At 43.7% G+C, this 72,089-nt stretch overlaps 2 protein-coding genes across 6 annotated transcripts; one reads left to right on the top strand and one right to left on the bottom strand.

Annotated features, from left to right (window-relative positions):
• Positions 1 to 11,884: 11,884 nt before the first annotated feature.
• LOC105180979 (elongation of very long chain fatty acids protein AAEL008004) lies at positions 11,885 to 68,190 on the top strand. Of its 5 annotated transcripts, none has more exons than XM_025300045.1 (8): positions 11,885 to 12,278; positions 48,093 to 48,231; positions 54,296 to 54,486; positions 56,455 to 56,535; positions 58,032 to 58,115; positions 62,199 to 62,255; positions 62,335 to 62,440; positions 63,127 to 63,671. In XM_025300045.1, the coding sequence occupies exons 2-8, from the start codon at positions 48,174 to 48,176 to the stop codon at positions 63,669 to 63,671; spliced, it is 1,122 nt and encodes a 373-aa protein (XP_025155830.1). In that variant the 5' UTR covers positions 11,885 to 12,278; positions 48,093 to 48,173. The 5 variants fall into 5 exon arrangements, with proteins under 5 accessions (XP_025155830.1, XP_011135699.1, XP_011135698.1 ...); XM_011137397.3 differs by lacking the exon at positions 11,885 to 12,278 and adding an exon at positions 25,488 to 26,155 and having other exon boundaries at positions 63,127 to 68,190; XM_025300044.1 differs by lacking the exon at positions 11,885 to 12,278 and adding an exon at positions 43,331 to 43,637.
• On the bottom strand, positions 68,070 to 71,271 carry LOC105180980 (uncharacterized). Its single transcript, XM_011137398.3, has 9 exons — positions 70,994 to 71,271; positions 70,623 to 70,737; positions 70,301 to 70,545; positions 69,998 to 70,224; positions 69,653 to 69,925; positions 69,375 to 69,560; positions 69,072 to 69,313; positions 68,678 to 68,989; positions 68,070 to 68,570 (listed from the first exon to the last, which is right to left on the bottom strand). The coding sequence occupies exons 1-9, from the start codon at positions 71,079 to 71,081 to the stop codon at positions 68,450 to 68,452; spliced, it is 1,809 nt and encodes a 602-aa protein (XP_011135700.1). The 5' UTR covers positions 71,082 to 71,271; the 3' UTR covers positions 68,070 to 68,449.
• Positions 71,272 to 72,089: the final 818 nt, after the last annotated feature.

Genomic DNA, 72,089 nt, shown 5'->3' with positions numbered 1-72,089 from the left:
TCGATATCTCCGCTTCTACTGGGAGTAGAGAGTCGTCCATGTAGTCCAAAATGTAGGGTTTTGAAAGGGCTTTAATTTGGTACCTGTCCGAAGCCTGTATCTCTAACCGTTTAGGAGATATCGAAGGTTAAAGTTTTCCAACCTTTCTCCGTCGATATCTCCGCTTCTACTGGGAGTAGAGAGTCGTCCATGTAGTCCAAAATGTAGGGTTTTGAAAGGGCTTTAATTTGGTACCTGTCCGAAGCCTGTATCTCTAACCGTTTAGGAGATATCGAAGGTTAAAGTTTTCCAACCTTTCTCCGTCGATATCCATCTCTTCATCCGTCGATATCTCCGCTTCTACTGGGAGTAGAGAGTCGTCCATGTAGTCAAAATGTAGGGTTTTGAAAGGGCTTTAATTTGGTACCTGTCCGAAGCCTGTATCTCTAACCGTTTAGGAGATATCGAAGGTTAAAGTTTTCCAACCTTTCTCCGTCGATATCCAGTCTTCATCCGTCGATATCTCCGCTTCTACTGGGAGTAGAGAGTCGTCCATGTAGTCCAAAATGTAGGGTTTTGAAAGGGCTTTAATTTGGTACCTGTCCGAAGCCTGTATCTCTAACCGTTTAGGAGATATCGAAGGTTAAAGTTTTCCAACCTTTCTCCGTCGATATCCAGTCTTCATCCGTCGATATCTCCGCTTCTACTGGGAGTAGAGAGTCGTCCATGTAGTCAAAATGTAGGGTTTTGAAAGGGCTTTAATTTGGTACCTGTCCGAAGCCTGTATCTCTAACCGTTTAGGAGATATCGAAGGTTAAAGTTTTCCAACCTTTCTCCGTCGATATCTCCGCTTCTACTGGGAGTAGAGAGTCGTCCATGTAGTCCAAAATGTAGGGTTTTGAAAGGGCTTTAATTTGGTACCTGTCCGAAGCCTGTATCTCTAACCGTTTAGGAGATATCGAAGGTTAAAGTTTTCCAACCTTTCTCCGTCGATATCTCCGCTTCTACTGGGAGTAGAGAGTCGTCCATGTAGTCAAAATGTAGGGTTTTGAAAGGGCTTTAATTTGGTACCTGTCCGAAGCCTGTATCTCTAACCGTTTAGGAGATATCGAAGGTTAAAGTTTTCCAACCTTTCTCCGTCGATATCCATCCTTCATCCGTCGATATCTCCGCTTCTACTGGGAGTAGAGAGTCGTCCATGTAGTCCAAAATGTAGGGTTTTGAAAGGGCTTTAATTTGGTACCTGTCCGAAGCCTGTATCTCTAACCGTTTAGGAGATATCGAAGGTTAAAGTTTTCCAACCTTTCTCCGTCGATATCTCCGCTTCTACTGGGAGTAGAGAGTCGTCCATGTAGTCCAAAATGTAGGGTTTTGAAAGGGCTTTAATTTGGTACCTGTCCGAAGCCTGTATCTCTAACCGTTTAGGAGATATCGAAGGTTAAAGTTTTCCAACCTTTCTCCGTCGATATCCATCCTTCATCCGTCGATATCTCCGCTTCTACTGGGAGTAGAGAGTCGTCCATGTAGTCCAAAATGTAGGGTTTTGAAAGGGCTTTAATTTGGTACCTGTCCGAAGCCTGTATCTCTAACCGTTTAGGAGATATCGAAGGTTAAAGTTTTCCAACCTTTCTCCGTCGATATCCATCCTTCATCCGTCGATATCTCCGCTTCTACTGGGAGTAGAGAGTCGTCCATGTAGTCCAAAATGTAGGGTTTTGAAAGGGCTTTAATTTGGTACCTGTCCGAAGCCTGTATCTCTAACCGTTTAGGAGATATCGAAGGTTAAAGTTTTCCAACCTTTCTCCGTCGATCCATCTTCATCCGTCGATATCTCCGCTTCTACTGGGAGTAGAGAGTCGTCCATGTAGTCCAAAATGTAGGGTTTTGAAAGGGCTTTAATTTGGTACCTGTCCGAAGCCTGTATCTCTAACCGTTTAGGAGATATCGAAGGTTAAAGTTTTCCAACCTTTCTCCGTCGATATCTCCGCTTCTACTGGGAGTAGAGAGTCGTCCATGTAGTCCAAAATGTAGGGTTTTGAAAGGGCTTTAATTTGGTACCTGTCCGAAGCCTGTATCTCTAACCGTTTAGGAGATATCGAAGGTTAAAGTTTTCCAACCTTTCTCCGTCGATATCTCCTTCATCGTCGATATCTCCGCTACTGGGAGTAGAGAGTCGTCCATGTAGTCAAAATGTAGGGTTTTGAAAGGGCTTTAATTTGGTACCTGTCCGAAGCCTGTATCTCTAACCGTTTAGGAGATATCGAAGGTTAAAGTTTTCCAACCTTTCTCCGTCGATATCCAGTCTTCATCCGTCGATATCTCCGCTTCTACTGGGAGTAGAGAGTCGTCCATGTAGTCCAAAATGTAGGGTTTTGAAAGGGCTTTAATTTGGTACCTGTCCGAAGCCTGTATCTCTAACCGTTTAGGAGATATCGAAGGTTAAAGTTTTCCAACCTTTCTCCGTCGATATCTCCGCTTCTACTGGGAGTAGAGAGTCGTCCATGTAGTCAAAATGTAGGGTTTTGAAAGGGCTTTAATTTGGTACCTGTCCGAAGCCTGTATCTCTAACCGTTTAGGAGATATCGAAGGTTAAAGTTTTCCAACCTTTCTCCGTCGATATCCAGTCTTCATCCGTCGATATCTCCGCTTCTACTGGGAGTAGAGAGTCGTCCATGTAGTCCAAAATGTAGGGTTTTGAAAGGGCTTTAATTTGGTACCTGTCCGAAGCCTGTATCTCTAACCGTTTAGGAGATATCGAAGGTTAAAGTTTTCCAACCTTTCTCCGTCGATATCTCCGCTTCTACTGGGAGTAGAGAGTCGTCCATGTAGTCAAAATGTAGGGTTTTGAAAGGGCTTTAATTTGGTACCTGTCCGAAGCCTGTATCTCTAACCGTTTAGGAGATATCGAAGGTTAAAGTTTTCCAACCTTTATCCTCTTCTCCGTCGATATCTCCGCTTCTACTGGGAGTAGAGAGTCGTTATTGTAGTCCAAAATGTAGGGTTTTGAAAGGGCTTTAATTTGGTACCTGTCCGAAGCCTGTATCTCTAACCGTTTAGGAGATATCGAAGGTTAAAGTTTTCCAACCTTCTCCTCGAATCCAGTCTTATGTCGATATCTCCGCTTCTACTGGGAGTAGAGAGTCGTATGTAGTCCAAAATGTAGGGTTTTGAAAGGGCTTTAATTTGGTACCTGTCCGAAGCCTGTATCTCTAACCGTTTAGGAGATATCGAAGGTTAAAGTTTTCCAACCTTTCTCCGTCGATATCCAGTCTTCATCCGTCGATATCTCCGCTTCTACTGGGAGTAGAGAGTCGTCCATGTAGTCCAAAATGTAGGGTTTTGAAAGGCTTTAATTTGGTACCTGTCCGAAGCCTGTATCTCTAACCGTTTAGGAGATATCGAAGGTTAAAGTTTTCCAACCTTTCTCCCGTCGATATCTCCGCTTCTACTGGGAGTAGAGAGTCGTCCATGTAGTGCAAAATGTAGGGTTTTGAAAGGGCTTTAATTTGGTACCTGTCCGAAGCCTGTATCTCTAACCGTTTAGGAGATATCGAAGGTTAAAGTTTTCCAACCTTTCTCCGTCGATATCCATCCTCCGTCGATATCTCCGCTTCTACTGGGAGTAGAGAGTCGTCCATGTAGTCCAAAATGTAGGGTTTTGAAAGGGCTTTAATTTGGTACCTGTCCGAAGCCTGTATCTCTAACCGTTTAGGAGATATCGAAGGTTAAAGTTTTCCAACCTCCTCGATTCCTCCTTCCCGTCGATATCTCCGCTTCTACTGGGAGTAGAGGAGTCGTCCATGTAGTCCAAAATGTAGGGTTTTGAAAGGGCTTTAATTTTGGTACCTGTCCGAAGCCTGTATCTCTAACCGTTTAGGAGATATCGAAGGTTAAAGTTTTCCAACCTTTCTCCGTCGATATCCATCTTCATCCGTCGATATCTCCGCTTACTGGGAGTAGAGAGTCGTCCATGTAGTCCAAAATGTAGGGTTTTGAAAGGGCTTTAATTTGGTACCTGTCCGAAGCCTGTATCTCTAACCGTTTAGGAGATATCGAAGGTTAAAGTTTTCCAACCTTTCTCCGTCGATATCTCCGCTTCTACTGGGAGTAGAGAGTCGTCCATGTAGTGCAAAATGTAGGGTTTTGAAAGGGCTTTAATTTGGTACCTGTCCGAAGCCTGTATCTCTAACCGTTTAGGAGATATCGAAGGTTAAAGTTTTCCAACCTTTCTCCGTCGATATCCATCTTCATCCGTCGATATCTCCGCTTCTACTGGGAGTAGAGAGTCGTCCATGTAGTCCAAAATGTAGGGTTTTGAAAGGGCTTTAATTTGGTACCTGTCCGAAGCCTGTATCTCTAACCGTTTAGGAGATATCGAAGGTTAAAGTTTTCCAACCTTTCTCCGTCGATATCTCCGCTTCTACTGGGAGTAGAGAGTCGTCCATGTAGTGCAAAATGTAGGGTTTTGAAAGGGCTTTAATTTGGTACCTGTCCGAAGCCTGTATCTCTAACCGTTTAGGAGATATCGAAGGTTAAAGTTTTCCAACCTTTCTCCGTCGATATCCATCCTTCATCCGTCGATATCTCCGCTTCTACTGGGAGTAGAGAGTCGTCATGTAGTCCAAAATGTAGGGTTTTGAAAGGGCTTTAATTTGGTACCTGTCCGAAGCCTGTATCTCTAACCGTTTAGGAGATATCGAAGGTTAAAGTTTTCCAACCTTTCTCCGTCGATATCCAGTCTTCATCCGTCGATATCTCCGCTTCTACTGGGAGTAGAGAGTCGTTATTGTAGTCCAAAATGTAGGGTTTTGAAAGGGCTTTAATTTGGTACCTGTCCGAAGCCTGTATCTCTAACCGTTTAGGAGATATCGAAGGTTAAAGTTTTCCAACCTTTCTCCGTCGATATCTCCGCTTCTACTGGGAGTAGAGAGTCGTCCATGTAGTGCAAAATGTAGGGTTTTGAAAGGGCTTTAATTTGGTACCTGTCCGAAGCCTGTATCTCTAACCGTTTAGGAGATATCGAAGGTTAAAGTTTTCCAAGCTTTCTCCGTTGATATCTCCGCTTCTATTGGGAGTAGAGAGTCGTCACTTACGGCAAAATGTAGGGTTTTGAGAGGACTTTAATTTGGTGCCAGAACCAGGCCTGTATCTCTAACCGTTTAGGAGATATCGAAGGTTAAAGTTTTCCAAGCTTTCTCCGTTGATATCTCCGCTTCTATTGGGAGTAGAGAGTCGTCACTTACGGCAAAATGTAGGGTTTTGAGAGGACTTTAATTTGGTGCCAGAACCAGGCCTGTATCTCTAACCGTTTAGGAGATATCGAAGGTCAAAGTTTTCCAAGCTTTCTCCGTTGATATCTCGCTTCTACTGGGAGTAGATAATCGCCATTTACGGCAAAATGTTGGGTTTTGAGAGTACTACGTTTTGGTGCAAGGAACAGGCCTGTATCTCCAGCCGTTTTGGAGATATCGAAGGTTAAAATTTTCCAACTTGTACCTTTAATATCTCCGCTTCTACTGGGAATTGAGAGTGGAAATTTGTGGTAACATTAGGGTTGGTATAGGACTATATTGTGGCATGAGCACGTTCCTGTATCTTGAACCGTTTAGGAGATATAGTAAGTTAAAATGTTTAACTTGTGATGTTAATATCTCCGTTTCTACTGTGAATTGAAAGTCGAGCTTTATAGTCAAAGTAGGGTTGATATAGAACTATATTGCAAAAGAGCGTTCCTGTATCATGAGACCTTTAGGAGATATCGAAGGTTAAAAATGCTATCGATGAGGTTCGCTGATAACTTCCACTTATCTCAAGAGCGCTTCTCGGGAACGTTCCGTTCGAAAGATTAGTCCGCGATAAAAAGTTTCTTGCGATCTGAGGCCGCTATTGTTTAAAGTTAAATTGCAGCAACAGTATTGTTATCGGTCAACCCTGAGACCGGCTGCTAACATCCATTTGTGACGTCTGCCGCGCCTTTGCGATTACCTATAAAGTCAGTTTTCTTAATTGCTCGCGCGATTTCAAGTGGCCATAATGCATGGCGAGAATACATGGCAATATATGGGAATAATATATGGTAATAATATACGACAACAATATATGGCAACAATATATTTGCAACAATATGTGGCAACAATATATGGCAATAATATAGGACAATAATTCATGGAATATATTTTTCGCTACAAGAGTCAATGCAAATTTGCGGCATGCACAATGTAATAATAAAAGTAAAAATAAAGTAATAATAAAAGTTCTTTCTGCGAGCTTTGAGTCAGACACTCACCAATGGTGATATTGATGATGTCCTGTTGTATCCAACCAGATCCACCAATGTCCGCCCATGTCCGCTGCCGCTCTCCATGTCGCGCAACATCCATCTTGCAGTTCGTCCCACGGTGATCGCTACACTTTCATCACACTTCCGCGACGCGGTCGATACGCGGTATTAGAACGGCGATATTTACATCAATTAACGAACGTTTTACTCGCCATCGGTGGAAACTTTTTGCGTGCTGCGAAACTGACTATAAACTCGATCGGCGAGGAGTAAGAACCGTGTGAAAATTTATTGACTCGTCCAACTGATTTTTACGGTGCTTTTCGCGATTGCGTCTGAAAAGTCGCGAAAATGTGGGATTATCGATATCTACGAGTGAAATATTCGCGACGCGAATGCACGCGAGGAAAGATTAGACAATCAGAAACCGGTCCCCCTTAGGGAGCGCAAAGAGAGAGGAGCGGCGCAAAGTTTTCACGCATTATAGCTCTGTCACGACGAAGCTTACGTTCGCGAAACTTTGGCGAAATGAGAATTTAAGTTTTCTTTGTTAGCAACGCGAGTAAAAACGCATATATTGAGAACCGCGGTCGCGATATTCAAAGGCACGCGAGCGAGGATACCTCAAGCTCGGCGTGCGCTGGTGCAATTTCTACGCGCATTATACGCTACTCGAGACAATAGGGATTGTGATGAATGGACAATATTGCCAAATAATTCTACAGCCTGTTTTGCAAATAAAAGAAAAGTAGCTAACGATATCGGCATTTATTTATGAATATATTTTATACGGACAATTGAATATTGTCAAATAATTAAATCGTTAAGTAATTCTGCGGCCCGCTTAAAAAATAAAAATAAAGCAGCTGATGTCGGTGTCGCGTTTGTACATATGAATATTCTCTTATTCAGATGACTGAACATCAAAAGAGAATCATTCAGTATTTTAAATCTTGCATGTAATGCAGGCTATCGATCAAGTAATCCCCTGATTGTTTCGAGCAATGTATTTTATTCAACGTCACAAATACACACATGCAAGTATCTATTTGCAATTCGCATTGACTCGAACGATATTTTTTAGTCCCACATCCGTCATGCAGAATATTGTTTCTCTTTTCATTTTGACTCACCGAAATGACTTGCAGTCAGAGCCGGCCACGTTCCGCTTCAACTCTGTAACAAAAAATTCACATTTGCTTATCAGATTTGACCAACGAGTGCGGGCGAGTAAAAGAGTAGTTTACCCTCTGCGATCGTAATTCAAGTCGAGCCGGAAATTATATCCCAGCTCTAGATCGCCAAGTCAAACAGAGGACTATAGTAAACTTGTAAACTTACCTTCAAGCCGACTCTGCTTCGCCCGAACCGGATCCTCCGGTGCGGCATCCGCGTCCACCGGATTGCTGTTGCTTTCCGCAACAACTGAAACAGAAAAATAATTTTCCCGGTTGATAACCTGCGGTAGAGAGAGAATATCTTTGATCGGGACCAATCGAAAATACGGATATATTTTGATACGGAATTTTTATCTTTATATTTTGGTTCCAACATTGAAAATTTAAATGGGACTTGAAGCTTTCAAGAGAGCTGATGAGGAACAAGTTACAAAGGCAAAAATCGTAAAGAGTTGAACACAAATGTGTAGGAAACTTGTAAACGTTACCTTCCGGCCGACCCTGCTCTGCCCGAACCGGATCCTCCGGTGCGGCATCCGCGTCCGCCGGACTTGCTTCCCGCAACGTCTGGAACAAAAATTTAGCGTTCTTGGTTGGTAAGCTGCGGTAGAGAAAAAATGGTTGGTCGGGATGAGTGCAGAATATTCGCTACGATTTTTTTTCTTTATTGACATTGAATGTCTAGATAGGAGCTCTTGAAAGAGCTGACGAAAGAAAATGACAATAAGAAGCGGATACAACAGTTGTGTGCTCTCGAAAATATTCTTTTACGGATGGACATTTAAATTCAGATCCTGTAACAAGAGTAAACAAACTTGAAAGAAGCGCTGACCGAAAACAAAAAAGGTTGCAGTCTAAGAAGCGATATGACGTTGAATATTCTACACAAGACCAATATTCTCACACAGGAATTGGGAATGATTCAGAATGTTTGATTGAGAACATGATGAATTCGAGATCCACGTTCATGGACCGTTATCCGTCTCTGTCTGGATCAATATCTTTTGTATACAACAACGCAATAAATAGACAGACAGACAGAGATTGACGAGAATAATTGCAAATTCATAAAGTGATGATTACTAGTCGGATGATGACGGATTGTGAATGCCGAGCGCGAAATTCCGACTTCTTATTCCCGGAAAATTCGTCAAACGTACGCTCTCGTTATCGGAGACCTCCCGCGTAATAAATGATTCCACATACCTGGAAACGTGACGTATCGCTGCCGGCGTTCTGCTTCTCGACTGCTGAAGTCTTCCGGATTTCACTCGCTCACGCTTCTAATGCTGATACTCGCGATTCGACCGTGCAGTTAATGAATGAGATGCCGACGCGATGCCGATTGAGTATCTCGAGGACCGACGAGATATATTTCTTTTAATTACACGAGACGGAAGTGACGAGAGCGTCGCGCACGGCTGCTGCTGATGGAATGAGGTCGAATACATGAGGTGCGCGAGTATTATAATACGAAGGGCAAAAAGTGTCGTCGCTCGCGAGCCGATCAACACAATCGGCGCGATGTAAACATTGCGGGCCTCGGCGGCGGTTGAAGCAAGAGAGACTTGCCTTTGAGCGTCTCTTGTTTTCTCGAAGGTTTCGGAACGACGAGGGGAATGCGAGGAGGCCTTTCAACTGTACGCGACATTGATGCACTCTATTTATTGATTACTGAAAATAAAGAAAATTACTCTGTCGAAGCATCGAACATTTGTTAGCTTTATGTTAATTAAAGAGGAATGTATACGATTAGAAAATGTGTTAGCAACTAATTGTACAGAGTGTAAGTTGTTGTGACGCCGTTTTCAGAGAATAATTAAAGGTCATGGAGCGTTAAAGAATGGAATTTCATCCTATGCGAATTTAGTCGCGCTCTTATTAAATATTAGTCCTGTATAAAATGTCGTATTTAAAAGTATTGTTTCGCATTCACGAGATTTTGTCGTGAATTCTGCTCTCAGATTGGATCGAGATATTATTTAATATGCAACTTACATTAACATGGAATGTCTAATTGACTTAATGTCTCGAAGCTACTGAATATGAATTTATGCTCAAATCTCTTCCTTTCTGTAGGAGGTTTTTGGCTGTTTCGGTTACTTTCCTTTACATTTATATTGATGAGTTGAAGCACTTGTTTCTACGAGATGTTTAAAACTCGGCTGACTTTACGAGTGTTAACACTCGTAACTGGACCTAAGTAAGACTTACGTTTAAGCGAATGTTCTCTTGAAACTGAAAACATTAATAATAATAATGATAATTATATTTCTATTTATCCTTTTTTCTATACTATCTAACTATCTATCTATCTATTTCTCTATATCTATCTATCCATCTATCTATTTATCTATCTATCCATCTATCTATCTATCTATTTATCCATCTATATCTATCTCTATATCTATCTATCTATCTATTTATCCATCTATCTTTTTTCTTCCTATGTATCATTGCAACCTATCCTGTTCTATCCATATTTCTTGCAAATGCAAACAATTAATATTACATTAATTTTTATATTAAAATATATTTTTTATACTATAACATGCTGAATTAATAATTAATAAAATTCAACAGGTTATACTATAAAAACAAACACTTACGTAAAAAGATTATTATATAATTAAAAAGTTTGCATTTATTTTTTGACGGAGATCACCATTTTCTCGCGGTTTCCGTTGAGCAACAATATGCATGTTATCTATTCGTAAAATTAAATAATAAAGTCGTAATTGAAATATGATAATAAAACTAATTTCTTCTTTTACTAGACTAAATTTATTTTTGCTACGAAAAGAAAAATGTAACAATGGAATATCTTTTACAAAACAAATAATTCATTCATAAAAACATTTCATTTAATTTTTAATTTAAATTTATTAGCATAAATAAATTATTCTGTCATATACTTTAATAACAAATCATTTTTAAAAGATGTATATATTGGCTAAGAGTGGATTTCTATTAACTTTTCGTCTCATTATAATTCTCTCTTCTTTATTTGTGCATTAATGCTAAATATTCTTTATATACATATACACTATATATGTGTCATTTATTTATATATATATATTGTCATGTAATTAATATATTTAACCAAGCCGTAAGAACACGAGAAGAGAGGAAGAGCGAGCAAGTGCGCGAGAGAGAAAGAACGAACGAGAGAGAGAGAGAAAGAGCGAGGTATAGGAGTAGCGAGAAAAATCTCGCGGCTCACGCAGTCAATAAACTAGACGAGCGGGAAAGAAACAGATAATATGTCGACGCTTGTCTAGTCTCCCATGTGCTACCTCGCGTGCGTGAAAAATAATTCCTCGCTTCGCACGTTCCCTTGACACGAGACGCTACCGCGTCTTTTGATGTCTCTGGAGCGTGAAAGATGAAAGAAAAGCGGAGAGATGTTCGCTTAGCGATAAGATCGCTGCTACCTCGCCTCGTGTTTACTGCCGCGTGCCGCTCAGTAGTGAGACAAAGACGGAACGATTGTCTGTCGTCTGTCTTTTTCTAATCTACTATCCATTGCATGGAAGTAGTACGGACACGAACCTAGGCGCATTTTACTTTTATCACCGTGAAAGTGCGCCTAGCGGACGTAGTTTAGGCGCATTTTGGTCAGATGGCGTATCTAAAATGCGCCTAGCCGTATCCCCCGAAATACGGCCGGTGGCCGCTCTCATTCTTCTCTCTGCTGTTATGCTCTCTTGAATTACCTCCGGGCCCCGAGGGGCCCCTTTCGCTAATACGAAAATTCATCCAGGACTGATAGTCTTTAACATCACCTCGTCGGTGCGTTTGTCATACGATGGCAATTTTCTAATTTGTTATAAAATGTGTGCGGAATTTATGTGGAATTAGCAAGTGATTTTCTAAAAATTTTCTTGATCTTTGGGAAACTTTATGGATTTCGGCAAAAAATCATTACCGACAGTCTGTCTCGACGATGCTCATCGTCCGCACCTCAGATGTCACAATGTGCTCGTGCTCACGCGACAGTTTTCCCCGTCATTTGAATTTCAAATAAACGGCAGAATGAAACCAGATCAGTGTGCCAAGCGGACGTTACGTCGAATCGACGAGGAAACGTCACTACGTTTTACCGGAGGCCAGGATTTGTACCGTCACCGTGACGTAACGAAGCTACAAGCTACAAGCGGTCGTGAATGGAAGGACTAAGCCGTGAGACTGAGGATTCAAGCAAAGCGAACGCTTCCACATATAGACGCAGGGTGTCTCGTTATTTTCACGATCTCCTGCTCCTCTTTCGCGTTTCACTTCAGTCCTGACTTTTATAAAACCCCGGAATGTTGCGATGCCCCATCAAATTCTCGCGCAACCAATCCGCCTTGCGTATCGTTCCATTATAACTTTTATCTCAACGGTCCCCGCTGTTTCCTAGCTCCGTCCCTGGCGCGGTCGGGCGGCCGCGGAGGAGCGCGCGCACGTTTGGTGAGTCGATCCCTCGCAAGACGTCCCTCGTGCCTCGAGCTAACGAGTGAACACGCCGCCGCGCCCGGCTCGGTGTATTTTTAACCGGATCCCGCGGATCTGCTCGCCGAGAGGGTTTGTGTGTGTGCCGAGGAAGGGAGAGGAGCGAGAGCGAGAGAGCGAGAGAGAGAGAGAGAAAGAGAAAGAGAAAGAGAACAGGAGTGACGCCGGGACGCGCGCGCGCGAGAGAGAGAGAGAAAGAGTGTCGAGCGGCAAGGCTTGCGGGCGCGGCGCCGGTGGTCGGACATCGCCGAAGGGAAACACCGTGGAAGGAAGCTGTACCGGAGAGCAGGCCGGCTACGGAGCGAGCAAGCGAGCGAGACGGAGACGCCGACGCCGACGCGCAACAGGTGAGAGAACGTGACGGCGGCGATGTCAGCTGATCGCGGCGCGATGAAACGCGGCGGCGAGGAGCGCGCGATCGTGCGCCGCCGTCGTGCGATCGCAGGCCGCAGCTGCTGATCTAACACAGTGACGTAATTAGGCGAGGCCCGCGCTGGGCGTAGGGGGCGGGGTGGGTGGCAGGGCGGGGCGCGGCGCGGCGGGAACGCGATCTCCGAAATGTGATTTTCCTGCGGCGCGCTCGTCGAGACTCGCCGAGCTCGCGAGGCTCGGAGCTAACGGAGCTCGCCGGCTCCGTTGGTTTCTACACGGAAGGGGAACCGCCGCGTCGGTGTGACTGAATTCTCTTTTGCCTGCTTGTCAAGAGCACGCGTATCTCCAGATCGTTTGTGTCGCCTGTTGCTTGCTCGACTAACCGCGCTATCTGCCGCAGTAGTCTCCTCCGACGAGGAGGAGGCCTGTTTTCTTTTGAGTTTTCCCTCCAAAGTATAGACCGGGAACTTCAGCAACGAGGGACAGATCTATAAAAGTCTTTAAGGCCCAGTTGCACCAATATTGTTTTGGTTTTAAGTGAGACTTAAATATATCTCTGTCTTTATTTATTTAGTAAGAAAGATAAAGATAGACTTATGTTTAAGTATCACTTAAAACCAAAATAATGTTGGTGCAACTGGGCCTAAGACGCCTAGAGAAGCTGGGGGAGATTTTTGGACATCTTTGAGTCGTCTTTATGTGGGCGGCGGTCAGACGAAAACTTGGTCGGAGGGGCAGAAGGGATTTTTGATGGATCAGTTGTTTCCGGCTATCTTAAGCGAGCTTTCAGCTCCCAAAGTGTCGATAATGTAGAACCGACTGCCCTAACGTTAAATAAATAATAACGTTTAAATAAGCAGCAGGCGCACGTACGCGCTCTCTTTCTCTAACACGATCATGCTGTTCTGTTCCGCGTGTTTCTCGTATGTTATAGATCTTACGTGAATATACTGTTCCGTTTTTCTTAATTTTTTAGCGATAACTTAATCACGCATATACACAGATCCTTGCGCAGACCTTTTGCACATTTTTAGGCTTCTGATTTTAGTCGCGAGGATACAGCGATATTTCTGCGAAATTCTGCCGCGATTTATTACTCCCATAAATAAAGAACGATACCGGATAACATTATACGTGCTTGTAGTAATTTTTTCAATATTTAGTAATTTATAACAGTCTGTTGCGAAGATGATTCTTAATCTTACGTCTTTTTTACGCCAGTGATAGTTTTTCACGCTGCGATTCTACTTCCAATTATTGCCTTTTTTGTTCATCTCATCGATCTCGCCTCTGCGGTGACAGATTTGATTTCTCGTTACCGATTTGTCGTCCAGTCCCCACTCGGTCGCACGAACTGTTACGTACTTCCGTCACCAGACGGATCCGGACGACCATGATCGATCCAGATGGAGACTTGGGAAAATCACGACTGCGCCGAAGTGACGTGAATTGGCGAAGAAATGCGCAAATCACGAAGCATGAATTTTCCTTGCCACTTTCTCACGTCACTTTGACGCAATCGTGATTTCCTGTCCCGCCGGTGTATAAATTTACATCGTCATCACGATAAACTCGCCACGCGGCGCGCCTTCGCTCCCTTTTACGTTTCTCGCTCTGATATCCCGCACCAATTGTTTCGTACTTCGCGGTATCCGGCCGCACTTGCACATCGACACCATCCTCCGGCTCGCGGGCGCCGCAACCACGCGAGGTCTCTCTCGTTCAGCACGCTCAGAGGACGCGCATCGAGGTACGAGGGTAGTCCCAGAAGTACCTGACTTAACAAGGAAAACACAAAAAATTTGGGAAAAAATATCTTTATTTCGCTACATGGTCTCCTTTTAGCTCAATACACTTTTCCCAGCGATGTTCAATAGCTTCGATATCCTGTTTACAGTGGAAATCGTCGAGCTCCTCAAAATAGCCATCAAGCCACCTTGGTCCATTGTTTGGACTGTTCCTTCGTCTCAGGTGTGAAGTGATGGACCCATGTTTCATCCATGGTTATGAATCGACGCAAAAACTCGGCTTTATTGCTGCGAAACTTCGCCAAACACTCGATTGAAACATCCTGACGGCGCTGTTTTTGTTCCATCTTGCGCACAGCTTCTCATGTCCAAATTTTCAGTCAATATGCGATGTACAGCACTTTTTGAAATGCCTACCATGTCTGCTAACTCGCGCACTTTCAGTCGACGGTCATCCAATACGATTTTGTGGATTTTCTTCGCCATTTCTGGCGTGGTCACCACCTCATTTGGTCGACCACTGCGACGTTCGTCTCGGCCTCGTTTAAACTCTGCCACCCAATATTTTACTGTTGTGAACGAAGGAGCAGACTCCCCCAGAGTAGAATCTAGCTCCGCTTTGATATTGCTTGGGCTGAGGCCTTTCAAATGAAAGTATTGTATCACATAACGATGACCAATTTTTTCCATGTTTACAAATTCACTGAGAGCGTTCACTATTGATGGCTGCCAAACAAATACTGAGCAACGTAGCGTCGTCAAACTTCAAATTTCAGCTTTATAAGCTTGGTGCTTTCTACCATAGTCATTCTTTTCAAACAACAACCGCTATCTATACAGGTCAGGTCAGGTACTTCTGGGACTACCCTCGTAGCGGAGACACCTCCGGCGGTCGTTTCGCCAGATACACGCACAGATCCTTCGTGTTGAATTAACGTAAAACTCCTCTTGAACTTTGGCAAGAGCGTGAGGTAATGGGCTGGCAAATATTTGCACGGTGACTGGGCTGTGTCAAAATCGATCCTTAAACATAAGGTCACGCTAACGACGTGGATCATCCGTCTCGCGGACTACTCGACTTTTGATATTGATCCTCCTTTCTGTGTGCGCGCATGTTTGCGCACACATTCGCGAGAGCTTCGCCGCCGCGTTGCACGTGCATCTGTCCTTAACGTTCGCTTCGCCGCGGACGATCGAGCCTCGGTTGCATTTTCTTCTTAAGAGCGCGTGTCACGCACGCGAGTGCTTTGCTTTTAAAGGTTGAGAACGAAGGAGCCGCGCTTTTTTGCCGCCGATCTATCAATGGATATGGTGGAAGCGGCCGATGGAAAATGGGGCATCGTACGTGTTGCACATCTCTTTCTCTCCCTTCCTCTCTCTCTCTCTCTCTCTCTCTCTCTCTCTCTCTCTCTCTCTGTCTTTGCGGTGCGCGAGTCTTAAAGTGAATACCTTGAACGTTCACTGAGCAACTCGTCGAGGCGACATACCATCGAGCGTCGCGAATGAGGTAATGCTCGTTGACGTCACAATGTTGCAACCGCGTTGACAATCCTGTATCGCGAGATTTCTCACTTTTACGCGGGACTGCATTGTCCCGCAAATGGAACGAGAAAGGGTTGTCCGCCGTGCGCGTTAACGCTCATAAATCGCGAGGTTGGGTGCCAAAAAGCGCTCCGAGAGCGCCTCCCCGTATCCTCGCGCTCGATCTCCACCGCTGAGAAAGGAACAACCTCTCCCCCCTCCCCCCGCAGTGGGAGGTCCTGCACGGAGTGGAGGAGCCTTTTTAGCCAAAGAAAAACTAAAGGAAGAGAAAAAAGTTTCCCGTCTGACCGCTGATTTCGTACTTTTTATTTATCCCCCCCCCTCCCCCCGCAGAAAAAATGACCATTCCTGGCCGGGGATTCACGACAGGATAAATTTCGCCGCGAACGCTTGAATATGCAACGGCATTCCTACCGTGTTGTCCGGTCATTCACGGGACAATCGGACGAACGAACGATGCAGACCGGCGAGCACGAAATGTCAGAAGTTTATCTGCGGTGCTTTGCTATCGCGCTTGTTTTTTCGATCGGCAAAAAGTACCAAACGGCGCGAGAACCGGTCGCCGTCCGGTTCAAGTTCTGAAAACTCGATACACCATTCGCGACAGGCCAATCTTCGTCTGTCACACGCTGTCGTTTCTTGTACCGCGTTACCTGAAGCTTGTCTCACACACAGAAAACGATCAGTGACGCTTTTCGATTCTCGGTTTCTTCGGAAGTCACTGGAGAAGAGCAAGCACTTTTTCTCGAGCTACGCGGGGAAAAAGTGCGCCGGTCGTCTCATCGAACAACAGAAGATCCCTCGCGCGTCAAATCGTCGTCGCGACGCGAATAGCGGGTCTGATCTTTTTCAAAGAACTTCCTGTAGAACTGGTGTACATTTGTTGCTTCATTCCAAATTGTTGCTGCAATGTGCACCAGTTTCGCAGGAAGTTCCTCGGAAAAAGGAGATAGATATCACGTATCTCTGCGCGAGTACCGCGAGTGTGGCGTTCTCCTTCGACCTTCATTTTACAATTCACATAAAAGTTCCTCTGACAATTCCCAGACACAGCGTTCTGCTCAATACTACGAAATTTCTCGTAAAATTACGAATTCCTTTCTCATCTCAAACATGAGTCTTCCCCGGGGAATCACGTTATTTTCAATCGGCGACGTCGGTCGGCTTTTGTGATATCACACAGGGAATCCCATTTTTATATCGATCGTATTCAGCCGAATCAAAATGTCAAGCAATTAAAATTCTCATGTAAAATGATAAAGGAATTATCGCAGATCAGCCATCAGTAAGATAGCAGTAAATGACCAGAGAAAATGCGGAGATAACTCGGGACTTTCACACTCGGAGTCGCGTATTTGAAACGTCCGACTGAAGCTTCCGAGTCGAATCTGCCTAGAGATTTTGGGCCACATCTCGCCTAGCTGATTTCCAGAAATTCTCTATGCGGCGATTAGACCCGGCGGAGTGTGTCCGTTTTTACGACGTTCGGAATTGTGCGACGATCTTCGCACGCGGATCACGTCGCGGACGCGCGTTTCGACTCGACTCGACTCGACTCGCGTACGTGAAATATTTACGAAAATTCCGAAAGAGCCGGGAAACCTTGAGACCAGGAACGAATTATGACGAATGCAACGTGCTCTCTTCCTACGCAACGTACACCAATGCAGCCCGCGCGCGCACGTTCTTCCCCTTCTTGTTTTTTGCTTGTTGTTTGCCTTGTGGGTAAATTCGAACTGTGGCCGACGCCTTCATCGGGAATTTAATTATCGCACCATCAGACGTGACTTCGGCTGATTTTGAGGTCGCGTTGAACGTTCTTAGCTGTCAGCTCCGAAGGACGAGAACGATGATGTACGAGAGCGAAAAAGTCCACACGACAGGTTCTACTACGCGTTAATTATTTTTTACACGGATATTTATCGTTGCGTCACCTTATCCGACTACAAGTTCCTCTCGCGTTTTTTACCGTGTGATTGCCATGGTCGTGAAAAATATACGTGCGTATCAGCATAATAAAGTGCATATTAAATATAGTAGATCATAGTGCAAAATTATGCGGTACATTTTCATATTTCTATTCTAGATTTATTAAACGTTAAGTGACGCAGTAATGGCGACGAGTCGAAGAGGTCGCGTACTGCACGTGTGAAGTTCTTCAGAAAAAGAAGGACAGGCGTATCTCCCCCAGTCCTCGCCCATCGCGACTCACTTTCGATCGGTTCGTTTGCTAAAAGCGTTCGGACAACATTTCTGTGTCTCGACGGGGTAGAAAAGAACGGCGTGTGCTTGGCACGTTTTGCCAGGTTGTGCAAGGTTAATCGAGTTGTACTCTCGTTTCTTCAGGCTAAGCTAGCGACTCGTGTTGGTACCTCGATATTTAACAGGCCAAGGCCGTAAGTGGAACGACGATAGCGCGCTGATCCACATTACGTATTTTTGTGGAGAGATCGTCGACTTTGACTTTCGTTGCTGTTTATCCTTCCTAAAAATTTCCTCGTTGCTTCCTTCGACTGTCATCATGGGAACGACGATAGCGCGCTGACTCACATTACGTATTTTTGTGGAGAGATCGTCGACTTTGACTTGTTGTTTATCCTTCCTAGAAATCTCCTCGTTGCATCTTCGACTGTCATCGTGGGAACGACTCGGTGTTTTGCATTTTCGCAACTTCGCACTCCTCAAGGCAGATGTTCTCCGACTTTGTAATATAAATCGGAGTACATTTAGTTGGCCGGCCAGATGAATGTATCATCTTCCTTCAAGTCTTTTCCCTTTTATGTTTAGAAACTTCGCAAGCGTCCTTCCAGGAACGAAATAAAAACGTCTGAGTACTACTCGGCTATTTTATCGGAAGGTACAAGAATGCGAGGGTGTCAAAGGTGTCGGAAGTGTCAAATAAAATCGTGCGGATCGTTACGCTTGAAGACCTTGCGTACGTTTAAGAATATTTCTACAGAATTCTGAGGAAAATACAAGAAAGATGCAGAAGCGATTTGAATATAATATAAAATAAAATTCAATAAAATTGAATATAGAGACGCGTGGCTTGAAGTGCCGACAGAAGGGAAACTCGCCTCGAACCTGAAATCTGAGATTCGGATGAACTTTTGTGACTCAGTGCACAGTGCACTCGATATATAAACAATAGTACAATAGATATATAAACAACAGTATGTTTCACATTCTTTCACGTATTTTATCCTTTAAATCCATGGGGCCCGCGCTCTTCTCGAATGTCCTAGAGTATTCTAAGCTGTGCTGTAATTGCGTTTTTATTAACACAGCTCATCGTTTGACTACCATTTTACTAATCTATTATCTAAAACAACCTATCTTATCTAAAACAATTAATCTGAAACAATGTTGCTTATCGAGATATCGAGATATCGGGTGAGGTAATGTAATCTAGGTATATATCGCACATTGAGTAAGAAGGAAAGGTTCCGTTGTTGAAGACAAAGTCTGCAGGCAGTAACATTTGTGTGCATGTTGCGTGGAAGAAATATCTATACATTGAATGTAATGTTCATTTATTGAACGTCGTGCAATTCTCTCTCTCTCTCTCTCTCTCTCTCTCTCTCTCTCCCCCTCTCTCTCTCCCTCTCTCTCCCTCTCTCCCTCTCTCTCCCTCTCTCTCCCTCTCTCTCCCTCTCTCTCCCTCTCTCTCCCTCCCTCCCTCCCTCCCTCTCCTCCCTCCCTCCCTCTCCTCCCTCCTCCTCTCCCTCTCCTCCTCTCTCCTCCTCCTCTCCCTCCTCTCTCTCTCTCTCTCTTTCTCTCTCTCTCAGGCCACTAATTGAATGTCTTTAATACATTCTGTAACGCACAACGCTTCGCGTGATTTTATTATTTATTCGCGAAATATTCAGTCCGTTCAAAGAAGCCACATCCTCGTAATCCGCGTCCAAGTCCTTGATGATCACGTCGCTTTTCACATCGCTATCCAGAAGGTGTGCCAACCATTCCCGCTTCTTGTATCCCCTTATGTATACGAATCAGGATGTATTTTCTTCATGTTCCTCATACATATTACCCGCTACAACTAATCGCACTTTGGCTCTGCTATGCTTAACAATGTACATCTTAAAAAGCTATCGCAAAATGACACAAAATGTACGCTCTACGTTGCTTCGGCTTTTTATCGATCTTTCCACTCGTATTTTATTCCCGCAAGCAACTTCAAGCGTCAGACGTTTCTTATAAATTAAATATAAGCGTTTCTTATAAATTTTTCATCTTAATTTCTTTGCATTGCGTATTTTAGAGCTGTTCGTTCGCGTCATTCGATCATATTCCCAATTAGTAATCAGGAATATTCCCAATTGGTAATCAGGAAGTTCTTCTAAAAGCGACATTACGCATTACCGTGCGTTAATAGTTTTATTTCATTTGGTAATAATAATTATAAATCATTCATCATCACTAATAACAATAGATCGGCAAAATAAGCTGTTGACTCTTGAACGATCGTTTCTTATTTTTCGAGCGTTTATTTTGCGCGTAATTTATAAAATTCCTGAGAACTGGCAAGTGACTCGTTAAGTGACGGTTTCGCACAATTATAAAATGCTATTTGCATCCCATACCCATACCCATAAAGTTTTTCCATGTTCATTAATAAATTATGCTGTGAGCATGTCATTCATATGTAAAAATTGCTGATGCAAAGTTGCGTTAAGTAAGAACGTAGGAAGCAGAGAAGCTGAGAAGAAATGTTTCTATTGGATTTTCAAGCCCGCATTAATAATTGTCGCTTAAAAGAGTCGAAAGAAGGAGGTACTTCACGTGATATTCAATCGCAATGAAGGATCGGAAAAAGTCAGGAAAATGCATTAAAATAAAATGGATTAATAATATATGCGATGAAAGAAATAGAATAAAAATACTTCGCTATCAGTGCTGCTGATAACTTGCCATAATTATTTTTCTTCCTATGGCGATCCACGTAAATAAACTAAGCTGATTTCGTAAAATTATATGGAAGAATGGGGGATTATTAGAATCTACTCTGTGGATTATTAGAATGTGATCGGAAAAATATGACACATATATATTGACTTGGACGTTTTGCAAGATTAAGCATATGCTAATCTCGTTTCCGTAACGTTCCACTTAATGACAGCACAGCAGTAAATATCAAATCGATTAGCGTATTCAATGTTCACGCGTTACGTAAACGACAATGCAATATGACTATTTCCTCCGAGAGTAATCGTACAATTATCCAACCTCGATCATTATCTCGACGATGCTATTTTTCTCAAATCATAAAAATCGCTTGCAAAATTAAAGTTAAGGAAAATAGGCATTACGCTGAACACAGGCGTCGCTGCATTGCCGTTATCGCTTGTACGGCTATTAAAAATATTTGTATGAGAAGTTGATTCGAGAGAAACTGACTAATTAAAGATCAACTAATGTCGCAGATTAATTAATTAAAGATAACTGACTAATTCAGATTTGAGAAACTGATTAACTAAAGCGTACGAAATTGAATTAATTGCGCGTAGACAATTGTCTTCGCTGTAAGTTTGATAAAAGAGAGAGAGATATGATTGACATAATGACTTTCTTGAAATACGAACCATGCATACAACTTTTTATGTGAAAATGAACTTCCTTTCTCCGTTCGCTCTGCCACGTATGGATAAATTTGCGTAACATGATCCTGTTTTATGTGCAATAATAACGCTCACTCGTTCTAAAGATAGGTCTTTTTTATTTGTCGCACGATGAATGTATGCCGCGTATATAACAATCTTTAAACTCGTATTAACAGTTGCTATTTGAAACTTGTTTCAAGCGAGATGCTCAGGTACGAGTTGAAAATTAAATGTGAGTTTCTTAGTCGAATTGCAGTCATAAATACCCGTATGAGGCGTCAGGTATATTATATGGCTTAATTAAAGAACTCAAATCCAACTATCGATTTAAATCTGAATATCTCACATGAGACAAATTTCAAGTGACAACAATAACAAACACGAGGAGGGATAATCAGATAAATAAGAAAAATAAAAAATGCAAGTCTTGAAGCTAAATCTCATCAATTTTTTATTCAAACGAATAAATGGGAATACGTTGCACAAAGTCAATTCGAAAATTCGTATGTTTAGGCCTTCAGTTAATGCCGAGTGTAAACAAATACGTCATCTCCTGACATTTTTTTGACAATATTAAATATTATCGCACAATTATAATCGATATTTGTTTGCTTGCCTTTGATGTTTAGCTAAAGATGGTCCAAGGTGAAGCGAGCAGAGACAGAAATTTACGGAAGTGGTCATTTTGGATTGAAATGTTACTGCAAAAAATTGTTGATATAGAAAAAATTGTTGATATAGAAGCATTCGTAAGTGTAAATCTTCCGAAATATGTCCAGTGAATCACCTTGTTACCTGTATTTAACGCATAGGTCTTCTCTTTCAGTGCTATTTGGTTATGATTTGGAAAAAACGCATGTCACTTTTTTAATCATTTTTGGGCGTTACGTGCGTTTTTGCCCGAAATTGGAACATACGAACCTTCCAGTTAACTTTCAGTTCAATTTGATATATACCGTCGTGCCGTCATTAAGTGAAACGTTATTGAAGTAAATTATTATCACATGTACGATTTTGCAAGATACATATTCAAGTCAATGCATACGAATCATGCTCTTTTCACTAATGATAGATCTAATGAAAAAAATTTTTATGTTCACTCTTTCTCTCTTGAAAAGAAAAAAAAAGAAATTGATGTAAGACTCAGCTCTCCCCAAAACCAGCGCTTTCGGCTTGCATTTTCCTGACGTTTTCCGATCCTTGTTGGTCATTGCGATTGAATATCACGTGAAGTACCTCCTTCTTTCGACTCTTTTAAGCGACAATTATTAATGCGGGCTTGAAAATCCAATAGAAACATTTCTTCTCAGCTTCTCTTTCAATCGGACTAGTCTCTCGCTGCGCCGCGATGTCACGTCCCATTAAAGCTGCATTTTAAAGAGGCATCTTTGAATCATCGAGCGGCTCGTTCATTAAATCACAAAATAACGGTTGATCCCGCGTGTCTGGCAAGGTGGCCGTCGGACGCGATTGCGAGAACGATCTTTGGACTCGGAGAGGATCTTTCGGAAGGTAGAGGAGGAGGAAGAGGAGGAAATCCATCCCCGTAGGCATTCGAAAGCCTCGCGCTCAAGGGCGTCACAAATGGCCACCAGTTTTAATCGGCTCCGATTCTTCACTGTCCCGCGCGGGCGACCACGGCAAGTACCAGGTCGAGGATACACCTAGTCCTGCCAAGGACACGCCGGCGTATGCGCCGAAACCTTCTCTCCGTGTCAGTGAACTTGTCTGACCTTCCGCAAGATATTCGCGCTTTGAACGCTCGGAAAGTCCGACCTCGAAATAGCGCCTCTGCGTGGAACGGAGTTTCAGAAATAAGCGTCTACTTACGAATTGATGGTCCTCCCATACTTGTGGCGAGGCATTGCCGTACGTACGCTGGGAATGAGCAGCCAAGGTTGGGCCTAGTACCAATAGTTGTCGACTTCATTTGCATATCGCGGATGCTAAGCGATTATTTAGCTCGTTTGGGTTACCAAGCACAATTCAAGACCCCATCCTAAATCCTGCCATTGTCTGAATCTCGATCTTCACATTTAACATCATTATCGCCACGGTAGAGATATTTTATCTTGATGCACGATCTCGTCTCGAAAAAGGAAGAGGCTTCTAAAGATTTCTACGAAACTACTGGCAACTGAATGTTTCGGGGATATATATCGGGGATATGTGTCAAACACGAGTAGTTAGACTTAACGCAATTGTCACAGTTAGTAAAGATGAATTGAATGTTCATTTGTTAATCGACACAATAGATTTCTCTACTGTCCTTCTTCCATTGGACGTTTTTCCAGTCTTCGGTAATAATAACGAAATGTGTGGAGCACCGTTTGATTGATTGTAATTGACCAAAACGAATAAAATTAACACCGAGTAAAACGTGATTATATACAATATATAATAATGTTTTAATCGGTTTGCTTCGATTTCATCGATTGTATACCGATTAATAATTATTATTATTAATAATTATAAAAAATATGCATATGGATATAAGTAAATTTGTCGTTAGAGAGCAACCGAATATAAACACTTTTCATTTTTCAGATATATTCTTTTTCTCTCTCTCTCTCTCTCTCTCTCTCTCTCTCTCTTTCTCTCTCTCTCTCTCGATGCATCCTGAAGTTAATTTTGCACTGATTCGGTCTGATTTGGAGAAATATATACACAAAATATGCATAAATAATAATAATTATGCACTAACCTGTTCTTTATCGAATATCGTAAAATGCAGTATTGCAATTACTTTGAGTGGTGATAATATATGTAATAAATGTCATAAGTTAAATCTTAAGTTATATATTATGTAATATACATGTTGACCCTGAACGTCTGATGTCTATTAAATGTAGGAGCGTGGATTTTAATTAACGGATTTTATATTGACAGAACTTCCAGCTTATTCGTGATTATTGGACTCGTGACATTAAAAACAGATTATTTCGGGATTAGTATAAAGTATCAGACGTCGGAAAGCACGAGAAGCAAGACTTGCAAAAGTTGAATTTCGGATATTAAGAGCGAACGAACGAACCTTCGTCAGACTGACGTGTCTCGTCTCGGAACTTACTCGATACGTCGATCGACGATTTAGCAGAGAAGAATCAATTATGGGGACGCGGAATATGCAGACGTAAGTGCGCGTAAGGTTTACGTCAACTACCATATAAAGGTGCCGAACGCTTCGCTCCATCTTCGGTGTCACAAATCGGCGGAAGACGATTCGAGGCGGATTGAAAGCGTTTGGCATGTTTGCGGGCAGTCGTTGACGCAAATCTTCGCGCGCTCACGCGCTGCTTGCGTTCTGGCTGTGCAATTGGATCCACCGTTCCAAATCGCCCGAGACAATTTGTCCAGACCAGACTCGAAGACGGCGAACGCCGTCCAGTGGAGAGTCCGATCGCTCCAAACGCCCGAGAGAGATTCACGCTGTGCTCGTGGAACACAGCTGGTACGCTCACTAATTCCATAAGCTAACACAAACTCCACAACAGATCCGAAATAATAAATGCGCAGTGATGTGCTTGGATCTGAAAATTAGCTGGACGAAGATTAAACATGTAAATTCCTCTTAGCACTTTGTCCTGATTGTGAATGAGTCCCAATTTCGCAGTTTCAAAATAATACAGCACTAACGAAAAACGTCTACGACGTAGAAACAAGGTTTTCACTGATTTACACATTCGCATGTAATGCGAAAAACAAAATTATCTGCGACCGTCATCTTAGGTAATTTTGTACAAGGATAACATTTCCTTCAATTTAAGCTGCACACACACACACACAGGTGAAGATAATATATATATATATATATATATATATATATATATATATATATATATTTATATTACCTAGACGCAGAAACAAGATGAATTTTAACTGAATAATTTTAGACATCACAAATATATGCGCATAAATATTTGCGCTCAGTCGCCTCATTATTGCTGTTTCCTCTCAGAACTTTGATTTCACCTTCGAGGGAACATTTCTGTTTTCCTCGTGTTCTTTACTCTTCCGACTCGGCGAGCTCGATTCTCGGAATAAAGTCGAATTGATCGGAAATCGCTGCTACCCGCAGGTGATACTGATTGGTCAATTTACACGTTGCGAAACGTACAATTAACACGACGAGACACAGCTTATGAGCTCGATTATGCCGTGAACAATATGGCGACTTTAGGATCGGGAATCCTGCGCCGGACTCGAGAGGTTTTGCGGCGGTCGAGTCGTCGTCGCGTTGACGTCACTCGGAGAACGTCGCGACGTCAGAACGTGCAGGTGAACCACGGGTCGACGTCGCGCGCGCGGCCGGCGTGTATACGCGAAGCGGAGGACACGAGAGAGGCGGTAGAAGGGACCCGGGTACCAATATGGCGAATCGGTTAAAAGCAATGCACCGGCGTAACGTCCACCAGTCCGCGATTTGGCACGAGACGGCAGTGCGCTCCGCGCTTCGATATCAGCACGGTCGATAATCGCCCGTCGGCATTTCGTTTTCCCTCCTCTCCCCGTCCTCACGCTTTTCCCCGTCGCTCCTCCGCGCGGGCCCGCGCGAGAGACGTTAGGCCGGCTGAATCGAGGCGATCACGATCGACTCGGCCCGAGAGATCGAGATCGAGATCGAGAGAGCCGCGTGCGATTCCGCCCGTGCCCGCCTTGTCCTTCGATCTGCCGCGTGCACTCCGCGCACTTCCTTCGTCGTCTCCTGTGACCGTCCGAAAGTTGAGGGAAGGCTCAGCAACGTGACCGTTCTCGGAGGCAGAAGGCGAGAGCTCGCTGTTGTTAGACGCTGGGCGCAGGAAGAAGAGGGCCGAGAGAGAGAGAGAGAGAGAGAGGAGAGAAGGCTACTTTCGCTTTCGTCCAAGTGTCACGAGGATAGTGTGTGTTACTGTTTTCGGAGGAACGTTGATCGATCGCAAACACGCCGCAAAACACGCGCGCTGCCCCGTCACAGTCACAGTAAGTAACCCCAGTCCAGTCGACTTCGAGCGAATTTCTTTCTCCGCGCCGCGCTAATTACCGTCGTAATATTATAATATAATATCGCGATGCCGACGAGACGCACACGCGCGTCGATAAGACTCGCGACTCGCGGGATTTCCACAATGTCTACCTCCTTTAATCATCTCGCGCGCGCGCGTAACTTTCCGGTATGAGAGGACGACGATAATGGAACTCTCTGTGCTCTCTCTCTCTCTCTCTCTCTCTCTCGCGTCGCGTCGAGCATATTTGGAGCAAGAAGCGCCGCAGTACGGTACGGACGTATCGCTGAATGAATTATTCGCGGCCGACGCGATATCTCGATACGTTCCAGGTTTTTGTTTTTCTTGCCGCGGTTACCGGAAAATGGCGCGTTGTAAAAAGTCCGCCTGCCGTAATCGTAATCCGAGCTCCGCCGATTGAGCTGTGCTCTCAATCTCCGCGGCTAGTTAGAGCGGCTAATCAGGGATTCTATTTGGTTCGAGCCCCGGCTCCCCGCCGCCCCGGGTTCGTAAATTAAATTGAAATATCGATGAGGACGCGTCGCGTCGGGGTAGGGGCTAGTTAGAGAGGAGAGAACAGGGAGCATCCAGCGATTATTTCGCTGCGCGTTTGAAAGCCTGAATTATTTGCCAGCGGCTGAAAGAGCCTCCGATCGGTCGGCGATCGATCGCTGCTCGAAGTCGCTCGTCCTTCTTGCTTTTCCTCATTTCTCTCGCTGCTTCCTTCCTCACTTCCTTTGAATCACCTCGAGCGCGCGATTTGAATTCGATTCACGTACCGCTCGTTCGCAACGTACTGTGGGAGCGTTTAATGAACGTATTTATAGTCGTTAGGCCATCCTTATGTGCCGTTCCAAAGAAAGCCTTGAGTCAACGTTTCACGATGCGAGTCGCGTTGCGCGCTTCTTTGCACATCGTTCGCCTCGTCGTGATTAGCAAGACGTATATTGCCGGCCTGTTGCGGCAAGAAGCCGATTTAATAACCACCGCGAGGGACCCCGCGATCGTTACGCTGCTCTTTGCAATCTGTCTAAATAGCTGTCAAAAGCGAGAGGGAACGAGGAGATCGAGTTCCTTAGCCGTGTCCGCCGGCCTTTCTAACACGACTCGCTGTCCAATTCAATTCGTGGGTTACACCGCCGCGACTATGTTTGTCTTCCCGTTGAATTTAAATTGTCACATTTAATCCGTCCAGCGATTAAACGCCTTTATTAATCTTCCGTCATTGCTTGTGCGTGTGTGTGTGTGTCGGAGGTAGTGTTGTTCGATGTATCCGAGGTGCTTCGAAGTTTCGATAATTTGAGAGGTCCGAAGATTCGACTGATCGGAAGCCTCCAGTCTTCGAATTTACTCGGAAACTCAAAATATCGAGGCTCTTAATAGAAGCAATTTCAGGGAGCGCACCTTTCGAAGAGTATTCTTTTAGAAGAATATTCACACTTGGAAATTTCGTACGGAGAATAAAATGTCTCGAAGCTTCAAGTGTAATTTAATAGCCCCATTGTGCACAGTTAGAAGCTTTGAGATATCTTTCGTCGTCCACAATTCGCAGACCTCGGCCTCTCCGGGATCGTGCGGCAATTCTTTCGTCGAGACTTGAATTTTTTTCACGTTCAGGAATTTTTTCGTCGCGAGTTGAACCTTTCCGCGCTCGGTTAAGGTAATTTTCTCCCACGACGGTAACAGAATATATTTTTCCTGCTTATCTGGACATAAATCAGACACTTAAGAAAAGTGATAACACTCCGCTGCTAACATAGAAAATTGTCCCGAGCGTGAAGAAGCTTAGCTCGCGACGAAAAAGTTCTTGAACGTGAAAAAAATTCAAGTCTCGACGAAAGAATTGCCGCACGATCCCGGAGAGGCCGAGGTCTGCGAATTGTGAACGACGAAAGATATCTCACAATCCCAAACAGGCTTGCGAGTTGTGAATTTGATTTGAAGGTTTTTTAATTCTACAAAATAAGAGTATCAAATCATCAGCTCTCGCGATAAATAGATAAATCCCAACACGGGTTCTTTTTGCAATGGAGTGGCAATAGAGAAGCCGCTCGCGTCCCCGTAGCTGTCCGCCGACAGCTGAGGTGCGCGAAGCTCACCGGTTCTCGATTTCTTCGCTGCGTCTCAGACGCGCATTTTCTCCGTTAGAGAAGGAAAAGAAAACGCCAGACGTGACATAACGCGCGCTCGCGAACCGCGAAGGCGCGCGCGCGCGCGGCTGCATCGCACCTCTCGTTTTCGGATTCCGAGGCAGAGCCGGAGCCCCGAAATGAGAGACGATTGTGTCGCGATTGCAACAAAGTCACGTCGTCGTGCATCGGCCGATTGTGTATTATATAATACGGTGCGTTATGATTAATTCGCACGACACCGCGATACGTAACACGCGATGTGTCGTTATCCGCGGTGGATGCTCCAGAACGAGTTCTCCTGGTCCTGGTTCACGAAGCGGCGCGATATGAGGCACCGACGTTACCGGAGAATGCGGTCGCGATAAAATCTCTCTCTCTCTCTCTCTTTCTCTCTCGCCCGTGCGCGCAAAATCACTCGCAAATTCATGAGGTCCGCGAGACCCGCTTCCTTCCTTATAAGAAATATAATGCATACTGCGTTGGAGATATATATATATATATATGTATTTATTTATTTATTTCGAATGTCTCATAAATTTATTCGCAAATTGTGAGCTCATCCTAGACACAGATTTACTCAAAATACGTTCCGAGCAAGTTTAACAATCTGCAATTGAGGATGTCAGATTAAAACAAGAGTATAAAATTAAGACAAAAATTTCCTAGTGTAAGTTTTATAATAATATTCTTGAAAACAGATCAAATTTTCCTTTTGAGCATGTGTGTACGCGCGTAATGTTCTTTTTTTTTTTTTCTTTTCTAAAATCTGTGATAGCTGTGCGCTTTAAGATTACGATTAAGAAAATATTCTTCGCGGAAGAGATAACCATTATATAAAAGAAGAAAGGTAAATTGAGTAATCACTTTTTTTTAGCAGTGGAATATTATTTTTTCTGCGTACTCTCTTTTCCTGCGTTACTTGTATGCGACTAATATTTTTTTATGCAGCAACCTTAGATTATATTTTATATTATATTGTAAATTTTTCCCGCTTATTTAAGGACCAAAATTTTTTGTCAGTACTATTTTTTTAAATCCGTAAGGAAACAATATCGTAGAATCCTGCGTAATAAATAATGCGCTCTCTCTCTCTCTCTCTCTCTCTCTCTCTCTCTCTCTCTCTCTCTCTCTCTCTCTCTCTCTCTCTCTCTCTCTCTCTCTCTCTCTCTCTCTCTCTCTCCCTTCTTGAGGCTCTCCTTTCTCGCGGCACTGCTCACAGAAAATTGCACGAGTCATCAGCGAAATTCCTTTCACCGTGCTCAGAAATCCGTGGCTGTTCAAATATTTATCAATGATCGCTCGTATAATCCGACAGAGGACAAATCAGCAGTCGCGCCGAGTGTGTCAATTTGCTCTCTTGTCGCGACCGTTTCTCTGTATCAGTATCAGATTTAATTCGCGCGTAACCGCCACATGCGCGCCGTCGTGCAGTCGTAATATTTACTCGTCGGATGATAACGTCGTCGCGCTCGTCCGTTAACTAATGTGAAGTACACCGGATTTTGCCAGAAGAAAGTGGTAGGCAGGTCAGAGAGGTTAGATTGTTAAATAATACACACGCAACGTGCATTGCGGCGCAGCGTTGCGATATTAAGCGGAGCCGATATTCCATTAAGCACCGATGATGCTACGTTATTTATCTAACAGCACTGCTGGTCACTGCTCGTCTGGAATCGTTTGCGCGATATGCTTAATTTATTCGTATCGGTTAACGGTCCCCGATTGCGTGAAACGACCGATGTCTCGATTCGCTTTGTGCGAAGAACACGAAGTTGTGCGAAGCGGATATATAAAAACGAACGGATGACAAAAAACTGCGGCGAAATGAGACAGAGACGCTCCGATCGAATGTATCCTGGCGCGTCGACATATTTTTATTAATCCCGCCGAGGGAAAAGCGATCTCTTTTCTCAATTCTTCCAAACACAAAACACTTTTCGCAGACGTGTCTCTTCAAAGTCTTTGATCTGATTAATCCGTTTTGCAAATTAATCAGTTCCACATGAGAAGGAGATGATTTCGTAGGACTGAATTTTTCGTTATCTGGGAGAGAGATAGAGAGAGAGAGAGAGAGAGAGAGAGAGAGAGAGAGAGAGAGAGAGAGAGAGAGCATAGGAACGAAACTTGTAGGAGCAGAAAGATTCAAGATTTCTGGTCAATTAATTGTTCCAGGCGAATTTTTGAGGTCGTCGAGTTATCGTCTGGTCTTTATTCAATTATACGAACCGAGTTGTTTCCGTGCGCAGAAACTCCGCGGGGAAAACAATTCCATTAAGATAACTGAATTTTGATGATGGAAGTAATTTGGGAAAGTCACTTCCGTGATTTGGGAAGAATGAATTGGGAAAAGTCGGCTGCAGGAACACAGGAGAATTCCTGCAGCGAGTTCCTAATCAGTCGATTGTTTCCAGTTATTTCAATCGAGTTTTAACGCAGCTATGTATCACTTCATCTTCAACACAGCTATGTTCACACGAATGTTCTTGCGAAGTGGCGCCCTGGGTGGAGATATCGTATTTAACATCGCGCAATTTTCTGTCCGGTTCTTGTTTAGTCAAGCGAACTGAGATCTTCTTTTCATACATAGAAAATCCGTCCTAATCTTTACGTAACACGCGTCTTACCCACGCTCGCAGATCGGCCTGATGTTTTTAATTCCCACGTAACCGCGCACGTTACTCACGTTTCCCATTGCGTAAACACTATCTCAGACGAATATATAAATATTGATTCAATAGTATCGGTAATGTTGAATAATTGAGTTGAACTGCTTTGGTAATAGTAGCATCACGTACTGAGCGTACTGAGTGTGGTATCAACGTTAATATCGCACAGCCCAAAATCAGTGTCGCAGTTACTTCGCGACAGTGAGAAGGCGACACATTTGAGCGAACTCGATCGCACGTACGAATGTGACATTCACAAATAATTGATTAACGTACGATGTACCGATCAAGTTAACGCCGCCGTATCCGCGACATCAGCATCAACACGACGACCGCGAGCGATCAGCTTTGTCGTTAGGAAGCATTAGAGTCAATTCTAATCGGTTCCGGAAAAAGCCTGTGTAACGACGAGGCTCCAAGTCATTGTTGACTCTTCTCCGCTATGTCTATTAGCTCCCTCGCCGCTGCTTACTTTGTACCACGAGCAGCAGCTATCGCGTTTTGACAGTTTGAATGTTAAGGACGTCAGCGAATCGCGCGCTTAGAGTTTATTCGTCACAGCCGGGTTTAAAATCCACTTGTCTCTGAAGAAGCCGCGCATTTCGCCTCGTGAAACTTTGAGCGGAGCTGCGCCATCGAGTATTTCTAAAACGCTTGAAGTATTGGAGGTCAATACTGGCATGCGCGCGTGTAATATTATATACTGTCGCTGTCATGCAGTCGCGCGCTCGAGATTTTTCATCGGTTCTCGACCCCGCGGAATCGCCTAATTGGCAGGCATTATTATCGCGTCGTCATCGCGCCGTGATGGAACAGCACGCTCGTGGAATCGTAAATCGCGTAAACTAGTTTTTGCCTAACCGCCGCTGCCGGTCATTGCGGGCATACAACGCCATTGGTAAAAGCTGTTGTATAATCTACACGCGAAATGCAAAAAACGAATGCGCTTCGCGCGCTCCTTGTAATCTTGAATTGTGCGCGCGCGTGCGCACGCGCATGCGCGCGCGCGCGACCAGCGAGAGTACCGACGACGAGCTAAGAGGGTAAAGACCGTCGGCCTTACGGGATTTAGCGTCGGTACACACACAAACATTCAGATGTCAGATGTTGTGTCAGATGATGCGATAACCGCGAAAATACAATTCTGTTCAATATACTTCATTATAATAAAAAATAGTCCAGTCGAATGAAAAGTATAAAGGATGTTTGAAAACCTATATATATATTTCGCGGTATATAATAAGATCAAAACAAAAGTCGTTGATACTCACTTTACTTATTTATATGTTCGATGTTAATTTTTTCGTTATTTAAATTTCTGTCTACTCATTTATATATCATTTGATATCTCCTGTAGTCAAGATGTCTGGGTACGATTAGGTATCATTTGATCAGACGTTTGGTCCTATATAAAAATAATCTAACTTGTAATACAAATATCCGATATATACGCTTATTGGGTCTCTATCGGATAACCACACGGAGAAAAGATTGCTTCAATGAACGCGACAAGAGGAACGAACCGAATCGAAGCGTTTGATCGGAGGAAAGGGAACTTCCGCTCTTGAGAGCCCGATTTGGTCCGCAAGAATCAGAAATTCCTTCCCCTCGAATCAACTCACGTTTGTCGCATTCGTTTCACCGATTCTTTTTCTTTGCCTAAAACTAGTCGGTGACATCGTCCTTGTATTATTACTTCCGGGTCCCTCGGGGCTCTTTCAGGCGGCCAAAAAAATCTATCGAAAGCCGACGGTGTTTAACAGTATCTCGCCGATGGTGGGACAAATATTCGCGATGTGTCGATGATCAGTTACATCGATCGATCGATGAGCTGTTCTAACGGGTTTCATTCGGTGTCATCGTCGTCGTCGTTGTCCCGCTAAAAATCTCGCGGCGATCTCCATAACTGTGTTACCGCGAGGCGGCCGATATTCGCACTCGCACTCGGCGCGTCTGCTCGTGGCTCGCGCCGATTTATCTACCTATTACGTGAAACGCCATTGCGACATCCGGCAAATTTTCTGACAGAGTTCGGAGCGAGATCTGCTTTCTCTCCCGAAGTTTTCAGAATCCGCGTCTGTGCGCGCGGATGTGCCGCGTTTTTCCTACGAGACACTCCACCCACGTCGGCTTTAGTCATCGACGGCGCCGCCGCCGCAGCGGCGGCTCGTCCTTCCCGGGTCGGCTTCATTAACACACAAAAGTCGCGTATCGCCGTACGATTCGCCATACTGCGAACTCATCAAGGCCGCAATGTCCGTTTTCGTTTCACATTCGCGCGGTCCCTCGCGCTTGCAGGTCGACGCGCCATTTCGCTCCTCCCTCTCTCTCTCTCTCTCTCTCTCTCTCTCTCTCTCTCTCTCTCTCTCTCTCTCTCTCCTCTCCCCCCCCTCTCACTGTCTCTCGGTCTAGTCACTTGCGCGACCGACGCGTCCTCGTTATCCGAAAGATTGTATCGTGAGTCCACACGGAAAAAGCTTCCAGTCTCGCGCGGACTTTGAAATGCGACTAGAGCGACGAACAGTTGGCGCATGCGCGCGAATCGTCGGTGCGCTCTCTCGAGAGATGTCTGCCGAAAATTGATTGCCGGTATCGACTTGCGACATCGCCGTAACGTGAAAGTGACGGTGTGTCATGTTCGAATTTCTTCTTCCTCTTCTGCTTCTTCCCTCGGCTAATGTCCGGCTTTGCCGGAAAGCGAAGCTGTAAGAAACGGTCACCCTATATACGCCGCGTTGGGAGCGCGTCACACGACGCAAGGTGATCTCGGCGGGTCTCGAAAAGAGACGCGTTGATAACCGCGTCTCCGCGGGTGTTTTCGTTCGCGGTAGTGCCATCGACGTCGACGGAGAGACTTTAATATAGCGCTTACATAAGGGGATTCTCTCCCTGCCCTCTAGCCTCCCTCTTTCCTGCGTCTCTGTCTCTGCCTCTGCCTCTCTTTCCCCTCCTTCGCTTGCCATTAATGCGTTACAGCGAATCTCGGCAAGTTACAACTTCATGCAGCTATGCACTTTCCCCGTGCTTGCTTGCTTGCTTGCTTGCTTGCTTGCTTGCTTGCTTGCTTGCTTGCTTGCTGCAGTTGTACTACCGTCGCTGCTGCTGCTGATGCTGCTATTGTTGTTGTTGTTGTTGCTACCGATATCGATGCTGCTGATATTGCCATCGAGGTTACTGCTCGGTCAGTCTCGCAGCGATAGAGATCGCGAAGAAATATACACGAAGTAAAAAATCGAGGTCGCCACACGACGACGAAGACGGGAAGTGAATGTGAAAATATTTTAATTAATATACACAATTTACTTTTATATATGCGCATTTTAATGACGGAGCATAATAATTGAATTAAATATTTAAATATACAGGATCGAGCGCGACTAATCGACGAAATGGCGGCTAATGCGCTAGGAAAGAAGAAAAACCTTGATGCGTCGACGTACTCGATCGTCGACCTTATTGTCGCAAGGAGAAATTATCCGCTGGCGACATCTCTCCTTGAGCGATTCTCATTGGATTAAATTAATTAATTCTTAAATTTATTAATTCTTAGTGATCGGATATATCCGAAGGTCTGCAAAATGAAAAAGAGAAAAGAAGGAAAGAAAAGGAAAGAAGGAGTCGATTGCCCTGGCGGTCTTCTCTCTCTCTCTCTCTCTCTCTCTCTCTCTCTCTCTCTCTCTCTCTCTCTCGTTTACTCGTTCGATTGCTCGTCTGGGAACCTGTAGAAATTCGAAAGGTCGCGACAGAACGTGGAGGCACGCGGAAACAAAAATTCCGAAGGTCGACCGTGAGAAAGGCAGGATTCGCTTTCTCGGCTGGATTGCATCATTCCGACCTTATATCACCCGAACGATTGATCCGCTCATCATCCGCATTGCTCGCGGATTAGCGGAACCGAGGCGACACAGCGCGTCGGGTGCGTCGGACTTTGAAATTCGTGCACGCCGACGATGTGTATGTATGCGCTCCATCGCGCTTCCGCGCGAGGCCCGCTCGCTGCTGTGGAGCGATGCTTTCGCAGGCGAGAGCGGTTATTCCCGCTCGCGGCCACCACGTGCAACGCGTAACGATTGTAGTATGCAACGTAACCAGCTTTAAGCAGATAAGCGCGCGCGCGCGTAATATCGCGCGTCGTTGGAATGCGAGCGTACATAAATGAGCGTTATAAATGATATCATCCATTCATTGCCGAGCGACGAGAGAGTGTGACTCGGAGGAAGTGGATGTCGATGCGCGTTCCGTGTCCCGGTGAAATTATTCGGCCGACATGATCTACTTGCCGGCGCGGCATCGCCGAAGTGGATCCCGAGGACGTGTTATTTAAGCGCGCGTCGCTTCGTCCGCGCCGGCGAATTACTTCAGAGCGCGGTTCATCCCGCTCGTTACGGTTCGTGCGTTTTTGCGCAAACGCCGTTACATCACAGTTGCGACGTTGTTATTAATTGTGTGCCTGAATTAACGGCAGAACTCTCAGCAATGTGCAGTTGCTCCACTATGTGGGAGAGCCGAGCGAGATGATGACTTTGATCATCTGTCGCTGATTAAACGTTGAGAGGCTTCATTCAGCGTGTCTTTCTCATTCTCGGAGGGAGATAATCGCGGTGCGTTTGCACTCCCGGGGGATAATCGCGCCCCATTTCTTTCGCATAAGCGCATCTTCCGCTCTTGGAACGCGTTCGAATTTGAATTGAAACCCGAATTGGAAAATTGGAATTCAAGAGGTATGTATGCCGTCTCGCGGAAAGCGATGACGATAACGATGATGATGATGATGATGACGATATTTATTAGCCGGGAAGCATTCTTTGGTTACATAAAGAAACTTATGTAGAATATATATATATATATATATACACACGGTAGAAATCGAAAGTAACATAATCGCAAGAAATAAAGGTGGTGAAATATGAAGATCGGTATAATAAGTAGGTAGAATAAAAGATTAAGTTATAGATAAATGAAGAAGCATATAAATTGGAACTGTAATCTGATTTGAATTAGAGAAATTTCGGGCCAAATTTTCGTCTTTCATTGACGATATGTAATAGTTTTGTCTCTGTTTTTGGGCGAAATCTTGCGTTGGTGCTTAAGCTCCGACTTTTTAGGTACCTTTTCTTCCTCAGACATAGACTGATGATATTTTCGTCGCTATAAGCACTCCAAATTAAAAGCACTGAAGAATATATTAACGGAGGATTGTTGGTGTCCTTTTTGCCACCATTTAGACGGATATGTGAAGCCCCAGCCTTAGCCCAGCTTACAGATTACAGCAGGCCGGGGCTCGTATCGCGAAGTCGACGATTTTACATATCAAGGATCAGCATCGATTTAGAGACCAGACGATGCCCACGTAACATATCTCCTTTCGGATTAGAGACACCTGACTGCAATTTTGTTGTGCAACTTTGGAAAGGCAAAGGCCACCTTTACCCGGATCGTTAGAATATCGTTTAATCACGGACTCCAGTTCGGTCGTAATGGCGATTTGATCTCTTCGATATGCAATCGTCGTTATCCGGAGCTTTAGCGCTGATCATCTTGCGGTCACGATTTGTTTCTCCCTGTTGATGAATTCTTTCACGAGCTACCGCGAGTTATCGGCGTTATCTCGTACTGCTTCGAATTGTCGATTCGCGTCCGTGTCGCAAATTACATTTCCTCACGAAATAATCGCAGCGTCTCGACCTTCGTCTCCGTCTCACTCGAGTTATCACACAGTAGTTTCGTTATTAATACGTGTGCCCGTTGTGCGTGCATGCGTGCGTGATCGCGATAGTCTGCGAGGACGCAGTCGCAGTTGTATCGTTTCAGACTAAGCCGGAAATTGAGTTAGCGATCGCACGTATCCTCGAATTCTCCCGGATTCTGTCATGAGAGAGAGAGAGAGAGAGAGAGAGAGAGAGAGAGAGAGAGAGGGAGAGAGAGAGAGAGAGAGAGAGAGAGAGAGAGAGAGAGAGAGAGAGAGAGAGGGGGAGACCTGTCACTTATGGCCGTGACTTTTGACAGATGAGACACGGTTCTCAGTGTTTGTAAGAATTTTGCATGAATCAGCACTTAAAAATTCTTTATGATTAAACTGGGATGCATTATATTCCAATGCAAATTCAAGTTAAAAATATAATGTCTCAAATGCGACTCAAAGTGGGAAACGTAAAGAGTTCTCACACATTGATTTTCTTCTGTTATACTTTGATTTAGTTTTATTTTTTATATCGTTGATTACAATAGCTAGTATAAAAATGAAATTTCCTATTCGATACTAAGAAATGTATCGACGTTACCGAGCGAAAGAAAAAGCGCGAATTCGACGAGACTATCATGGATTGGATTATTTCTTGTTTGTGACTAGCTTTGCGAATGAGAAGTGGGAAAAACACAGGAAGTTATTATCTCGAACCGAAATTGCGCATATTCAACGTTAATTTACAGAGATATGATGATAAAAACTTCAAGAGGTAGTATCAAGAGGTACACAAATTGCAAGGTACAACATTCGCGCTAGTCGCGCCGCGTTTCGTAAAGTTCATCGACATCGGTGTCATGTTGTTCTGTGTGTTTATGATACTATTTTTATAGCCTCTGGATTTATACACTTTTTCGGAGCTCTAAAGCATTCAGCACATGTGATTGAAAACAACAGGTCAAGGCAAACGCGATGAAATTGAAATCCATATGCAAGTTCGAGATCAAGACAACATATAAAATTTACATAGCGCATTTCATTTCCTGCACGTCAAATTACGTCAAGTTATAACAATGGTATATGGATATCAGCTCGTTTGAAAACACTGAGACTTTTCAGATTACTTTCATAATCCACGTGTCTCAATATCCCTCCTTCCTCCGTGGCTTTTTCATTTACACTCATGAATAAAAAATACGTTTGAAAGATTTTGTATAATTCAAAGCATCGGATTGTGTCGCGATACAATGTAAAACAGAACGAAGAGACTTCCACGTGTCATATTACAATATCGAAGATAATATAATAAATAATGAAACTAGTGAAACTTGTCTGGGCGTTCGTCCGGTATTTCCTGCGACCGCGATAAACGGCAGTCTCGTTGTGCTGGGAATGCTCTAAATATGGATTGCGCTGTAATATCGCGCACAAATCTCGGAAAATTATATTTCATTATGCTCCGGCCGACTTGCGCAAATGCGGCGAATTGCATGCGTAATGAAGAACCGAGAGAACGGCGTGCGACTGCGATGCCGAACCGTGACCGATCGGCGCTGAGAAGTCGCCGCCAAGGTTCGTATAATTGTCGGACCCTCCCTGCCCCCACCCCCAATCGAAGGTGCACTTGGCCTCGAGAATGGGTTGTGTACGTCGAAACGGACAGGTAAAAAATGCAGGGAAAAAAAATTGGAAAAGAAAAAGAGCATTATCTTGATTTCATACCGGCCGCGTTTATCGACTGCTTCGGAAGTTCGGACTCGAGACAAGGACAAGGAATGTATTAATTAACTCAATCGTTGAATTAATTCATTTTCGTCGGACGTTTCGCTCGTAAACGTGACGCATGCGGTTGTTACGTGTATCGATAGCGCATTATTTAACTTTTCTTCCTTCTTTCAGTCATTTGGACTTATAAAAAGTCGTGACTGTAAACGACTATTGGTCTCGTTGTGTATATATGTATCATATATATATATATATATATATATACACGTCTATCTTCTTTAATTGATAACTAAAAATATACACGGTTGTTTGCAAAATGGGCGTGCAGGATTTTTTTTGTTCAGTTTGACATAATGCGCACATAAATACATCAGATATTTATATGTCATTGTCAGATACTCTGTGTTTGTATGATTACGTGTACGACCGTTTTAGTTTATTATATATTTCTTTCTGGTGAAATACGTGAGAGATCGAGGGGATTCTCTCACGTGCGACGAACAGTCTTCTTAATGTTTGTCAAAGTTCGGTACTCTTCGGCCTTGGCGCAGATAATCATGATGATCAATTCACGGCTAATCGCGGCCTCGACACATGTGTTACTTGGACAATTTCACGTATGTTTGTACTTTTGTTACGTGCTGTCATAGATCAACAATGATAGACCGATTGTGCGATAAAGAAATTAATGCTTAGGCGTGACGGTGCTTATTCGCGTTGACATACGTGACATCTCGACGGTTTCTCATAATAACAAGGAAGGATCATGCGCAACGCAATTGTGTAATTTTATTCGCAGTCGTGCCGAGAGAATAAAACAGATACATGTGTAACATGTCCAGCCGGTTGTATTTTTTTTTTTTTTTTTGCGCAATCAAACTCGCATTGCATATCTCAAACTCGAATGCATGTCTTCTGTAAATATATAGATTAATGATGTTACCTGCGACATCCTTTCCCCTTTTACACACGCTAAATAATGCTTGTGTCCAACTGTAATTCTTTATTTGTTTAAATATGCGCGGTGTCAAGAACACATTCTCTAATATTAAACTAATGGTCGTGACACTGATTAGATAAACTGCGAAATATTTTGCAAAGGTTCTCTGTGAACCTCAAGCTCTGCGACGATTATTTATTCGATCGAATATCGAGTTTTCTTTTGATCGTTAATTATTTTCATGACCAACGCGTCAGTTAATAACTCTATTGTTGACACATTGGTTGACGCTTTGGGTCATGTGAGCCGACGCGTCTCGCTCGTCTGCGTATAAAACGTAACCAATTGTGTACAACAAATTAGATATATAGCCAACACAGGAAGTCGATAAAACGAATTAACTCATACCATCATCATGAGTTGCATTTATTTACTATATCTTTGCTGAGTTAAACTTCACTGAATTTGAACTTCAGTCAAGTGTCGGAATAATCAATAGAAATGAGCGTGACATCCGGCGTATTATAATCCCGAAGAGCTGAGGTTCTCGTCGAGGTCTTTAACATTCGGCCGTTCATTCCTCGAGAATCGATGTCGCGGGGAAAAACGGCGCTCTTCTCAAATCAACCTCCAACGTCCGCAACCGAGAGAAAGTACGCGCTGTTTACATTCTGCCTGAAGGAGAAGCACATTGTTGTCGAAGCCGTAAGTCGCGATACGCGATAAGGCGATAAGGCCAAGAGTACATAGAAAAATGTAGGCTGCAAAGGCTGTGACGCGGAGAACAATTTAAGCACCATGGGAATTCGTCAATTAGATTTGATTACTTTTGGGCTTGGTCCGTAAGAAGGAGGAATAATGTGGTCGACCACTTTTTGCTTACTGCTTATGTCATACTGCTTACGTTTTTGCGTGTCCTATGGGCCACGTGATTTAAGCATAGGAAAATCGAGCCAATCACGATCGATTCTCTTAAGGGGATTTCGAAGTGAGCAGCGAGCTTTCAAATTATTGGTAATAAATTAATAATAATAATAATAATGCTAACACGACGTGTGATAATAATAATAATAATAATAATAATAATAAGTTCTTAAGAATAACAACTACAGCAGCAACAATAATAATAACAGTAGATTAACATTAAATATTTCATTGTTGCAAAAGTTCTACTGGTTGCACACGCTGGACGTGTGTTTGTTCCGTTGAAAAAAATTTCAAGAAAAATATACACCGAGCCCTTGCAACTAAATATAGAAGTTTAAGATATGTACGAAAACTTATTTAAAGCAGGATTTCTTCACGTATATGCGTGGAAATATTTTTCGCTGAATACTGTAAAGAAAGTAGTACATGATGCTTGTAATAAGTTTTACATGTTACTATCGCGGACAGAAAAGTCGCATCTGTAATTTTTGAAATTCAGAACGCATCGATCTCTAGCGGGAGAACTCTGTCATTAAAGAACATATTTTGCAATTGGACGAGGATATAAAAAGGATATGAAATTGATAGGAAAAATTACGAGTCGCTTTCATCATCGCCCTCGATCATCTAAGAAATACGGAAAGGGCAGTGCGATCGTTGCACAGAAGTTTGCTGTTCATTTTGAAATCCTCTTAAGAGAATCGATGCTTTAGTGTTCATCCGACGTGACGTTTTGACATTTTCGCTTTTGCATTATCAATATTTTTAGGGTTCCACTTTGACGCTTTTTTGTAAAGCATCGTGGTTCGATCGCGCTATCTCGCGATCTTCCGATTCGGCGCAGACTGACTGCAGCGTGCTCGTTTTTTTATATATATATATATCTATTTTTTATTTTTATAGTTCCCTTCTTTCCGGTTACCTCCGATACGCGACCGTCGCATTCGATTCGACGATTACGTCGGTTATGTAATACGAGAATTCACGTGTGCGTGTTCGTACTTTCCTAGTGACGCATTTTGACATCTATTAGTCGTGGTATCTTTTTTTTTCGTTATCGGCTGATGTACACACACGGATACACGTACTCTATATTCCAACGTTAATTACAGAGTAATTGCCGTGTAGCCTATCATTAACAAAGACATGGCAGTGCGGTTTCATATCGCCGATTTGATCGATTCTGACCTATTTTTTCAACTTTGCGTATTGTCGATTATCGACGTTTAGGCATACGTGAATAGGTAATATGTCAACGACGTAGAATACACAGCTGGCCAGAAAGTAATATTTCGTTATTAGGGCATTTTTTAGTAATCGTTAGTTTACGTTTAATCACTCTCCCGCTTCCCTCCTCCCTCCCCCTCTCTCTCTCTCTCTCTCCTCACTCAGTATATCTACAAGTAAAATTCACGAGTTAATTCGATTATATAAAACGACTCCCACCTTCCTAGGACTATGCTGCACAAATTTCGTAGTTTTATTCCGCCGGCCTCGGCGAGCAGCTGTGTTCATTACATCGGAGCCGTAATTTGCAACGTCGATCTAGCACTTTTCTTCTCCCGACGCTGGACAGTGACAGCACGCGACCGCAATTTCTCGGAGTGTCAACGACGACGGTATGCCGGCCGATAGGCCTTTCTCCGTTCAGTCCTCCTCTCTCTTTCTCCTCTCTCTCTCTCTCTCTCTCTCTCTCTCTCTCTCTCTCTCTCTCTCTCTCTCTCTCTCTCTCTCCCTCCCCCCTCTTTCTCTGTTTCTCCCCTTCTCTCCCTCGCTCCTCTCTCTCTCTCTCTCTCTCTCTCCCCCCCGACCGTCTCCGCGAGTATATCCTCTTCGTTCTTTCTCCCTTTCTCCCTCGGTTCCCGCGTCTTTGCCATCTTTCTCCGTTTCGTTACTCAAGCGCGCGGGTTACTATTACTTAAGAGTACCGGCTGGCTGCGTCGTATATAATAGTTACACTTGCACTTTCGGCTCGCCTCGCCGCGCCGCTGGAGCGGCATCAAGCAGTGCTGGATATAGTCAAGTCCGACGGCGAGGACAGACGCGGCGCACGTGTCACGTTGTTGCGCTCGTCACGCGAATAATAAAAATAAAAAAAAGATGCGTGGACACATTGTTTCGCGACTGAGTGACGGCGAGGAAATACCGACGAGGCATTATTGTTGCAATGATGATCTAACAGGGCACGCTGCCTCTATAAATATAAAAATGAGAAATCGCGATGGAAAGCCCATAGGAGCTGGCTCAGGTTGTTTGTTATGAAATTATACAAATGATTATATAAATTCAAGTCACATGAAAGAAGATATGCGCGAAAATACATTGTAGTATTTCGTGATTAAGTAACGACAAGGAAATACCGACGGAGCATTATTGTTGCAATAATTTAATAAGATTCTCCGGCGAATTTAAAGTGAGAAGCCGATATAAGAACTTGCTCTGACGAACGACTAAAGGCTGTGATTCTCACTCATCCGTCTAAACAGGATCTTCTGTCCGTCGATCCTGTGTTGAAAAAAGATTTCCTCAATGAAATGACCGAAATGTGCCGAGGGAGACGAGTACACTGTGAATATTGCAATACCGAGGACTGTTTTGACGGAGGATTGACGGACTTTGGTCTGTCGCCACCTACTCGGATAGCGAGAATCGTATCTTCTTAACGAGGATACTTCTTCCTCCGTGATTTTTCCTACATCCTACGTGCGACCACATTTGCCAGATGTGAGACGAGAGTTCGCACCGGTTTGACGTGGGTATGGAAATTGCGGAAGAAACCGGTGGACATGTCGCGATATCCGAACATAAAATAAATTCGAAGGTGTCATTTCGGATCGTGTGTGTATGTGTACGCGCGTTATTTTGGTCGAAGAAAATTTAGACCTGGCAACGCTTATAGGCATCAAATTGCTCAGCAGTCTCGCGCGTTCCTCGCTTCCTGACAGTGTCGAGAATGAAGAGTCTGCGAGTCTGAGAAACATATATATATATATAGAGAGAAAGAGAGAGAGAGAGAGAGAGAGGGAGAGCGAGGATTTGCCATCGGGCTGAGAATTGAGCGCGAGATGACGCGATAGGCCCCGAACTAGCTGGATCCGTCACTGGCGTCCAACGTGAGCCACATTCGTTAACTTTCCTGCGGTGCCGTTTAACGCGGCCGAGTCCACTCCGCGTATCAACGACGATCCGGGCTTAAAGGCACTTTCACGAGCGGCGTTCGCGAGATTGGACGCGTTCCAGTGGCCGCGACTAGTTAGCCAGCAACGTCGTCGTCGTCGTCGTCGCTGCCGCCACCGCCGCCGTCGTCGTCGTCACCGTGGCCGTCGACGTCGGCGTCGACGTGGCTCCCGTTGTATCACGTCCCGAATTAACCCCTGCCTCCGCCGGTGAGTCGATGCGGTCGCTTTACACGGATGCATTATACCAAGCCGTGATTATCGTAAAAATCATTATGCAACCAGCAGATAGCGTCCTCGTTCATCTATTTGCGCAGGTAGATAAAATCGAGGCAACCTCGCAAGGAAACCAAGCGGTGTCGCGCCGCGACGTCGCTCCTTCTTCTTCTCCTGCCGCCGCCGCCGCCGCCGCGCGGAGTGCGTTGTACTCGCGACGCACTTGGCTGTAATGCGTGTGCGTTACCGCATTACAGAGGCGCGTTACCGCGCTTTGGCTTCACGCTCTGTCGCGAGTCGGAGAGTCGCGAAAGCGCTGCGATTTCGCGTGCCGGCCGAACGACAACGACACCGATCGAAGCAGCGCGTCACCCGGGGCCGATGAATCATTTACGCCGCCGCGATCGCCTGTCGTGAACCGTAAATAGTTACGCGGCAGGTGTATCTTAAGCTAAATCAAGACCACCAACGGTGTTCTCGAGAACAGGGAAACAAACGCGGATGAATGGCTTCCCCGTGGAGTTCGCTCGCCGAGCGGAGGCAACAGCTCGTTGCCGGAGCTCGGAGATGGGACTCTCGCGTTTTCCGCGGGTTTCTCGCCGCTGCTCCTGAAGATGAGGATAACTCACGCACTCTCGACACCTCGATTAAATCTCTCAATTGCGTCAAAGTGGCCCAGCGGATGCGCGATTATCCGTGCGTTACGAGAACATATCGGGCAGCGTGAGATCGGGCAAGATCTCTTTAGCGAGCAGACGTCATCAGTCTGGTTGGTTATTAATCGACAAGAATGGTGTTTGTTGACTCGAATAATCGGCAAACCTATGACATGAATATTTTCATCGGAATTTAATATGACAATCGCTCTGGGTTTTTCGGTCAGCTGGAATTGCACTCGATAACTCGACATTGCGTCAGTGTTAATTTGCAGAATTGAATTTTTTTATTTTGGAAATTTATACTGGAATAGTCGGCGAGTCGGTAATAATGGAAATCGTACGTCATGCGGGTAATCATGATTAACTGAATCGGATGGGCACATTAATGATTAATTAGCGTGTGATTAAATCGCATCAAGACGATCGATTGGAAAACATTAATGGGACGCAATACACGATTCACTCGATGTTAATTCTTATTTTATTTTACTCAACCGGAATTGAATCGATTAGTGCCCGCGACATTGCGTCAGTGCTGGGATATCCGACTTGATTGAAATAACCGGCAAATTACTAGTGAAAATCAATCGATCGTCATGCATCGTAATTATGAACAATTTAGAATCGGCCGGTGACTATTAATCGGTTGGTATTTGCCAATCAGCGTGTGATCAATTAAATCGCTCGACAAAGCTGAATGTTATCGTCGCATTTACTCGGCGTTAATCTTATATCCGTTTTAACGTCCAACAGAATTTTTTAATCAACCAATGCCCGGCACTGGTTGACTGGTTGCGTTCGTCGCGTAAGAGAACTCCCAGGAATTCTTTATCGTATCCAGAGGAATATTAATCGGAAGAGGAGGCAGATAGGCGAGACGGATTAGTAATTAAATCCGACGTGGCTCTCAATCTCAAAGAGTCGCCGCGAAGATAAAATTAGTCGCGCGATCTTCTCTGTATCGATAATGGAGGAAGGAAATGTCGCATAGCTGCGGAAGACGCCACTCGTCTCTCTCCCACCTCTCCTCCAGATTAGATTAAATGACGATTTTCAGGTACACACGGATACGGGAATGTTGCGCGCACACGCTCGCACAGGTGCGAGCGAGCCCTTGCGTAACGCATGCAGCACACATACGCACACAAACACACACACACACACACACACACATACACATTCGCGCACGCGGCCTCCCGCGGCTCGTTTTCTGCGTACGCCGTGTGGCTCTCTGTGTTACAATACATACAGTTTTCGCAACATAATCCCGAGGTATTTCGCTTGCTCGGCGCGTTTTCGGCTTTTTGTTTTGCAAGCGCAAAACGAAACATCTAGCGCGATCATGATCGCGCTCGCATGAAGCGCTCGATCGCGACCTCCATTCGTCCAGTCTTTCGGTGTCTTCTTCTTCCATCGCCTGCATCGCCAATTGGCGATTCTCCAGGAGATCACGCAAAGCGCATGATCGATCGATCGATCGATCGATCGATCGATCGACCGGCTGGCTAGCTGGCTGGTCGCTGGCGAGGGCGAAGGTTCGCGAGTCGGCGGAGCGTCGGAGAAGCGCCGCTTCGGAACTGTTACGTATAGCGCTAACGGGTTATTACAATGTAACAGAGCGCTGAGCCAGCTGAGATCTGTTGAATCTGTGTGCGAAATTCAGCGGGAGCGAGGAGCCGGAGGAAATGGCACTTGAAAACGGACCTCGACGAAATGTATTAGGGGTAGTCTTTTCGTATTTTAAAACCTTCAATTTCCGCTGGTTGTAGTTCCGGGATTCTTAATTTTAATCCAGAATTCATTTAATTTATCCGGGTTAGTTAACGACACTTTCTTTTCATCGGGTATATCAAGTTCCATTAAGAGCGAACTTACTCTTGGGAAATGGCAGCGTTCGAACCAAGTGAGGAACACGGAAAAACGAAAAGACTTTCCGGCACCCCTAATATATTGTATAACCGCGTGCGACGGATCATGTTGCAAATGGATATCCGGATTGGACGAGTGACAGAGAGTGATATTTCGAATCGAGAGGAAATCCCTTGGCGAATTTCTCGCTGCTCGCGAAATTCGGCCGGTTAGCTAAAAACCGTTCAGGCCGCTCGGCAACGCAACTAATTTCGCTCTCAGCCCCGAAGCGTAGAAATCGGAATTAGCATTTTCCATATTTCCTTACGTAAAATGCTTCATAACGACGACGCGCATCCTTTGATCCCCCCCGTCGCAACTAACTTAGTCGGATATTATTTCTGGCTTCAATTAGCCGTCAGTTGATTTATTATTAAGATGAATCGCTGCTGTTAGCTTCTCGTTAACGACCGAGTATTTGTCCTCAATTTGTCGCTCGGACGGCGGCGGAGCCGAGGCTGCTGTTTGTTTTCCTCGACACGCAAACCCTCGTGGAACAATTGATGTTCCACACGCACCGACGATCAGTTCGGGATATTTTTTTCCGTCGCAGTTTCTCGAATAATTCCGGCGGCGGGCGGCGCGGTGTTTCCGTCGCGTTGCGTGAAGTCATCCTACGCACCGCTACGATCAGCTGAATCATCGCGTTCGGTATTACGTAAGGCACACAATAGATGAGAAGCAGCGAGAGATGCTCTCGGCGAGTCGGCGAGAGTCGTCGGCGGATTCCACGACGGCCGAAGAGAAATGCTGGCGACTCGCGCTCCTCGCTCGCGTATTCGCAGGAGCGCGCGTCCTCTCCAGCCGCGAGTGAAATGCAATCGCGCGCCGTCGTCCGTCGTACGACACGACGAACGTGTGTGTTCGCTATAATGGTTCAAGGCCGTGTCGATTCATGGTCGACCCTGCCTGAATTGCGCGACGACGCCGGCCGATTGTGTGTCGCTTGTAATCGCTTTCGAATGAAAAATTCGGTAGCTGTAAGCGCGCGCGTCAGCGGCTATTATACAACAGAAGAAGTCGCGAAGTCGACTCTGTACACGTCGTTTCTGTACACGTGCGTGTTATACAGGGTGTTCCCGGGATGAAAGGGAAGTCGATATATTCCGGGAGGCCAAGTTAGCCAAGTCATCATGTGAGCAAAACTGGTCGAGGTAGGCAGGTGTTCGAAGTTGTGCAGTTGCAAAACCGTTGACGAGAAGGGAAGGGAACATTATTGCGCGCCGCTTCGGACTATTTGTCGTCCAAGTGGCAAATCGGTTGCGACGAGATCTTGAAAATTCATTCCACCGCCGCCCACCGTCTCGCGACTCGCCTGAGAAGACTCCGCTCCGCTCCGGCTCGCGCCGCTGAGTTCGTCCAGATCGCCTCCTTGCGGACGAGCGGAGTAGCGTCTCTCATGCGATTTAGCAGTTTATCTACACTTTTCGCGTAACGTGTTGTAACCAGTAGTTCATTCGACCACTGGGACAGGTAATACAGAAACAGTACGTGACACACCTTTTATCGGCAATTTTGCAACTGTACATTCGTACAGCTCGATCTCGCTCAATCGTTCGATACACGACGCATGTTTGCACGAGCATTTTTCCTCCACAAACACACCATATCGATATTACAGCCGCTCAGAATATTGCTGCTTTGCTGCTGGGACACCCGGTTGTGTGTGTTTGTGTGTACGCCTGCCTTGTGTGTATGTTGGTGTACGCGTGCGCGATCGATCGCGCGACGATTCTAACGAGATTTAACATCACGAATTTAATCGATGTGTACATTTCGCGACAAGCGTCCGCGAGTGTCCGTGATAGAGAGAATCAGTCCCGAGTCCCGGTTAATGAACGAACGCCCAAGTAATCGAGACTGCCTCTCTGTTTCGTTTCAGAGAAGAGGGTGACAGCCGCAGGCCACGTCTAGATTTTCCATCCAAGGTAGACAGACCTCAGAGTGATTGATCTCGGCCGCCATGTCGATCATAATGCAGTACATAAATCGATTCCACGATATGTTGGACAAACACGCAGGTACGTCTGGGCGGCAAGCCGATCACAATACAATGTATCAAGCTTCAGCAAAACCTCGTCACTCGCTAATATACATGAAAATTCACTCAGCTATCGAATATTGTTCGCATCGCGTGTGCATTATAATTATTAATTGCTCAGCTAAGCCGTCGTTTCGACAGCTTGACGTAACACGTATCGTATCGTGTCGTGTTATGTTCAGATACGATGGGAACAATTGGGAAAACTAATGAGTTTTGGTTTAGTAAACATTAAAGCTCGCTGTAGATAAGCCGATATGTGGGATCGGCAATATGTCGTAGTAGTAATATATACGTAGTACGTGAACGTTTTTACAGAGCCCTAACTGGACCAAAAGGCTCGCCAAGTTTTTCATCGTTTGCCTTGTGTCTGAATATGCTAACCGCGTTGATTGTCATTCAGTTAATTTGTCATTTCACACGCACAACAGCATATCGCATCATACCGCACACACATGTCGCATTATATCATTTATATAGCATTGATATACTGATTTAATGTGAGATTAATATTATATGCGTCAAAATGTAATATTAGTATCACGATAATATTAGTGTAATATTATTAATAAGTATAATAATATTAATACTTAATATCATATCGTGCACTGATAGAAAAGTATAGTTGAATTAACTATAATCTGACTATATTTTATAGTTCATTTTGGCGTCAACCATATTTTTATAGTTGATGGAGCCTGCAAAATATAGTAGAATAAACACAAATATATAGTCAATGATTGTCTGAAATAATTGTTTAGTTACTTTTACCACATATATATGGTAATTTCTCATTCACAAATATAGTGAGATTTAATATTCATATAGTTACATCTGTCATCATTTAACAAATATTCTATTTAGGTAATATTGATTATATAAAAGAGTTACTTTACCTACCACCATTTTATATTTGTATCCATACAATAATTTTAGTTTAACTTACTATAATTCTTAGTAAAAATATTATATGGTTGGTTATATTATGCCAATATCGTAATTATTACCGATATTATGGTAATACTTACTATAAATATGATATTTCGGACTATAATTTAATTACTGTATCATTATAATTCCAAATATCATATATCATTTTCTCTCAGTGTGATTAATATAATACTATTAATATGATACGACGGATATCCAGGTGCTAGCGATAACTTCGGCTTGGTTAAATGTTAATGTTATGGAAATAAGGTAGCACAATATACGAATTTGGTCGATATTAATGTTACGCTTGGCGTGCATAAATCGATTCCATAAAACGTCGGACAAGTATCGATTGTGACGCAGCGCATTAAGTTTTCACAATGCCTTAAGTAAGTCAAGAAACTCACTAATCTTTTCTTCGATTGTTTGCGTCGTATCTGAATATGCTTGCGCGTTATTTATTCAATTATTCAGCTAATTTGTTATTTTCTTCCCGAGGCTTAGGTGCGTCGTATTCACGTCGCGTCATATCGTACATGTGCATTCGGATAGTAACGTAATGTAAGAAGACTCCTACATTTCGAAAGACGAAAAATATTTTAAGGCTTTATTGAAGCTCGGCGTACGTGAACCGATTCCACGGTATGTCGGACAAGCGGGCAGGTATGTCTGGCAGTATGTTGACCGTAATGCAATGTATAAACCGGTTTCGCGGCACGCTGGATAAACACTTCAGATATTGTTGCTGTACCATCTCGAGACGCGTGACGGGGAGATTGAATTTTGTGGATTTCATCGCGATTACCGGAGCAGCGATTTGAATAACAGTAACAGCGAAATAAGGGAATTCCGGCCCTCTCTCGCGTCTTTCTCGCTTTGTTGTTAATGATATCATCAACGTTATAATCGACGATTACGTAGTCACGCGATAATTTCACGATAGACGAGTGCATCGCAGTATCAGAATCCTTCGGATTATTCGTAATTGATGCCGGCTGGGAAAAAAGATAAATAATGCAAGACATTTATTATTCTGTTTTGTTCTCTCTCTCTCTCTCTCTCTCTCTCTCTCTCTCTCTCTCTCTCTCTCTCTCGTCTAACTAAGCAATATTCCGTGAATTCTAATTATCACCCATTTTCGTACCATAAAACGCTTATACGCCTTCGTTCGTTTATTTTTATTCCCTTGCAACTGTTACGTGATTCTCAGTCGTGAATCATATGAAAAAATTTAACGTGTAAACCTCTTCAACTTCATTGCGCACGTCATGGACCAGTCAGATCGTAAATTGAATCGTAATTCGTAAATTTGTTTTTTAAACGTGACCTTTGTTCAATGTTTTATGCGGAGTTTGTCTTTTACGTGACTCGAACGTATACACAGGAACATGTCCTGCGACGAGGACACGTAATGTATATATATATTTATCCAGTTTATCCAGGAGTAGAATTTTTTGGTATACGCACAATTTGCGGGACGGTACACATTTATAAAAAAAAGGGAAAGAACCTAATAACTCAAATTGCGAATATAAATGCAAATCATACGTTTGCTTAAATTAAGTAGGTGAAATATTTTAAATAAACGAAACTGTCTGGAGGACGCACAAAATTCACATAATCTTAAGATATCAGGACACACGATGTTACTATAAATTAATTTATGTAGACATATATGAATAGGAAAATATGCTTTCTTTCTCCGATTTTCTCAGTAAATTAGACGTAATAGTTTAGATTGATATGTTTATGTATCTGCAAATCTGTTATAAATATTGAATTTACTTTGAATACATACTAAATCCTCTAATAGATTTATAGTACTTTAATCGAAAATTATACAAAAATTATACAAAAAATTATACAAAATTATACAAAATTATACAATTATATAAATTAAATTATACAAAGAACTAAAATATAGAAAAAAAAACAAAAATGTGGTTTGAGAAAATTTCGGTTTTTAAATAGAGTATAAGTTTTGTAATATACTCTTCAACAGCAACTAAATTCTCTTTTGAATCCCATATAACTTATAAAACAAGAAAAGATATCGATCAAAATTTCAATCGATTAATGTCCAACATCGGTTTCTACACATCTTGTAGCAAGCATCACTCCTGATAACAATCTTTGAATGTGCGTAAAAATTCATGGAATCTTTCAAAAATCATTACATCACGTCAGCATATCTCATCTCTCGCGAAGTGGCGTAGGTAGCTGTTGAAAAATCGTTAACACTTCGTTTCATAACAAATTACCGCCTTATTTATGACGTTGGTTCATATCGCAGTCGAATAATTGCATGGATATTAGCGCGTTTATCATATCGCGATTGCTCTGTTTGCAAATATGTAAAAAGTTACCTGAGAGGAATCTGACGTCCCATGACAACTTTGCGACCCATGACAATTAGCGACCACTTAATACTCTCTCCCTTCCTATTCGGTGTGTTTAATTCTTAAGTCGAAGGAAACTTGTCTTCATTGAAACCCTAATTAATGCGCGATTCGTGCGCGTGCATGGATGAAAAACGTAGAACAATGTAAATGCTAAAACGACCGAAGCCAAAAATATTCAGTTAGCAGCACGTTAGTGCGTTTTTTCCCTCGTGGATATTCTACCGCATATTTTAACGGTGACTTATACGTTACGAATTATAAATCACTTACTGTATTATAATCCTTTATGCTCGAAGCGATAAGAAGCGTCGCACGATAATACATGTTTATGTAAATTTATGATATTTCCGGGTACCCGTATGGCTTTTTTATAACCGGAGGAAACGAAAAAAAATATGCAGATCGAATTTTCATATATGCATCGATAAGTGGACGATAAAAAGACGGATCGATAAAAAAACATTTTGCTGGACGTAAGCGTGAGAGAATAACTTGGCCGCTCATTCGACGATTCTTCGATTCTCGCTCGTCGCATCTCAGGATGGAAATGTAAACCGCTTCGTTGACGTTACGTTTTTTGCCTTCAGGCAGGGAAGGAGGCAAAAAAAGGAATTTCCCTCGGGTAGTGGGAATCCCGCGATTCGGCACCCTTTATTCGTTCGCCTCTCCAATCCGGCGCCAATTCAGCTTAATTGATACGAGGGGCCTTAAAAAAAAAGAAAAAGAGAGAGAGAGAGAAGGGCGAAAAGAATTTCTACGCGTGGCATGAGCCGAATAGGGTGATTGAACCCTCGAAGGACGAGAATGACGCGCATGGTTGGGGAAGGATACGCGGCGGGGAGGTGAAAGAAGCCGGAATCACGTGTGTGCCGCAGGTCCTTCGGGCGCGATGCGCGCGGTCACGCCCAAGGTCGAGTCGTTGGATTTTTACCGCCGTTAGATCAAGGTCGTTGTATTGTACCGATTGCATGCGCGACGAGACAAAGAGACGAGAAATATAGCGAGCGAGTGACAGCCTTTAATACGAGCGCATTGCTGCACACGTGCGCGTACATGCTGCGCGCGTGCATTAATGGCTCTTCTCGCCGAATTCAAATCTTGATCTTGCCTTTGATGCCAACATTCCACTTAATGCTAATCCGGAACCGGAGTTGAAATTTTAATTCAACTTCCGACCTCGATGTTCCATTTGATACATCAAAGTCTGTATCGAACAAGTTTGATTGTATTTAATCTACAGCTTTGCTAAGAGGTTCTTCTTAGGTTCTCTCTTAGGTCCTCTTAAGAATCTACAAGTAGCAAATTGTGCGGTTTCGAGACGCTGAGTAGAACTTCAGCTTCTATATAAATTAAATCTCCCATTGGTTCTGCAGGATCTATAACTGCGAGGCAGCTCAGGGCCGAGGTTTCGACTTTCGGATTATATCAGTTTATTTTGATCTTATTTAATCCACAGCTTTGCCAAGAGGTTCTCTTAAAGAAGTAGAAGTGGCAGATTATGCAGTTCCTGTCACTTCGAGACGCTGAGTTAGGACTCCGGTTTTTGTATCAATTAAATCTCAGTTGATACTGCAGGATTTGTAGTAGACAGTTCAAGGCCAAAACCCGAGTTACATCGACCGCTATTATCGAAAATTAATATTTCTGCATATTAATTAGCGTTATTAGAAAAATAACTTGGCTGTTGTATATGCGTCAGTTGCTACTATTATAGCAATTACTACTATATTATAGAAATATAATTTCTATACAAATCTCTCGAAAACTATACGCTCAACATAGGATCTTGTAATTTTTTTAATAATATTTCTACAAGTTTTATCGTCTTCTTGTTTTTCGTCAAAAGTGTAAGAGCAATTTGTAGTCGTCAGAATTTAATAAAACGTGGTATCGGCATGCGATGTGTGTAACTTGACTTCAATATTTTCAGCTACGATCAATGTTTTTTAAATTACATGTGAGGATATATCATGTTTTCATTAATATATTTAAAATTAAGGCAAATAGTTAAAATTATATAAAAATAATATAGTTAAAATTAAGGAAAAAACCCTTGTAAAATATACATGGATTTATAGGTCAATTACGTTTTTACTATTATATATAATGTATATATATTCATATCATATATTTTATATTTGAAACTAAAGACGACAGTTTCGGCGACGATTTTTTATGGAAGGATATTTTGACTTTGATGTTTTCAATTTTTATGGATTATGAATATCTGACTTTTCTTATCATGACACGTATTTTTGACCCGAAAGTCGAGTCAGATATCTTTGATTTCTCATTTCTTCATTAATGATCATTTCGTAGAGAAAAGTAATCTTTTTTTGAACATGGCAGCATAAATTTTCGTGTATTCCTAATGTGCGCCTGTTGATGCCTTGATGCCTTGACGCCTTGATGATTGGAAGAAACAGGATTTCTGGTTCTCGTGAATTAAATTCGCCCGACTGTCGTTCTCGTGCTCGAAAAAGCGGAACGAGATCTCGGGTTTTTAAAACCAAATTTGGCTTATGAGAACTAGAAACCCTGGCTTCTTCAGCCAAAACGCCTTTGATTCGTTCATTGTTATGTTAATTCAAGCGACCTTCTTCTCTCCATGAAGGTTATCGATCGACAATAAAGCGAATCCCGCCGCGGTCCTATTAGGAAAGAACGAAAGGATTCAGCATTGCTTTAAAAAATGATGTTTTTTTACAGACACAAGGACGACTAATTGGCTGCTGATGAGCTCACCCTTTCCCACACTATTCATCTGCCTCACGTACGTGTTCGTCGTGAAGGTCCTAGGACCGAAATTGATGGAGAATCGGAAACCATTTCAGCTTAGGAACAGTTTGATAGTTTATAACTTCTTCCAAGTGATCTTCTCCACATGGCTATTCTACGAGGTGAGAATCCTGTCGCTCTCGTAGCGCAGGCTGCGTCGAGAGTCACGTGAATCGGACTCGCTCGACAGGACCTGCCCGACGAAACGAGTTTTTTTTCAGGAGGCATACCAAGCCGAACCGTTTCCTATTTCGTTACAGTCAGATTCTGACTTTCCGTATTCTTCCGTTCGTTGATATTCAACTTCGTGATTATTCAACAGCAATATAATTTTGGAAATTACCCCGTGAATAATTACAACGAGGCTCGCTTCGATCCGATTTCTTTTTCGATCTTCACGTCTTTTCGTCTGCTTCGTATTATTTATTTAACGTGACGCTCAAAGAGCTTCGTTTTGTTCGATAGAATTTCAATTTTCTCGGGGAGACGACGAGAACGAATTTCGACTCTTTCGACTCAATTGGAACCGGTTCGCGCGCCTTCCACGAATTTTCCTTGTTCATCATCGGCGTCGTCCTTTCGTACGGCTCGAAGATTCGCTACCGGCTTTCGAAGTAGTCGTCGAAACACCGAGTCACGATTGGTTTGTTGGTCGATACCCGCGACACGGTTGAAAACGGACGATAATGGGCTCACGGTACAGCACGCTACTTACGGTTGCGCGAGCTGATGATTCCGCGATCTTTTCGTGCTCGCCGGCAGCCACTGGAACGCGAAGCAACCTCTGACGAAAACTTTCTATCTTAACAGTCGCAACGATCAATTTCGTTGCCTGCAACGAGTACGTCAATTTGTCAATGGTGCATTTCCTGGCGACGTTTACGCCAGCCGTAGCGCGAAAAAGGGGACTGCAAACGTCGGTCGGTTTCGCAAACCCTCACGCTCACGCGACCATCGGAGCTCATACGTGACCCGTCATCACGTGAGATTAACCTTTTCTCGAACCTTTCTTATATTCTGCCGCGTGGCTTCATGCGATGAAGACACGAGGCTGTCGATGAAGTCAGGCTTTATCGATGTCTAAATTTTTTTATCGAGACATTTATGACTCGCCATATATGGAAATTTCAAAAACACATTTCTATATATTGTATAATGGAGATTCTGATCAGATTGTCCAAACTTGTTCCAAATTAATGTACGTTATTACGTTGCAATTGGGAATCCCATTCTCATTTCAGTGATAAGTTACTAGTAGAAAAATCGGAACATATATATATATATATATGGTATATATATATACTGTATATATATGCTGACGAAATTCGCGTGTGTTCCCATATAGAAAATTTCTTGAGATTCAACTAAAATCTATTTCCTAAATAACAGGATCTAATCTGATTTTTCGAAATCTATGCAGATTCAAGTTTTTAGTTTTTTCGTTTTCCTTTAAATTTTATTTTAACGCCTTTTTTTTTTTACTCTATTAAATACTCTGATTGATATAATATGGTTGACATAAAAATGGAATCTCCTGCTTGATACATTAAAGTATACCGAAATTATCCGATAAAAGGAAAGCGTAAACTTCCGTAAGAGATTCTCGCCTTGATTAGATTTAGATTTCGATCGATTCGATTTAGATACAGAAGTCGTAATTAAAATAAGAATAGACTTTCCAATTGATATCGTGATCGGACGAGCAGATTTTGCGAGAAATTCGTGAGCTGAATGAGGTGAATGTTCACACATTACCGACGTTGTCAATGACTTTTCAACAAACAACGCGCATAAAACTTTCCGAATATTACTCAAGGACAAGACCTCGATAACTAAGGTCAAGCTCATAGCGGCTTCGGTAATGCGCGAGAACAATTACCACCGCGGACTCTGATCGCGAGATCTATCCTCCGTCCGAGAAGATCCCGCAAAGATCTTTGTGGATCTGTGTGGATAATGAGCTCACGTCGGAGCGAGTGATAATTGTCCGACCGATCGCGAAGCGACCGCGTTTGCTCGTCTCGAGAACCAGGGAACGCGCCAATGACAACGGTGTGGAGGCACGATTGTACGTTTCTTTCGCAACGCAGTGTCTCATGGGCGGATGGTGGGACCAATATAGCTTCCGCTGCCAACCGGTCGACTATTCCAACAGCCCCACCGCGATAAGGGTAAGTCCCGTGTGTAGTAGCGATAAGCAGGACCGCTCTCTCGACACCGGACACGGCTATCCCAACCAAGCAACGAAATTGAGACTGAACCGAATCGAATGCTACACATACGTAGCATGGACCTGTACAGATACCTGATCCGCCGAGCATGTGGGAGCGCTGTGATTTGGATGTATCGTAGATGATGAGGACATATTACCGCAACAGCGATGTATGTTGCGTACGTTTTATAGGGAAGGCTGACCCTTCTCTCACCGGGCGGAGGCTTGCAGCAGGGCTAAACCGCGCGCGCGCGACCACACGCGAAAGAGCTTAACGCTTTCTTCCTCATTCTCGCGTAGAACACCTAGTATGTGCCGCGCCTCTTTTCAACCTCTCGCTAAACGCCAGTGAGCGCCTATAATCTGTGCTGAAGTGAGCCTTCCAGCAGACAGATGGATGCTGCAAATGCTTACTAATGCTGTGTTTGTCAGCGCTGTCAATCACTTTCGGGACTTGAGACGAGGACGCTTAGGATTAACGCGACAGTCAACGAACCGAGCGCGTACCGCTTGAAGGGAACGGAGAGTTCCGCCGGAACCAGATTCGCCCCTAAGAGTCAGGAACTCGGTTCGTTGCCGACCAGAGCGCGCATTTAATTTGTTCACTATCGCGTGAACTCGTGACTGGAACCTCTGGGGACTGGAACTCCGAGACCCCGACGAGTCTCGCTTTTGCGACAATCCCCAAAAGTATCTGTTGTGCGGCGCCTTCGGTATACCTTCCGATTGTCCTTCTGTCCGCCTTCCATTCTCACGTTGATAATAGCAGAAATCGACTGCGATTCCATTGCGCGAGCAGACTTCATATTCTGCCAAACTGTCTGACGGATCTCTCTCGGAGGCTCACTCCAGCATGTTACAGAGCTCACTGTTCTTCGCTTAAATATTCGCTGTTTCAGTTTCCTTGGTGGCACGTCCGGATGGTGTAAATTAGCGGCGACGGCTTCCGATCTTTCGACCGGATCGTAAGATGCGTGTATTCGCATTCCCAACGGATTATCATAACCGTGGGACATTCCATCTCTTGAGTCAGAGGAGGCGATTGCGAGTCCGAATGCGGACTCTCGTCCTTCTCCTCTGCCAGGCGATGCGAAATTGTGTAATGTTTCTCCTCGGTTAAATCCCGCGAGAATTAACTGAACAACCACTTTGCTATTCGGAATTAATTCTCTCTCTCTCTCTCTCTCTCTCTCTCTCTCTCTCGGCGGTTTCTTTTTCGCGTTGGAGGTGCGAGACATCGGCATCGCTCGACGTTCGCGGTTGGACGCATATATTAGTTACGTAGTAGTAGTAGTTGCAGCAGCAGCAGCAGCAGAAGCAACAAAGTAGTAAAGAGTAGAATCTTTTTTAATTAGGCTTACGCAATACCGTACCACGTATACCTCTCCGCCATCCTCTATTATATTTATTCACCTCATTGATGGGCAAATGGCCTCTGGGCGGTTGTGGTTACAGATAGGGATGTCCGGCTGGCTGACTGGAGACTATTCGCTAAGGTGTCAACCTGTAAACTACAGCAACAAACCCCAAGTACTAAGGGTGGGTGATACCGTGTGATTAACGAAGTTATTTCGTGAACTCTCGCATAATGTCTAGTCTCGCGAGACGCGCAGCGCCGGTCCAGCGAAATTAATTCGTAATCGAAGTCTCGGCACAAATAGGGGGCGGTCTTCGCGAGCCTTGTTGAGTATATGTTAAGTATTCTCTTCCTCTCTCTCTCTCTCTCTCTTTTTTTTTAATCTCTATGGTTTCTCTTAGACCAGTAAGTCTGACAGGAAACTGCTTGCGAGGAATTTACGCATATAGACCGCCCATTTCTTTCTCTTCTCTTCTCTCTATCTCCTCTCCTTCTCCTCCCACCCCCCTCTCTCTCTCTCTCTCTCTCTCTCTCTCTCTCTCTTTTCTGCACCCATCTCTCATTCCCTCCCGCCGAGAATCCGAGAGTCGGTGTGTTTTTGTAAAATTTCGTACATTGTAGAGACCGGTCCTGCACGATTCTGCGGCACGGTAGCCTTTGCGTGTAGTCGCTAAACAGAGTAGATGAGAAAGAAACAAAGAGGCACGAAGGAAGAGTAGAGTAGCGCGCGAACTTGGCGAGAATTTATGTTGGAGTATTATTAACCAAACTGTAGTTCAGTGTAGCTTGCGTAATTAACATTACTCAGCATGCTACAGTAGAAAACGCTGCGTCTCGTAGGAACGAAAGAACGAGCACACTGTAGTTTACATACACTGAAAACTAGAAAAATACAGTTGAATTAACTATAATCTCACTATATTTTACAGTTAATTCTGGCGCCAACCATATTTTTATTCGTTCGTGGAAACCTGCAAAATATAGTAGAATAAACACAAATATATAGTCAATGATTTTCTGAAATAATTGTTTAGTTACTTCTACCACCGTATATGGTAATTTCTCACTCACAAATACAGTGAGATTTAATATTCATGTAGTTACATCTGTCATCATTTAGCAAATATTCTGGTAATATTGACTATATAAAAGAGTTACTTTTACCTACCATTTTATATTTGCATCCACACAATAATTTTAGTTTAACTTACTATAATTCTTAGTGAAAATATTATATGGTTGGTTATACCATGCCTATATCGTAATTATTACCGATATTATGGTAATGCTTACTACAAATATGATATTTCGGACTATAATTTAGTTACTATACAGGGTGCACGATTTATCTGAAGACATTGAAATATCTCGAGAACTATGTACTGGATAAAAAAAAGTGGTTGATGAAAGTCGTTAGTCTCGAAGGGGGACATCCAATGATACCAAACTCGACCTCCCACCCCACCCCCTGGGGGTGGGGGTTGGGGGCAACTTTGAAATCTTAAATGAAAACCCCCATTTTTTATTGCAGATACGGATTCTACGCCACAAAATATGTAAATTTTGTCCGAAACTTTTTTTTTAATTCGTGATAGATGGCGTTGTAATCGCAAAAAATTATATTTTCCGCAATTCTCCAGAAATGATCATTGGATTGAGAAATAAAAAATACCTGTTCAATATTTTTAAAGAACATAATAAAAGTTATTCCCCCCCATCCTCTCGGGGTAGGGTGGGTGGTAACGTTCAAATCTCAAATGGGAACCCGAATCGAAGAGGGAACTGCTCGACGCGCCACTGTGGGTGTATGGCGAACTACGGCTTATCATAAAAGGCAGTGCAATGCCTTATTATAAAAGGCAGTGCAACGCCTACGGCTTATTATAAAAGGCAATGCAATTGAGATTTGAACGTTATTACCCACCCTACCCCGAGAGGATGGGGAGGGGGGAATAACTTTTATTATGTTCTTTAAAAATATTGAAAAATATTGAGGTATTTTTTATTTCTCAATCCAATGATCATTTCTGGAGAATTGCGGAAAATATAATTTTTTGCGATTACAGCGCCATCTATCACGAATCAAAAAAATGTTTCGGACAAAATTTACGTATTTTGTGGCGTAGAATCCGTATCTGCAATAAAAAATGGGGGTTTCCATTTAAGATTTCAAAGTTGCCCCCAACCCCCATCCCCAGGGGGTGGGGTGGGAGGTCAAGTTTGGTATCATTGGATGTCCCCCTTCGAGACTAACAACTTTCATCAACCAATGAAAATTGTTTTTTTTATCCAATGCATAGTTCTCGAGATATTTCAATGTCTTCAGATAATCGTGCACCCCGTATATCATTATAGTGCCAAATATCATATACTTTTCTCTCAGTGTATGTAGTTTGTTTATCCACGTAACACCATACTAATTCTTATCAACGCACTCTCACGCACGTATCAGCGTCCACACACGGTTATCCTTTACAGACTTGTACGTACACGTTGTACCCACTGTGACAAATTATACATCAATGTATCCTGTTACGATTGTTCCAACGTAAAATTCGACGATTCCTGTGGCATCCATTGGCCTGACACTCATAGTCCAATCTGAGATTTCAGATTGTTGCGAGGTGCGATCTTGAAACGCTACTCGGCTGATAAAACGCTGAGTTTTAAGGTCGCGCTTGACAAAAAATTGTGACAATGAAATCGAACTGTGATTGTCGGCTATGAGAATGCGCTTTTTCTCAACGATATACCTTGTCTTTGTTAATAATGTTAACTGTCTCGCAAATTTCCACTGATTGTTTCCATACTCGACTGCAGTTCAAATCACCAAAGATGCAGTTTAATAAATGTAATTCACGTTGCATATATTCGTCAGCTTGTTTCACTTGTTAGTACATTTAATTTGTTGCGTGCAATTGGTTATACGAAACGTGTGTAACAAACATAATTATATTTCGAATGTTCAATTAAAAATATTTATAAAAAGTTCAGTAAGTATATATTTTCTCGGGAAAAATGTATAAACATTTTTATCCAAAGGTGAAACGTAATATTTCATTCTTGCAAATTTGAAAACATTTGGTTTTACAAAAAGTTACATAAACTTGTTTGATCTTCAAGCTGAAACTAATTTTAGTTATGTCGAAGCTTTTTTCATGTTATAAATTTAAAATGAAAATGTAAGGTGTAATAATGAATGCAGTAACAAATCAACGGGAATTAATTACAGATTACAAGAAAATAATAGTATATCAACGGCGTCTATCAATAGTTCATTGAAAGATAATATTACATCAGTGCCTACGAATATATTAAACAACACGTATCTCATAATGCATATCGTAATGCATATCGTTTCATGAATATATTTCGTGTTAGAGTTTGAAAGGAAAGTTTAGAGCAGGTCCGCGACTGACGCGTTACGGAACATGTTAAAGTGACAAATATATGCATACGTTAAATAAAAAAGAACGCTAGCTCATATTTACACATGAAAGATATTTACCGTATCACAAAGTAGCACATACATATATATATATATATATATATATATACGTTTTCTTACGATTAGTTTTAATTCGCTTGCGGCGCGCTCGGTCTATTTACTACCTGATCGGTATTTATCATCGGGTTCGATATTATAATTACTTAGTCTTGAGTATTGAATTTTAAAATGCTACTTAGTCTTACTTGCAGTACCTTAAGACGAAAAAAAAAGAGAGACAAATTCTTTCATCGGCAAATTAAATCGACTGTGTACACTGTGTCCAGGAATCAAAGTTTCGAAAAACGCGGCGACTGAGACAATTTCTCGAGAAAAATCATCACTGAAATATCGAAACAATATATACTCTACGAAATACAATATTCTCGAAGCACACGACTGTCGCAAGAAGGAACTAATCAGCGCGCAAATAACGTACACGCGAGTGCACGCTGCTGATAACCGTTCATTTGAATATTTATCTGTGCATTTAAACACGACGTAGATATAAACGCGCATTCGGCTGCAAAACGAGACGGTTCCGACATTTTTATACAATTTATACTTATTTCAGCCTACTTCCACATTTATAATATTCATCCATTCACTCGGACTTCGATATCATGACTTCTCCGGAAATTGTCTCAATTTTTACATTTCGATGTATTCTTTTTTTTTTGTGTATCCCCGTCAGTGATTAGTTTCGCGGGTGTAAATTGAACGAGACGAGCGGCAAGCGGAACGGTAACTCCTTCTAACCGATGTTTTGAAATCGCAGATGGTTCACGCGAGTTGGTGGTACTACTTCTCGAAATTTACCGAATTTATGGACACGGTACGTAAACGGCAGGTCCGGCCTCCTTCGCGCCGCTCGGCTAATGAGCCGCCGATGCTAATTCGCCGCACTGTTACAGATCTTCTTCGTGTTACGCAAGAAGAACAATCACGTGTCCACGCTGCATGTCATCCATCACGGTTGCATGCCCATGTCGGTCTGGTTCGGTGTCAAGTTCACACCCGGTAGGTAGAAAATCGCTTTACGCAATTCGTTACGTGTCGATTTGTTGTTGCAACAGCCCGCTCGATTTCGCAAAAGCGACTTTTATCAATGCCGTGCGCGAAATCGCGGCGTCACCACCGCCACCGTGCCGTCTCGCTGCCTTCTTCGTGGGCCGAGTGTGGCCTTTTCCGGCGTGTGTGTAAATACGCGGTTTTACAAACATTTACGATACTGCTACGGCTGTTTTACTTACCTTCATTCTTACATCGAGAAGACACTTTTCTTTTACATTCTTTGACGAAAAAAATATCAATAACGAAGAAAAAGAATGATCGAGAATTGCTGATTTTAACCATTTGTTTGTTTGCAAGACCCTTGCAATTATAACAATCGACGATTGTACACACTTTTGCTACACCTGCTAACGTCCGGGACTCTCGAGGATAAAAGGATTCCGTATTTTTTCTGTTTTCTTTTCCGTAAAAAAGTCGTCGAAAAATCAAGGAAATCGACAGAACGCTCAGCGTTAAACTTTGAGAATGATGACCAGCGGCAGCGGGTTTTTAGCCGAAAATGATGCACAGTTTTGAGTTTAGAGAGCGAAAGGCTAAGGGCCTGCCACACTTACTGTGGACCGGAACTGAACACTCGCTTGCGACCGGTGACTGTGCAAACTGTAATTGTTGTTTTTTTCGTTTTGTACCAGGCGGTCACTCGACCTTCTTCGGCCTGCTCAACACCTTCGTCCACATTGTCATGTACATGTACTACCTTCTGGCGGCGCTGGGTCCGCGGGTGCAACCCTACCTCTGGTGGAAGAAGTACCTGACCGCCTTCCAGATGCTGCAGTTCATCGCCATTATGATCCACGCGTTCCAGCTGCTCTTCATCGAGTGCAACTACCCGAAGGCGTTCGTCTGGTGGATCGGCCTGCACGCCGTCATGTTCTTCTTCCTGTTCAAGGAATTCTACCAGCAGAGCTATCAGCAGAAGCCCAGGAAGAGGGCCGGCGCGGTGGCAAACGGCGTCGCCAAGAGTCACCGAGGCTCAGTCGAGGGCCACGTCGCGAATGGCAACGTTAACGGCACCGTTAACGGTGTCGCGAACGGCGTCGCCACGAACGGCGTCGTCGCGAACGGCGTCGTCGCGAACGGTTCCAGGAGGAGGGATGCTGCCGACTATTACGTGAAAGGCGAAAGCTTAGCGGCGACGGAGCTCAACCTCCGAAAACCGTACGCGACGACCGAGTAACCCGGTAGCGCCTAGCCTAGTCGATCCATTCGCCACGATGTCGTGTCCATTTCTTTTTTCCGCGGGGTCGCCGACGGATCACAGCGGGTCTTCTTTCTCTCTCTCTCTCTCTCTCTCTCCCCCCTGTTTCATCCTCCCCCGCTCCCCTCCCCTTCCTCGTCCATCCCCTTTCCCAATCCCCTTTCTCAATCTCGTCCTCCCTATTGTATCGTCACGAAGAATCGAAGACCCCATCGAGACCGACGCGTCCATCGAGAAAAAAAGTACAAAATTACGTCGCGCGCGCTTTCGCGGCACGCGGTACATCGATGTTTCATGAGCGTGACGGCCGTCTCCTGGCTAGTTCCAGCTGGCTCCAGCTGGAGCCAGACGATCGTCGTGCGATCGCGACCGGGCGACGACGCAGAAGACACGAGGACGCGCGCTCGTCGTATTCTGCTGCTCCTGCGACCGCGACGGCGGCGCGACAGTTCGTGGCCGTGAGACGAGCGCGTGAGGCGAGCGATTTTTTTTGTCTCGCGGGGATCGCGCGAATCGAGTCGCGAGGTGCTGCGACAACGGCTCCGCGATCGTCGGCTTATCCGCCGCGAGTCCGACCCGGAGAAGCGGCCCGCGCGCGAGACCAGTGGCGCGATTCTTTAACTCGTCGTTGGAGTTAACGACACTTTCGTTATCGTTGCGCAGCTTTTCTACGGCTTTCAGTACAAAAGCTGCGATAACGCAACGATAACGAAAGTGTCGTTAACTTCAACAACGAGTTGCAGAATCGCACCGCAGCTTTCGTCCAAACGAATGTTTTCGGTGATCGTTACGGTGAAGCGCGTGTTTAAACAGGACGCGAATTGTGATTCTCGCGGGTTAAACTCGAAACAATTTGCGTCTCTCTCACTCACCCGAGTGTGAAACGGGCTCGCTTTTCTATTTATATAATTTCTTTTTCTTCTCCGTCGTTTATTCCTATTCTTTTGTTTTATCCTTTGCCGGCGAGACTAGTCTCATCGAGTGTCATCGATTACTTGATACACCGATCACAAGTTGCAGGGGAGAGAGAGAGAGAGAGAGAGAGAGGCAGAAGAGACGTACGCGGCAACTTGGGAGATACTGCAGGTCGACATCCTTCTGGGAATTCCAAATGAGATCATATTAGACGACGTTTGATGAATCAACGCGATGTTGTTCCTCTCGCGAGCGCTACTTCGCGTTACATTGAAGATTCTTGAATGGTCGTTTCTGATTCCCCTCTCTGCTCCCGTCCCCTTCCTCCAGCCCGCCCGCCCACCCTCTCTCTCTCTCTCTCTCTTGAAGTTTCTTTTTGCGTTTCTTTTCACGGTTCGCGTAGCGCGGTCAAGCGATCCCGTTTCACATCGATTAGAAATAAACCGTCGCGACTTCACGAGTGAGTACGTTCGATAGAAAATGGCGAAACGCTCCTGGAGAGACGCCGGTATCTGCTCCCCGCGCACGATTCCGGGCTTACATAATAAGAGAAATTACATAGACGCGATAACGGTAAATCACAATACGGCACGCCGCCGTTACGTAACAACCGGCGAGAGATTTTCGTTTGCATTTCGGCCGTTCGTTGCGTGGACTCGCATAAAAATCTCGTCTCAGGCTTATCGAACCAGTCGGGTGACCTTAACCGATCGACTTGCGAACGGATGCGGTTCGTCGAGAAATTTGTCGGTTACGTAAACGCCGTCGAGCGGTGGAACGACGTGCTCCAAAAATCACACGGGAGCGGGGTGCGTTCACGGCGGCCGAGCTGGACGTTTGACTTCCTCGTCGGACCTGAACCGGCGCCGCGTACGTGTGTAATTGCCACAGCGGGGAATTTGTGTTGAGTCGAGTCACTAGAAACTCGTCTCGAGCGAGTTGAATTCAGAGTCAGACGAGAGTTTGTCGGCTAAATTATAGATCGGCGATTGGATAAATCCAATAGCGTCGCAGTCGGGGCTGCTTAATGGTGGCGACGGAAAGCGTCGCCTCGGATCAGCCGACTGTACACAATTCAAGCGAGCGAACTCGGGTCTGATCCTGAGTGAAGATTCGAGTATCTCACAGGAGAGACGAGTATCGGCGACATCGACGGCGACCCGAGAGCCTTAAACGCGGCGTATTGCCGGATGCTCTCTCAATTCGAAGTTTAGATTTCGACAACGTATTTGAAGAAAAGTGCGAAGTTAAACTTGAAGTGGCAATTCGCGAATTATGGCTTCTTAGGCTGCTTGTTTGCTCTGGCAATATTAGGAGGTCAAACTTGCGGAGTCCTGGAGGGTTTAACGTGTATGCGTGTGTGACGATTGAAGAGGACTTTGACACGCTGCTGTGAGAGGTTGGTCTTTCTCGTCTTGATGGATCCATTCATTCGGCTCGATCGTTTGAGCGTCGGGCGCGGTCGCAGGAGCAGGCGGGACACGATCGCGCCCGTCGGGGCGACAGGTGTGCCTTTGCTCAATACTACTTCAAGCTCAAAAGCTTCGGTCTGACATACCGGCGACCGACTTCTGTGGTCGTACGTCGACTCTCGTGAGGGACTCGATCTTCTTCTCGCGCGCCGAGCAGCCGCCACGCTGTGACCACGTCTTGACCGCGGATGCCCGATGCCTCGGATCAGCGCGTCTCATTCGCCGCCTCTACTATTGTACTATTTAACGCGGGCGAGCGCGAAACGCGCGAGAGGATTCGCGTCCGCGTCATCAGCGCGAGCTCGTCGACTTGAGCTACCAGGCGCGGGGAATCCCCCTCCCCCCCCTCCCTCCGGGAGTTGCCAGCGGCCGGATTAGTTCCTCGAAGTGATCCGAATATCAATGCCTTCCTGGATCTAAACGACGACGTCATTCAAGCTCAAATTCAGGAGAGCGAGCGACACAAGTTGACAGAATTGTAAAATAGTAGATAAATTAAGGAATAATCGATAGACATTCGGTTCGTGAAGCTCGGGACACCTGTCCGCGAATATGGAAAAGTCGTGACTTCGCATAAGGAGCCCGGAGCTAACACGAAACTCCAAAGCGAGATCAGCCCGGATGTGCCCAGGGCGCGTCCTGGGACATCACTTCCCCCTCCCCAGGACACCCTCGACACATTCGGGCTCATCCCAGGACCTCCTCGTGCGGCCCGGGAGTTCTTATCGAGATTCGCTTGTACTTTTTATACGACTACTGAAACTCTCAACGCTGTAAAGCTCGTAATTGTCGCCCGTCGACTTTCTTCCCTGTGCTCAAAGTCGAAGGATTCAAACGGCGACGTTCGGAACGACATGTCTCGCTCGCTTCGCGCGTCTCGTATATAATACATAGTGTCTTGTACATAGGTAGGTTAGTTTTGTACACCGTACGTTGAGGAGGTGGCCGAGGTGCGACGGTCGCACTGCGCCAACGCATTTCGCGCTACCGAGACAATAACGAAAAAAAAAAAAAGAATAAGGGAAAACACACAGATTCACACACACACACGCGCACACACACACATACACACGTATTATAGATAGGTCCGAGTTCAGGGGTCAGAGTTAATTTATATGAATTATTATGCGTATAAGATGTGAAAGGTACGAGTATAAAATCGCGCTGCGAGGGTGAGCGATTTTTACATAGTTGCGGCTACGTACATAAGGAAACGAAAGAGTTAAGGGGGCGCTTTGCATTTTCGCGACTTCGGGACTTCGTTTACTGCCCTTCACTCTCGGACGCTCTCGTGTCTTTGTAGAAATAAATGCAATACGGAGTAACATTCGATTCGACAACACGGCGTGCCAATCTGCGCGAATGAACTCACTTGCGAATCGGGCTCTCGAACCACACGCTCTTATATATACTCCCTCCTTTTATAAACAGACGTAAATATATTTTCGAATGCCATTCCGTGCCATTGATCGACTGGATAAGAGAGAACAACCGTCGAAACGACGAGCCCGTTCGGCAACGCGATTAATGATAATCGAAACTCGCGTGTCACACGTGAGCGTTTGTGCCTAAATCTACATATACGTGGGGAGGGGACCCGGGCAGCAGGAGCGACTGAAATATCACGGAGGTACCTTGAAGACGTCTCGAGCAAATCGATTTTCATCTCTGAGAGGTCTTTCAGACGCTCGTGCTGCCGGTGCGGGAGCCACCCGACGATGAATCGTCAAACCGAGATCGGCCGCGACGTATCAACACTGCAACGAAAAGGAAAAAAAAAAAAAAAAACAAAGAACAAAAAACCCCAAATGCGCGCGTACGACGCAAAGTACGCGGACAATCCGATGAGTTTTCTTCCCACTCGGCGGGGAACTTGAAGTTATTTTGTTGCAAGCGGCTCGCCGAAGTGGGCGCCGAAGGCGTTATCGTGGACACGCACGCCGCGCCAGTCACGCATGAGAGAAGCGGTCTTTGAGAATTCCAAGTGCTCTTACGTCGACAGAAAATTTTCTACCGTCGTATTGTAACCGAAACTCACACATTAATCTGCGCAATTGGTTAACGTGTATTACGTGATGTATTTTTGCGAGAAAATATAAGTCTATTTACTATCCCCGCGTGTACACTGTTCATTTCACCGGCGCCATCATTGCCTCCTCTGGCTTTGTTAAAACGTTACATCGGTGAGCAGGGTTTCGACGTAAGCGTTGCTCGGATTTGGCGTTATCCGAGCGCTCGATTACTCGGACAGCAAATTAGCGCGATGCTTCAAATTCGGCTTCAAACCGGAAAAGTCTATATTACATATGTGTATAAAAATTGCTCGGACGTGATAATACTATACAGATGAACCATGACGGGATAGTTGAATCATTTGATCTTTTGTATCATATACAGCAATAAAGTATAACGCTGTAACCAGTCTTTGAAGGACACGTCATCCACGGTCGTCTCGATGAGCGCCATCGCTTCTTGCACATCTTGGCGCATCCTAAGCGTTACATCATTAAATTTCATTTATTCCAGCCATTTACTGGAGCTGATTAAATATCAACTAGTGTCAATTCGAAATTATCGCGACAGATGCGTGCAACTTACCAAGACTCGAAGGTCGCATTAAAACTCTCGATCTCCTCCCGCACCTGACCGCAAACCATTCTGGAGAAGCTCAGCAGCTCCAGGCTAACGTCATTGTAATTTTCTCGCGGCGACTTAATCGCCCACTCGATATCTTCTGTTGGTGTCGAGTATTGCAACTTGTTGTAATTTACATTGGCGACTATATTCTTGTAGCAATCTATGAGAGTGTAGATTGGCGTGTGTATCATCGGGAAGTAAGACTTGATCTTCGAATTGATCTGCGGGTTGATCGGCGTTACGGAGGTGTGGTCGAAACCACAGATTGCATGTCTGCGAAGAAAATGTTCATGCGTCACACATTAGTAATCGCGAAATCGAGCGGACTGATCCGACGTACGAAACCCCCACCGACCTGTATTCGCCTACATCTCCTTTCAACATTATTTTTCGCAAGGCGTTGAGATCCAAACTGTTATGAAATATATCGAGCTCGACGTTCAACGCGTTATTTAACCAATTCGGATCATAGTCCTCGGTCTGCAGCGCCGTTATCTTTTGCAGTTCGCAATGCAACTTCTCTTTCATTTTGAGTATAAGCGACGCACTGGAGTTCAAGATAGCTATGGACTGTTGGATATTCTTCACATATTCGTCCTGTCGGGGAAGATACGATTATTAATACCGTGCAAAACATGAAGCGATAATGAGAACGTACCATCTGCGCATCGATTGTCTCCATATCAGTCGTTAAGCGAGCTATCTCGAAATTAAGCAACGAATTGTCTTGAATATTGTTCTTCAGTTTCTGCGTTTCGTTTCCCAGATACGCTTGCTCGGTCTCTAACTTCTTTATTTCCAATGTTAAAGTCAACCACTGGCTCACATCTTCCTCGGATAACGACTGCAAGATAAAGTTTAATTTCAATTGTATCTTACGTTTCTTGAGCAAACTTCTTTGCGTAGTTTGCCATTGTGAAAGAGGCTACATATTACCTCTATCAATTCTATGATTTCCATTATGTTTTGCTGGTAGTTATTAGCCTTAGCATTAGACAATACTCGTCTCAACGTCATGCATATTTGCTCGCCGCATACTCTTGCAATACCAATATCTATATTTTCGCCTACTGCAGAAAAATTGCTAGTATCATCTTTGATCTCCAACTTCATTAGCATATCTAGATCTTGCGACAATGCTTGATATAAGTGTGTCCATAATATATGTGTGTCGATGCTACCAAGAGAAGTTGATATTTTTTTCCAGATCTATAGATACAAAAAGAAAAATTACTATTATTCTCTTGTACAAGAACTTTGTTCTTGAAATAAAGTACTTACTTGCTTCCTATCTGGTGCTGAACGCAAACTTGCTATTGTATTCAGACTCTCTTGCAATTTATTCTCATCTATATCCTTGGATGTGCTTGGCATTAAACATTGACAGACTTGTCTCATATCACCACAGTCTTTCAATTGTTGGCTAGTTTCATCAAGTTTTAACCTTAGAAAATCTTTTCTAATACTGATCATAGAACGTTTAGTTCTTATGTCCTTTAATCGCTGCACTAGAAATTAAACTTGTTTTAACAGAATATCATATCAAGAGATCCTTCATATTAATATGCATAGGTTTTAACTTACTCTTCTGCCTAACATTATAATCTAGATCTTCATAATTTTCTCTCATCACTGATATCTGATGTTGCAATACGTCCTTGTTAGATCTCAATTGTTTCAAATCCTTCACGGACTCAATTGTGGAATCATTCAATCCATGTTTCAGTTTGTGTAACAAAATGTTCTTTCTTATTTTTTGTACCTCGGCCATAGGCAACATAGAGGGAGAAATATCTTCCCACAGGAGCTCCAGTACTCCTTTGCTCAATCTGTTGAAAACAAGAGATTGAGTATTGTAGTAATATAAAACAAGAAAGTTTATATTGGACGATAATATTAAATAAACCTTTTTCTTATCATATTGTTGCATATTGCTGGTGGACAATGGAGTTGGCGAGTCCATGCAAAATTATCCATAACCTCATTCACATTGAACTTATCCCTACGCAACATAAAAAGTTCTGAAATGATAAAATTATAAAAATCATATATATAACTTCTCTATAAAAATATTATAACTTTATAAATATTTTTCATTTTACGTAAATATATATCCGTACTGTTGTACTAGACTGTAGTACTTAATAATAACAAACGGTGAATACGAGATAATTATTTATTCATCGTTTATTCATGATTTTATGGATATTAATTTATTTGTTGCTACATTGTGAGGATGTTTTATTAATTGATATATTTGAAAAATTAAAAACATACTTGCTACTCGCAGAGAGAAAACTTTTCCCCCCTTCAATTTTAACTGACAGTTGCGGGCAGCCCCCTCCGACTCTACTATTTTGCCCATGTATTTACATATCAGAGAGAAGGAGAGGAGTCATGGACCGCGCTTTTAGCCGAGCAAAGTGCGAAGCGCTCTCTTTACAACCGTGCACATGAACTACCGATGTTATCGATGAGGTAATATAAAGCCTGTCAAACCTGAGTAAATTTTTGTATTGTATCGTACAAACAGAGAGGAAGCTGAGAGCGGTCAACACGGCGTTTTCGGCGACACCGATTTTTCGCACTGGAAATGGGCGCCATCTGCATCCATTTTGAGAGGAGAACTACGATGCTACATCCACTTTTAGGTCTTGGTGATAAAATCTGCATGTGGTGGAAGTCCGTGCTACATCCACTTTCAAGCGGTTTATGTTCGTGCTGCAACCATGGTTACTATCTCTATGCCAAACTATGCCCGAAGGCTAGAAAGAGCGGGGGGGGGGGGGAGCAGGAAAAATAAAAGTACATATTAAATATTAAATCCTCTATATACATGTTGTCGTATCAAAGTCTCCTATATAATAAACGATTTGATACGTCTGGAGACGCATGATGTATCTATCGTTGCCTTCATATCGAACTAAAACTTGATTAATACATATATGACAGCAATTTTATTATAATAGAATGTTCTTGTAAATTCTCTTTATACATATACGGTATAATGTTTTATTTAAGTTTATATAGTATTATAATAAATAAATTATAAACCTTCATTATAGAATATATTATAATAAAAATGCTGTCATATATGTAATAAACAAGTTTTAGTTCGATATAGTTTTTAGTGCAGCCGCGCCAAGATTTTTTGTATCAAATATTTTTTATTGCATTATTATAATAATTAATTTGTTACAATAACATGTAAAATAACCACATAACTCAGTGTTCTAATAAATAATGATAAATTTTACTTGTAAAAATTTATGTTATGGACATTTTTTGTAGCTAGGTTTTCTTGAATATTTTGAATAACATAACCTTTAAAAAGATATTTTTTTTAAATATTGCACACTATTAACAAACGTGT

Source organism: Harpegnathos saltator, unplaced genomic scaffold, assembly GCF_003227715.2.
Source record: "Harpegnathos saltator strain DR-91 unplaced genomic scaffold, Hsal_v8.6 scaffold32, whole genome shotgun sequence".
In the NCBI taxonomy this organism is placed as follows: Eukaryota; Metazoa; Arthropoda; class Insecta; order Hymenoptera; family Formicidae; genus Harpegnathos; species Harpegnathos saltator.
This window is presented reverse-complemented; position numbering and strand designations above follow the sequence as displayed.

Bases quoted from the DNA above. Each gene is read 5' to 3' on its own strand.
- LOC105180979 (XM_011137397.3), top strand. From the start codon at position 48,174: ATGTCGATCATAATGCAGTACATAAATCGATTCCACGATATGTTGGAC. The intron at 48,232-54,295 runs GTACGTCTGGGC...GTTTTTTTACAG, and splicing joins TATGTTGGACAAACACGCAG to ACACAAGGACGACTAATTGG. The intron at 56,536-58,031 runs GTAAGTCCCGTG...TTGTGGTTACAG, and splicing joins ACAGCCCCACCGCGATAAGG to ATAGGGATGTCCGGCTGGCT.
- LOC105180980 (XM_011137398.3), bottom strand. From the start codon at position 71,081: ATGGGCAAAATAGTAGAGTCGGAGGGGGCTGCCCGCAACTGTCAGTTA. The intron at 70,738-70,993 runs GTATGTTTTTAA...TTATCATTTCAG, and splicing joins TTTCTCTCTGCGAGTAGCAA to AACTTTTTATGTTGCGTAGG. The intron at 70,225-70,300 runs GTAAGTTAAAAC...TTTAATTTCTAG, and splicing joins TTATAATGTTAGGCAGAAGA to TGCAGCGATTAAAGGACATA.